General features: G+C 32.8%; 5 protein-coding genes across 6 annotated transcripts in view; all 5 read left to right on the forward strand.

The window, feature by feature from the left end:
• The window catches only part of LOC115997504 (DNA polymerase epsilon subunit B), a 22445-nt gene extending 21497 nt beyond the window's left edge, over positions 1-948 (forward strand). For both annotated transcript variants that reach the window (XM_031237070.1, XM_031237069.1), the window contains exon 14: positions 633-948. In XM_031237070.1, the coding sequence (XP_031092930.1) occupies positions 633-773 (141 nt within the window). In that variant the 3' untranslated portion in view covers positions 774-948. The remainder of the gene's footprint in view (positions 1-632) is intronic.
• Positions 949-27375: 26427 nt separating this feature from the next.
• LOC115997398 (transcription factor MYB54-like) lies at positions 27376-31374 on the forward strand. Its single transcript, XM_031236942.1, has 3 exons — positions 27376-28060; positions 29000-29437; positions 30904-31374. The coding sequence occupies exons 1-3, from the start codon at positions 27946-27948 to the stop codon at positions 31113-31115; spliced, it is 765 nt and encodes a 254-aa protein (XP_031092802.1). The 5' UTR covers positions 27376-27945; the 3' UTR covers positions 31116-31374.
• Positions 31375-32992: 1618 nt separating this feature from the next.
• LOC115997635 lies at positions 32993-36976 on the forward strand. The gene is made up of 6 exons (XM_031237228.1): positions 32993-33081; positions 33470-33772; positions 34561-35039; positions 35130-35285; positions 36308-36561; positions 36753-36976. The coding sequence occupies exons 2-6, from the start codon at positions 33484-33486 to the stop codon at positions 36760-36762; spliced, it is 1188 nt and encodes a 395-aa protein (XP_031093088.1). The 5' UTR covers positions 32993-33081; positions 33470-33483; the 3' UTR covers positions 36763-36976.
• A 3557-nt stretch (positions 36977-40533) lies between these two features.
• LOC115997633 (probable arabinose 5-phosphate isomerase) lies at positions 40534-43979 on the forward strand. The gene is made up of 3 exons (XM_031237225.1): positions 40534-41377; positions 41715-41938; positions 43525-43979. The coding sequence occupies exons 1-3, from the start codon at positions 40646-40648 to the stop codon at positions 43679-43681; spliced, it is 1113 nt and encodes a 370-aa protein (XP_031093085.1). The 5' UTR covers positions 40534-40645; the 3' UTR covers positions 43682-43979.
• A 1443-nt stretch (positions 43980-45422) lies between these two features.
• LOC115995671 (CASP-like protein 4D1) lies at positions 45423-47686 on the forward strand. The gene is made up of 3 exons (XM_031234772.1): positions 45423-45607; positions 46497-46632; positions 47220-47686. The coding sequence occupies exons 1-3, from the start codon at positions 45462-45464 to the stop codon at positions 47490-47492; spliced, it is 555 nt and encodes a 184-aa protein (XP_031090632.1). The 5' UTR covers positions 45423-45461; the 3' UTR covers positions 47493-47686.
• Positions 47687-63134: the final 15448 nt, after the last annotated feature.

A 63134-nucleotide genomic window follows, 5' to 3' on the forward strand; every position in this document is an offset into this window, starting at 1 on the left:
CCTAGTAAAATCTCCTTGCCCCACCCCGTGAGGGATGGATAGTTCTGCCGGGGTTTTCACTTGTAGAATTGGAGCGCTCTTGGATCTTGTGGAATTTAGGAATTGAATAGGATGAGGCTACTTGCCTACTTTTGCCCAAATTTGGAATCCTTCCACATCTCTACTCTATAGGATTAGGAATATTTTTGCTTGTCTTAGGCCTGTAGAAGACCTCTTTAGAGTTTTATAAGCTATCTTAGTCATGAACACCCTGAACAAGATAGGAAATTCACTGAAATTCCCATTAAACAAATGAATGTGCATTGCTACTCCAGCAAGTGCTTCTGCGCAATCATATCTCTGCCAATTCTGCTGCCTTAACCAATTTACTCTTGATGTTTGCTTTCCAACATCACTAGAACCATCTAACTCAATCAAAGAATCGATTCTCAAGCCATAAAAAACATATAAAAGCTTCTAGTAAAGACAATTGTTGAGGCTTAGAAGTTGTCAATGAGACTATACATTTATTACTTCATATTTCTTCTCAACAAAATACTCTTTATTTTGTTTAGGTTTCAGTTGTAAGATGATTGTGTAGTGGTATAAAACATTGATTATTATTTGTTATTTGTATTTGGTCTGTAAAACAGATAGTTTTGGCCGACAAAAGCGAACAGAAGGCATTCAAGTACACTGGCATTACATGCTTCAATCCGGGTTCGTTCTCAAGTGACGGCACTTTTGTGGCATATCGGCCTTGCAATCGTGAAGTAGAATTGTCAGCTCTGTAAGCATCAGTCCAGTTTAGGAATTAGGCTTTCCTTTGTGTAAATTATTTTGATTTTGATGGTAGAAAAGATATTCTGGAGAAGCATAAGCTTAGATGCTTCTTATTGAATACTGATTTTTAGAGTAATCATAATTACAATTATGAAATTTCAAAAGAAATTTATTGCTTTTTCATAAGTATATCTATTACTGGAGTATTCATTGATTATAAATGTTTAGAATGTAAATAATCTATTACTAGAGTATTCATTGATTATAAATGTTTAGAATGTAAATAATCTGTATCATAAATTTTAGTTTGAATTGTACTGTTACTCCAACTAGTAAATTACCGTGTACGGATTAATTTTTTATATTATAAATTTAAATATGCAATGTACGGATTAATTTTTTATATTATAAATTTAAATAATAAAATTAAAGGTAAAGTTATAAATAATTATTATAATATTTGAGTATGTACATTTATTTTATTATAAGATCAATGTAAAAGTATCAATAGTACATTTACTCGATAGGTTAAGTTTGTTTTGACGGCTCTAATATATATATATATATATATATATATATTCCTTTAATTAATAATGGAGAACCCTGATAGAAGTCCAACCCTGATAGAAGGACTTCTATCCAATTTTTAATAGTTGGAATTAACTTATCTAAATTGGTACACGAGTAATAGAATAAGAATTCATATTGATGAAGATATTGAAAATTGTCAAACAATAGGGGTTCGAGGTTCGAGAGCCCATGAATGAAGATGATCTGGACAGTCTAAGAAAAACCCAAGACTCAGGGTCAAGGAGTTGACCTTAGTCTAAAATAGGTGACCTGGACCAAGGTGGTCCGGTCCAAGGAAGGCGATTCGAACCGAAGAGTCACACCGAGTCCAAGGAAGGCAACCGGGACTGGATCGAGCAAGGAGATCAAAACCAAGGTAATTTGGGTAGAGACTTGGGGCCGGCTTACGGGGCACCCAACCATTCCCGTCCCGTATCTTGTCTCTAGGGCCGGAATGGTGGGTCGAGACCGAGTCGTACGGACGGTACACGGGCTTTGACTTGTTCCTATGGCCTACCATGATTTTAGCTAAGTTTGTTAGACTTTTCCTTGTATAAAAGGCTCATGTCTTAACCTAGATAAGGATGTTTCATTCTACTACAGACATCATGTTCTATTCCATTAGGTCTCATTATTACAAATACACTTTGCAATGCTCTTGTATTAATCCATCCACTATTATTAGGATATTTGTTCGTTTTACCATTCGTCCTTTATATTTTATGCGAACTAAGTTGATCCACGCATACCCCGGATCAATTAGTTCCATCATATATATTGTTTGGCATGTACTCTACTTCACTATAGTATTTTTGATGGAGTTAGTGTTAACTGAACAATTAAAATAATTTTCTTTTAAGTATATGATGTAATAATTGTAAACCCAAAGACAAAAAAAAAAAAAGAAGTCATACTACAGTCTACACTACCTAAATGTTGTTTGACAAAAAGAAAATTGAAAGAAAAAATGATCCTGAAACACAAGAAAATCACCATCTTATATGTACCTAAAGTCTCCCTACTTTAACCGACAGTAGGAGAAAAAAATGTTAGAAATCTTTTGGAGCGTGTATCATAACGAATAATCAGTCAAAAAACTTCCAAAGTTTGAATTGGTTTAATTAAATTAAATCTCTAAAGCAGTTAACTATCATAGAATTATAAAAGGGTTATCTATACTTTACACACTATTTTTCACTGTGGTGGTGTTATTTTTTCCGGTTTGGTTATCAAATGTCATGACAATTGTCCCCTTTTGGCGTTGCATATTCAATCAAATATCATTCTTGATGTTGAAATGGATTTCAGTGCGGTTGATGGTCACATGTGTGATTAAATTTGAGCCATTATATTGATTTTGTCTAAATCAATGTTCATGATTAGCATGATTAAAAAAACGCGCGGTGGCAATTTGATCTTTTTGCATTTAGGTCAAATTTAAGCTGCGTGAATTTTCTTCTTAAGGTGCATAGTTTTTGTATTTAAGGTGAGGTGAGTCAGTTGTTGAAACTTAAGGTGCGTGAATTGCCTTCTTAAGGTGCATGGTTTTTCTTCTTAAGGTGCATGAGTTTCCTTCTTAAGGTATGTGAGTTTCCTTCTTAAGGTGCGCGATTTGTATGTTAAGGTGCATGCTTTGTGTACTTAAGGTGCACCATTTTAAACCTCTAAGTGCGTGGTTGGTGTGCTTAAGGTGCGTGATTTGTGTACTTAAGGTGCACCAATTAAAAACTTTAGGTGCGTGGTTTGTGTACTTAAGGTGCGTAATTTTAATGCTTAAGGTGCGTGGTTTGTTTTCCTTAAGGTGCTTTGTTTTTCATTCTTAAGAAAAAATAAAATAAATGAATTTATATAAACAATTTCATGAATTACTTTAGGTTATCTTGCATCCCAAGTGCTCATGGAGGAGCGTGCGTAACTCAAGCCAACTATCCGACCAACTTGACTAAGTTACCCATCTTTATTTATTTATTTATTTTATGCGTTTAACACAAATGTAAAAGTGCACTTTATAATTTAGTAATTTGAAACAATGGGTAAGCACGGCTAATGCATGCGGATTTTCGACTCTTGTAAATAGTGCACAATATTAAAGAATTTTAGATCAGTTTTTGTTGACTAAGAGTCAAACTTTATAGGCGTGTCATGGCAGAATTTGGATTGATCTTACAGTAGTAGGGATACCAAATGTTGTTTATAAAACAGTGCATCACTTTATGCCAATGCAATTGCACTTTTATGTAAATGCACTCTCATGCTGTGATATGTACACTTTTAGTTGTAAAAAATTATGAATTGAAATTACGCAAATTATTTGGTCGACTCGGGTCCACCTTGCAAGGTGGATCCGAATTTTGAATGTTCACAATTTACCTTTTAAAATTTTACAATTTGTATATTACGAATACACAATATTAACATACACAACTTATGTGTTTTGACTAGGGCTGTTAACGAACCGAACATAAACGAATGGAGATTGTTCGTATTCGTTTGTTAAGGATTTTGGGGTGTTCGTGTTTGTGTTCATTTGTTAAGGTTTTTGAAAATCCTGTTCGTGTTCGTTTGTTAAGCATTCGTTAGTGTTCGTTAACGTTCGCGAACACGTTCACGAACGTGTTCACAAACGTTAACAAATATGTTCATTTACGTTCATGAACACTTAATAATCAAACACCTGCACATGTTTGTGAATACAATTTGTTCGTGAACAAGAAATAATCTACGTTCACGAACAATTATATATATAATATATATTATATATATATATATATATATATATATATATATAATTGTTCGTGAACGTAGATTATTTCTTGTTCACGAACAAATTGTATTCACAAACATGTGCAGGTGTTACAATTTGTTCGTGAACAAGAAATAATCTACGTTCACGAACAATTATATTATATATATATATATATATATATATATATATATTTGTAAACATGTTCGCGAACATTATTAAATGAGCTTGTTCACGAACACTAAAACACAAACGAGCTTGTTCGCGAACACTTAACAAACGAGCTTACCACTGCTCACTCTGTTCGTTTATTAACCGAGCTCTAAATTTTGTTTGTTAATGTTTGTTTACCTTAATAAACGAACATAAACGAACGCTTACCGAGCTCGAACACGAGTAGTTTGTCGAAAGCTCTGTTCGCTAACAGCACTAGTTTTGACCACTGTTGTAAAAATCGGTCTAGGCGCCCCTAGATCGTGACGATTTCCCTCCTAGGCGTCTGCCTAGCGCCTAATTCGGCCGACTAACCCGGTTGAGTTAATTTGTTCATTTCGATCGAGTTAACCGAGTTAATCCGGTCGTCTTCAAATTTTTTTCATTATATATATATGACATATATACACCATTTGTTTTTTAGTTAGCCGCATAGGCGCCCGCCTAGGCAGTAGGTGTTCCTCTACCGTCAGACTAGCGCCTAGCGTTTACTGCAACCATGATTTTGACTTTAAAACACAATTTATATTCTAGAAGTTTACAATTCTAATACTAAAAATACTCAGTTTTGTTCCTCGTCGTTTCGATCCGTGTCCACAATTCTACGTGGACCGCGCCACCGCGGTACGTCCATGATATAAATTGCCATGAGTTAGCATTAGGGTAAGCGAGTTTAGTTATTTAAACTCAATTTGATGAGAGTTGTTTGAGAAAGCATTGATTGAGATATAATATTAAAACTGAGACTCCATTCACAAGTAGCTTGATCTTCGTGATGCACTACTCCAATCATGACGGCCGGTGGTACGATGGTCGTCAACTGTCAACCTGGCCTTCTAGGATGACTACTATCACCTTCAAATATATGAATTCTATTAGATTTTAAGTTGTTGATAATATTCTCTTTTTACTTAAATAGTTAAAATAATCAGTAAATGGTTGAATAATAATAGGGAAAATTGTACTCAAAAAAATAATGGGGAATATTACTAAAGAGGAGCACTGCATTAATAAACTAAATGCTATCATATTAACCATAAAATTTCAAAAATTCTTCTCGTCTATTGATTAGAATCACCGTTTATGATACACCATATATTCAGCTTGATGCTACCTGGAAAAATAATGTTTTTCAAAAGGTGAAAACTAAGCTAACTGGATTTGGGAAAATTATACAATGGACTACGTATACATTGCACGTGGATCATCGTCCAAAACGATATTCAAATTATGTATATATAGTTAACATATTATTTCAATTAACAAATCATATATATGTAAATAAATAAACAGAAGGCGGTACATAATATATTAATGATGAGTTTAAATTAAAAAAAATACCATTTTAGTAAAAAACGGATCTTAATTGTCTATTAAGGTATATATATATATATATATATATATATATATATATATATATATATGGGAGGGTTCGAATGAAAATATATTTCCACGGAAAAAGTGAGGGTATATTGATAGAATCCATCTATTTGGATGGAGTAATGATTGAGGGTTGCTAAAAAGAATAAGAGAAAAGGAGCAGGGTCATTTTATAAGTATTTTAACTTGAAAGTTTGTAATAATCATAAAATTGACTCCATATTTTTTTTTTTTACTAAAACCTTCAACCATTAATGAATCCTGATGGATGGCTGATATCAATAGATATCAATACTCACTTTTTACAGGAGGAGATTAACTCGATCATTTTACATGAGACATGTGTTTTTACTTGAACCTACCCCTGATAGGGGTATGTTTAAGTGAGATCAATGCTTACCACAAAAAAGAAAAAAAAAAGATGATTACTCTCATCTATTCATCTGTGTTGATCAATGACTAAAAATTAAGAGAAAAAATGTGGGGTCAATTTCAAAGTTTGTAAGGTCATCTCCAACCCACATTACACCAAAACACCAAATTTCTCCACCAAATGTCATATCGGAATATTCCCAACATATTTTCACACAAAATTTTATTCATCTCCAACCCATTTACACCAAAACACCAAATTTTTACACTAAAATAATTTGATTTCTCAATTATTAATTCGAATTCAATTAGTTTAATATAATTTAGTTCAAACTTAATTAGTTTAATATAAAATATAACTTGTAATGTAAATAATAATTTTTATTAACATTATTTTTTTGGTAACATTAATTATTTAAAAATCAAATTTACGAATATTTTTGAAAATATAGTTTATTCCACAGAGAGAAATCTTGAGCATGGAGGAGTTTAATTGAGCGTGAGAGCCAAATGAATCAAAAGATTCATGTTTGGTTCGGGAAGGGATTATGGAAGTTTTGAAATGAATGGAAAAATAATCTACTTTTATTAAGTGATTTATTAGATAATCGAAAATAGAGAATCAAACAGTGAATTTGATAAATATTTTGATAATTTGAAAGGAAGTGGGGATGGATTAGGAATTTATTTATTTTATTTTATTTTTTAAAGATGTGTTTTATTTTCTAATATTAATATTATGTCCTATGTATTTAAATTTTTATTATGTTTTAGTTATGTTTGATGTATTTGAAATTTTAATTAATATATATTCAATATTAGTCTTGTTTTGATCGTCTCAATGAGATCTTTAAAATGATATAATTTATATTTAATAATATAAACTTTAAATATAAGTATTTAACAAAATAATAAAATTCTATATAAACAAATAAATGATAAATTTGAAATTAAAAAAAGAAGCAAGGGCAAAATGGTACATTTGTTTGCCATCTCTAATTTTCCGTGGATAAACCGTGTCGCGCCATATATGGTGCGGCATTGTTTATCAACGCCAAAATATTTGGCGTTTTGCTGATTTGCTACGCTACGCTGGAGCTCAAAAAATGGTGAGATGGTGGGATGGTGTTCAATTTTACAGTTTTGCAGCCTCCTTGGAGATGCTCTAATATTTATGAAATTGGCGGACCTATAATATGTATCCTTAATTTTAACCATTGATCAACCTAGATGAATGAATGAGATTGATGTACATTTTCTCTATATATGTGTGTGGAGTTAAAATTAAATAGTATAAAATAATATACTATCAACTTTATATTATTACAAGTATGCGCGTTATTAAAATTAAATACTTATCATTATGCCATTACTCCATTAAGTAAGATGATCTTTCCTTGAATCAGCCCTCTTCCATAAAAAAAAAGAAAAAAAAAAAGAAAAAAATAAAGAATTGAGTAAAATATATGATAAGAATTAGGGAAATACGATACGAACTTGCAGTGTCCATTTTGTAAGCTTTGTCACTATGACGCAATGTTAGATAGTTGTGCAGCCAGGCCAGCATCTAACGATACACATTTAGTAATATAATATAAATATAAAATGCTGGCTCTAAATATATCACTCAAAACCTTGTTTTAAACTTCTTCTGCAACCACCCCTATGAAATTGACATTTGTATTTTTTTGTTTTGGCACAATTTCATTAGTTGTAAGTTTGTAAGATATTAAAAGTCCTCTTGCTTTGAAATTGTTCAAACTGTGTGACCCAATGTGTGGGATGCGGCAAATTATTGTCTAGACGATAGTTCATACAGTGTTATGTGGACTATAATAAAAAATACATTTTTAATATATTAAAAGTACATTATTTATGTACTGAATATATATTATATAAAATAATATACTTTTAGTACTCAAATAATGTACTTTTCTTGAATACAATGTACATTTTTAATATACTAAAAATATATTATTTGTGTACTGAATATACATTATCTGATAGTATGGTGCACAGAATAATAATTGGTAGAAGCTACCTTCATACATCATCAATTACTATTATTTTTATTTATTTATTATTATTTTCTGAATAGAGAGCAAACCTACATATCTTTTCAATGTGGGACAAAGACTACTTGAAAAAGCCTTCACAATTCCATCTCCCAATTCAAATTAGTACACTTTGAGAATCAATTTTTCATTTAATTACTCATCATTGTCTATTTGAACGTATAATATATTAAATTAAACCTCTCACTTAGGAAAACTCAAATTACTTTGACCCGACTCAAAATGGAAGTAGACACCACTGAAAATTATACGCAAAATTGTCACTTTATCCAATTATACCACAAAATTATACCCAAATCTACGAACTCACAATGTGTTATCTAGTGTTCAAGCTCATAATGTATCATCCAAAATTTCTCTCTACACTCAATTGAATCATCTATATTCACAAGTGCCCAATCCAGTCCAGCTTCAACATCTTTTGAAAGAAGACCACCAATTCTCGGAGTTGGTATAGCTACAATTGTTCTTGGGAGAAGAACAAAGTTGGAAGCTAAGTCGTATTACAAGAAGACTTGGTGGTTGATCTTTGCTTGGAAGGACTATGAAGATAAGAGTCAAGTAATGAAACATACTCTACACGTTCCTTTTAAAAATGCTTTTAAAGCCACCTCAAAACTTACGATTTATATGGTTGATTAGAAAGTCATACTTTGTAGGTTTTTCTCACTCTTATGTGAAAATTAAATATGCATAACACTGTCTTCTTCTGCAGGTTAAAACCTTTAAGCAAATTAAAGAAAAATAAGCATTCTGAAATTATTACAATTTTTCTAATCTCGAATCACCATGGTGTGTGTGTGTATATATATATATCTATATATATATATATCTATATATATATATAGGGTTGCACTCTCGTGCGAACTCTCGCCCAGGTAGGAAATGAGAACGCTCCACAGCCATCCACATGTCCAGATCAACGAATCAGATGCAATTTTAAAAAAATGACGCGGTGACATTTTCGTAAATAACTGGAACTTTGATGCACCTAGTTTCACTTACAAGTGCACCTAGTTTCACTTAAAATGCACCTAGTTTCACTTAAAAGTGCACCTATTTTCGCACCTATTTTCACTTACAAGTGCGAGAACCTTGTTAATATTCATGCACCTATTTTCGCAAATATTTTCAATTACAAAGCAAGTAATTTACCTTGTTAATACTCATGCACATGGGTGCAACCTAGGTGCACATAGTTTTAACATAGGTTGCACCTAGTTATAACATTAGGTGCACTTAGTATTGATGTTCACTGTACAATTCACTTGCACCTGTAATACATTTTACTTGCACATGTGCACCTATTTTCACTTGCAGGTGCAAGTATTTTACCTTGTTAACATTTATGCACCTGGTGCACCTATGTGCACCTAGTTATAACATGACGTGCACCTAGTTATAACGTTAGGTGCAACTACATTCCGGACACGTGTCGCGCTATGATTCGTCCGCATTTCTCTCCTGAGCGGCCAGTACGCATTTGAACGTTATCCTATATATATATATATGGCCAAGTTCCAATGTAGCAATGTATTAACGTGCGGTCACACCATTATTTATGACAAACAAATGCACCAAACACCCAAACAAATGCACCATACTTCACCACATCTAATGGTGCGTTTTAGAACAATGTGTGATGCGTTTATGCATATCTAATGATGCATTTTGTGGTGATGCGTACCTAATTGTGCGGTTTTTAATTTGCTGCATTTTTTTGTTGTGCATTTTCTAACACTATTGATACTTTTTTGCATAGCTAATGGTGCGATTACACCAATCGCACATTAAGACATGGCTGTATTTGAGTTGATATATATATATATATATATATATATATATATATATATATATATATATATATATATAAAATTAATGACTGGACAATACAGTATGCCGACTTTGTAAGATAGTAATATGCGATACAAAAGTGAGAATCACATCAAACCCTAAGACGGAGCTATACAATTGGAGGGCAAATTTATCTTTTCAGTTAGTGGCATTTTCTTAGTGATTCTTTTGAATAATCTTTGAGTAACGTTGAAGAATCCGACGACTTTTTCCACCTTAAAATATTATATTGTCTGCTAATCACGGCCCCTTACTAGGATAAAATGCGTCCCATCAGTCAATTTTGAACGCCACAAAACTGTATTTATCAACTTTTCATCATGTAATTGTGGCATATTGTTGGGCTTAATCAACACTTGAGCCGAAAGAAATGCTTCTCAGTGCATTTGTTCTTGTTTGTATTCATACTATTTCCCACATTATTTCCCAAAACTCAATAGTACCTACTTGCCCAATTTATATTTGTAAATGTTAAGTATTATGTCTCTATTGACAAAGTAATCCAAAAATCTTGCAAATTCACATGACCGGTGGTAGTTATAATAATTCAAGAATATTGAAGGAGCACGCACGAAATGCAATAGTTATATCATCGACCAAGGTGCATGCACTTAATACATTCATTTTTTTTAAAGTTTATTTTTTCAACTTAAATTTATTTATTTATTTATTGTATAATTAATAAAATTAATGTATAAAAATATATCATTAAAAATCTCTAATTAAGATTTTTTAAATGACAATCATATTGATATATATATATATATATATATATATATATATATATATATATATATATAATTTTTTTAAAAAAATAAATCTATAAGTACATAAAGTCATTACTACAGTGTTTTTATGAACATACAAAAAGAATATTATGAAACTACTACAAAGTGAATGAAAATAGATATTATGTACCCACATTTTTGTGTTTATGTACATTAAGGTTTAGGTTTATGATCATATAGCTAGAACAAATATTATGAACATAGTACATGATGAATGTTATTAAACATAATACACATGTAATGTAATTTTATGTACATTAAGCTTTGTTTCTATCAACATATAGGAGAAATATTATAAACTTACTATAGACTTTTAAAAACATTTTTAAGTAATTAAAATTATAAAAATGTCTGCAATAGAAGTCTTATACTGCCAAAGTTTTGTCGTAGCTTGTTTGGTAGTTTTGCAAAGTATATGAAATTGTTGGTGTGTGTTTTGGTTTAATCAACAATATAATAAAGAGAGTAGGAAAGAGAGAAAGTGAGATAATATTTTTGTAGTAGTTTGAGAACTCTTTATTGTACTCTTCTCCTTAACACAATGAGGATTTCATGTTGTTCTCAGGCAAACAAAAAGTCTAGAGAAGGGGTAGGGGTAGGGGGTTGAATAAACTTTCTAACATTTTTGAAGACTTTTTAAAATAGCTCTTAGTGAGCTTGAATTTTGAAATCAAAGTGACGGTAATAATCTTACTGGGTATATTTGATAAGTAAGAATAGTTTGAGTACAAGTGTTTCAGTACGATAGACAAGCGAGTAACAATGCCACAATTTAGATCTGTGCACTTAGTGAGAGTGAGTGATTAGTACAGTATAGTAGTGTTGAATATCATAAACAAAAGGTCCCACAGACTCACCCATCCCTTTCATCCGGTGCGACTCCTCACCTTGGTGTGGACCCTTGGTCCATTTGGTTTTCGGTTGTGCCCACAACCTTGGCTGGATAGCAGACTTTTCACCCCACCGTCCCATGGCGGGCATAGAAACGGTCGGCCGACGAGTTGCACCATGATATAGACGCTGAGTCCTCTGTTCCCCTATTTCCTCCTTTCGCGCGGATACTTGAGGCAGTTGAGCTTGAGATTGCACCTCCACCTCTGGAGGAGGCGGTGGCAGTGGTGGGGCCTGGCCTTGCATCCCTGCTACTAGCTGGGCCATCGTTGTCGCCGCCTGTTGAATGACCTGCGCCGTCGCTTGGAAGTCCGTGGCTTGGATGGGAGCAACATTCACTGGGAGGGGAGCGCGGCCCCATCGTGGTTGTTGTTGAGTTGGCTACGGAGATCACCCTCTCGGTGATGATTGTTGTTGATTTGGCTGCAAAGATCACCCTCGCGGCGATCTCCCACGCGGTTACTGTTGAGCTGCTCACGAAGATCACCCGAGGGGTGACCATTGTTCACTTGACAAGAACCATGAGAGCTGCTGGATCCGGATCGCGCCATTAACAGTGATGAGATGTGCTGGGTGTTTGTGATTTGTGAAGTTTGCCTGAGATCTGATCTCGGCTCTCAATGAAAGCACCAATGACGGTAATAATGTTACCGGGTATATTTGATAAGTAAGTAAGAATAGTTTGAGTACAAGTGTTTCGGTACGATAGACAGGCGAGTAACAATGCCACAATGTAGATCTGTGTACTTAGTGAGAGTGACTGATTTTAGTACAGTATAGTAGTGTTGAATATCATAAACAAAAGGTCCCCCAGACCCACCCATCCCTTCCATCCGGTGCGACTGCTCACTTGGTGTGGACCCTTGGTCCTTTTGGTTTTCGGTTGTGCCCACAACCTTGGCTGTATAGCAGCCCTTTCACCCCACCGTCCCATGGCGGGCATAGAAACGGTTGGTCGACGAGTTGCACCATGACACAGACGCTGGGTCCTCTGTTCCCCTACAGAGTTTCTAAATAAAGCTTGAAAACAAGTTTCCTCGCAGCGAAAGTCATTAACTTGCCTAAAAATGAATAGCTCAGTTTTAAACGAATATGTTAAGCTCAAATAGATAATACAAGTGATTACACCACAAAGACAGTGAGAACTAACGACTTTCTTCACCAAGCTGTGCATCCTTCACTATAACACCTCCTTCTTTAAGGGTCTACTGCAAAGTCACTTTGAAAAGAATGAAGCACTAAGTTGAGTGGTTAGTCAAGAAGACTAATAATATCATTTGCTCATAATCAAAATGATTATTGAATCGTTTTTCTCTTGAATACTTGTTTGTGACTTGTGTATATGATCAACTTCTTGAATTTTAAGTCTTTCTTGTGTTTTCGCCTGTATTTACTCTGGATTCAGGAGATGCTCTATTTATATAACTGAAGGCTTGAGAATTGAACTTTGAAAATGTTTCTATTAACGCCTTTTGAAATAGTATGTGTCCAAAAACCTATCATTTCCTCTTGTTGCAGTTGTATTAGTTTGGTCCTTGGGTAATGCTCCTTTTTTACATTATTGCCCATTACTTTTTAGTAGACCAAAAAGCATGATTTCCTCTTGTTAGAAATTGTCTTGAGGAGCATTCTTGATATGTGTACCCAACAGCTCTTATCAAAGCTTCCCTCGTATACAATTCAAACTTTCTTAAAAAGGAAATTTTGTATATACTAGTGTAAACACACTTCCATTTTCAATGTGTGACAAAGGCTTCCCAACTCTAATTTTTTCCAATTCAAATGGGTATATTTGAGAATTAATTTTTTATTCACCCATTATCCGTTTTAAATGTATTATATATAAAATTAAACCCCTAACATAGGAGAATCCAAATCGACTTTGACTCAACTCAAGTCATAAGTGGACCCACTCAAATTATGCCTGAAAATGGTCATTTCATATGCCAAAAATTACTAATTTTTTCGACAATCTCCCATGTTAGAAGTCTCCACAATGAATTTAGCTACTAAATAAACCATTTAGTAGGATTTAATCTCTACTTTTTCATGTATTTTTTCTTATCATTTATTTGCCTTTACTTTTAGTTGATTTTATTTAATTAGTCTCATCTTTCTTAACATTGTAAAAGCAGATTTAGAAATCTATTATTAGCTAGTGCTTGATTGGATTAATTAAAACATCATTCCTGTGGGTTCGACACTCTAGGAATCTCCCAAAGAATTTAATTTTAAGAGTTACACTTGTGTGAGATCATCTCAAGGATCTTAATCTGTGAGACGAGTCGAATTTAGGACAGTTACTTGTTACTTATGAGTTATGTTATGATAGAAATCATAATACTTATTTCAAAAAAATTAATACCAATTTTTTTTTTGAGTAATTTGAAATAAATAAATTACGGAATATTACTTATAATGGATATTGTATTATTTATATGTGAAATTGTGATACTATTTAGGGTAAAATGATTGTTACTAATGAATGATAAATATTGTAATACAGAGTACTTATAACTGAAATTTTGATACGTACAAAGTGTACTTCTAATGTAAATATTGTAATACTTATATGTGAAATGTTGTGAAATAAATTGTAATACTTGTTGTAGAAAATTTAATACCAATTTGAATTAAAAATAAATTGTTACTTATGATAAATATTGTAATACTTATATATGGAATTGTGATACTATTTAAGGTAAAATTGATTGTTACTAATAATAAATATTACAATACTTATAACTGAAATTGTGATACTTACACACTTAGTTGTCTACAATTCGACCTATCCCACAGACAAGAATTCGTGTGACAGTCTCTCGCAAGTTTTTACCTAATATTAAGTGACAACAATTCATCATGGCACTTGTGAAGCTTGTCAGTTGTCAACTATCCTCCCAAATATTCTGTCAGTTAAATATTGCGTGTCTAAAAAATTTTGCTGTATAACTTTCCAATAGGATAACAAAATTACAAATGGTAACTTGACAAATTTCTATTAATATTACTTTATAAATTTCGCCTCCTCCTCTTTTTTTTTTTTAATACTACTAACTCTATTACAATGCAGTATCTGTTCCAAGAATAGCACGTATTACGTCCACTGAGGCTCGAACCCACCACCTCCCGTATAAAAAGAAGGGTTTAATGCCACTGTACCACAAGGTCCTTGGCCGCCTCCTCCCCTTAATTTCCAAGTCTTAATGTTATGCCAATGTTATACAATTTAGTCCTTACAATATGCACAAAATATAAAAACTATATAAACCCATAGAAAATTAACCAAATTAACAAACTTAAAAGTAGAATATAATAAAAATTAAATAATATAAAGAACAAGCACAAATTATGAATTTATCCTGAAGATAACGATAAACTTGATTTAAAACCTCTTTAACTTTTTGTAAAAGTTGTCAATTCGATATATCAAGCCAAAAGAAAATTTTCAATAACCCTAATTATTTCAAAAAGACATAAGTTTATCCTTACATTCATGTATGTATGATATATAATATATTATCGAGATAGAACAAAACGTCATTTTCTTATTATAGTAAGGCATAGAATTCTAAAAGGCATGCACTGCAATTTGCAAAGGTGGTATATTCCATCAAAGTTAGTATAAAAATCCAGTTAAAGTAACGTATTAATGTGAAAACAACGACTTTATTTTGACATCCTTATCTTCTACCTAATACCCACACTAGTTCAAAAAGTAAGGTGCACTCAAACAGGCATACATCAATTTTTCTATGTAGTTTGTCAGATCAGCTACGCTGTACCATTTGAAACATGTTTTACTCATGTTTATATACCAAGGAAGCAAGATATTGTGTGTGTGTGTATATATAGCTGGATCACGAAATTATTCTATACAAATGATGAAACCTATGGTGTGCATCGTTTATTATTCATCGTATCTGACAATAATATTCATTACATTATTGAATAATATTCATCACCATTATATATGTACGGTCCAATGCTTTGAATTGAAATTTTGATTACGCTTGGGGCTTCTCCAATAGAGCAACTTTCATCCTTTTAAATAAAATTTATGCCAACATGGAAAAGAGAGAGACAAGTGAGAGAAGATGAAAATTGCTCCAGTAAATATGGGTTTTTTTGCAAAAAGTGGGGCCCACCACAAATTAATGCCATCTGCCTGTCCCTCGCATGAGAGTCACGGGTGCGCCCAGCGGGCGCATGCACTGAGTGCATTTCTGACCCTATTTGCGACCTTTTATTATTTTTTTTTTTTAAATCAGTTCTTTTTTTTTTTTTAGATTTTTTTTTTAATTTTCACTTCTCTCATCACACTTACAAAAACTTCTCAAAAATCATACAAAAAGAACTCTACTACTGAAGATGCCTTTTTGGAGGGTTATCCGTTATCGAAACGAGGTTGTACGGAGCTCAGTGGTCGGGTTTAACAATTGGGCAATAGAATGCAGATTCACATTGTCGGGCATATTAAATATGTTATGGGTCTTGGTACGCCATGTTTGTACCATGACACTAAAAAAAATGGTTGCAAAAACCAAGAGTAATGTTCATTTTTGTGATATAATACCAAGTAATTGCCATCATCAAATGGTATAGTTTAAGATGGCAAGTCAAGACTAGTCATTGACAAATAAGTATGTAAAAGTACAAGAAAAGTATATATCCATGTTTCATAGCTTATATATTGATTGAGTGAATGGAAAAGAAATAAAGAAAAAAGCGAGCTCCCTCAAAACCTCGATGATCAATTAATAATTGGGCAATAGTGCAGAGTTATGCCTCATTATCAAAAATATTATATTACTCCGTATGTATCCATGTTTATATCACGACACTACAAAAATTGGTTGCTAGCTAGAACCAAGAGTAATGTAACACTCATTATTCTTTTAACAAGGTTTTCTCCTCGCCCTGTGATCCTAGCCGGCAAATGACCACAAGAGGTAAACCAGCCTAGGTTACCCATAGCTAACCGACTCAAACTCAAGGGTTTGAGGATCGAACCTCCAACCTCTCGGTTGTAGGTAGAGCACTCTTACTACCTGACCTGTCTTTACGTAACACTCATTATTGTTAATATAAGTGGTCGTGATATATATATATATATATATATATATATATATATATATATATATATAAAAAGTATGTAACTGCCATCATAACGTGGAGGGTGTGGTTGAGTAGAAATGACTCATTCATCTTTAACCAAACGTCAAGGGTTCGATCATTGGCTTTAAGTATGGAGTAGCCTTAAATTTTCAGACCAACTGTCTCACTCCACAATTCAGCGAGCCGATTAGTCACTCTGTCCTCAACCGATCAAAAGGGGCAAAGCTAGGAATGAGTGGAAGGGGAGATACAAAAGGAAGCAAGCTAAGCTAGCTAGGGGAAGACTAATTGGTAATTAGGTCAGGTAGGTGTACACCTAAACTGAGCATAAGAAACCAAAGTTATGTCTGGAAATGGTTAAGCTGTTGGCTTTCAGCAGGGTTTGCAGTTGAGAAGTTGAGATAACTTCTTCACTGAGGAATCTCTTTAATTTGTATCATATCCCATTTTTGCATTATATTATTGTTGTTCGCCTCAAACTAATAAACAGTCAAATCAAATCAAGATCAACCAACCGCTCATCTAACGAACTCAAACATCTAAATCACCATTTTATTTATTTTAATTAATATATGCTAACGAGACAAATTCATTTTGCAATTATTATATATATGTCCTACATATATAGGATTTCCTACTTATATCAAACAAAAGTACTATATCCAAATGTAGTAGTCATACTATTTATTTTCTTTATATTTATTTTTTCAAAAAATTCAGTTTAACACTATCCAAAAATAAGGATCCTATCTAATATATAGTTTAAATTGGACCATCTTTTTAAAAATTATTATGTAAGCTAAAAACATAAAATAAAAATGAAATAAAAACCTTTTGTCAAAATATAATGCACAAAAATTCATCCGAGAAAAAAAAATCAAAATTTAACCTAAAAGTGACATTCTTTGTATATATTTAGATACAAAAGTATTCACCACGTGAAATTCATTTAAAATTTTATTTTCAATTCAATATTACACGAATATCTGGATTCTAAAAACATAATTATTAAGAAAAAAAATAATGGACTATATATAAAATATTTAAAAAAAAAAATTGAGCCCCCAAAAATTGAAGACTTGTGCTGTTGCCCAGTCCGCACATGGCCAATAAGGTCAACCCTATAGTTGGAAATACTTGGATTTCCGATCACCTAAAAATGATTAATTATAATCTAAGAGCTTTTGATCAGAAATGAACATTATGATGACCTTTAGCATTTGCAAAAGTCCTAGCTCACAGGTTAAAGGAGTGATTGAAATTTCTGATCACTTTTCTGTGTTCTCTATGTTTGGTCATATAGGAGTTGGAACACCCATTATAATTACAAGGAATGGACGCGGGGTCAAAACTTCATTGCCCTTTGGAAGAGAAAAAACAGGTGATCATCATCATCATCATCATCACACTTAAAGTAGTTAAGACTGTTCAACGGTTAAGAGCAAGTCCGGAAACGAAATGGCACGCCAGCTGACTAATTAATTACTAATTAATAATATTCTTTCATAATTATTGAAATGAAATATTGGTGAAAAAAAAAAAAAAAACCTGCGATTTGAAGCACTCTAGATTATGGGTAACTATGATACGTCTCCATGCAGTTGAGCTGTACATAGCCAATGTCATTATCATTATATATATAAAAATATTTATACTTACACGGAGAGAGAGAGGTGTGGCTGTTTGTTGAAGAAAGCGGCTGAAAACTAATGAAGGTTACCAAAGATGGAAAGATATATGCATCCTAGGAATAATGGTGGGTTGGTAAACGATTTTAAATATAATTATTTCTTACTTCTAAATGTACCTATATATTAAGACATGATTATATTTATTAACCGCTGGTAAATGACTTCATATATTACGGAGTATAAGTTAATGAATAAAGAAAAAAAAACAGTTAATCGAGTAATATCACATAAAATATAAACACTATTGGGTAAGACCACCAATATCCCTACAAGTGGATGGGTTTGTTTCAATCTCACATGTAGAGGTGTGAAGGTGGGCGAAGTCCATGGACCAGCCTTAAATTGTACGTCCTGCAGTGGGGCGGGTTAGAGTCTAGAATTTTTTATTGTGGAAATGCTAACCTCGCGGGCTACACGACACACACAACATTAAAATTTTAAAAAATATAAATTTTTTAATTTTTAAGCACGAAAAAATTTAATATTATTTAGGTTAAATTATTTGAATATAATATAATAATATAATATTTTTTTTGAAGTTAGGCTCGTGGGGCTCGCGAGCCCGCATGTGGCGGATTGGGGTTGCATAATCCTAGCCCTCGAGCTGGCCCACAAACATCCGCAAAAAAAGAAAAAAAAAAAACCTGCGGTGGAATGGACCGACCTGCATTGACACCCCTACTCATAGCATGTGGTCATGTCCTTTTGTTTTTTAGTCTTATGCATCTTGCAATCTTTGCAAATTTAGTAAGAATTAAAAACTTAAAAAAGATGAACATGAAATTGTAGAGGTGTAGAGAAAATAGTGCAGTAGAATATATCTATTTTAAAAGTAATAAGGAAATATTGCAGGTTGTAGAAATATTCAAAAGATTTTGGAGGATAAAAATTAAAATTAAAATTAAAATTAAAACCATTTTTTTTTATTAATATTCAACCTTAATATTGGAGATGATAGGTAGGCCAACGGTCAATACAAGAGTCACCTCTACTTATTATATTCACAAAAACAAGAGTACTCGGATGTTGGCTGGTTCTTTGGGGAATATATAATTATATTTTCTCCTTTTTTTTTCCTTATTAATATAATTAATGGACTTATATATTAATAGATGATTTTAATTATATAGTAATAATAAAATTTCTAATTATAACAAGCAATTTAAGACAATTTTTTAATAACGGAATTAAAACATTTATAGATTACAAACGTTTGATAGGGCATATTAGGATGGTTTTAATGTTGTAATTTAAGCAGCTTCCTTTTAGCCAGTGTGTCAACATTTAGGTACGACAAGTACGTCAAGAACACAGGATGTTCGTTATCTACAATTCTACATATTACATTTTTAATTTGCTTTTCTTAATTCCTAATAAATTTTGAAAAAAGAATATTGTATGCATTAAAATTTTTGTATCTAAATTTCAGTATTTGATGTAATAAATATACAATTTTGACAATACAAGTAATTTTATTATCTAAATTATTATCATAGTATATGCTCAATAACATAATATGTCAACATCCTTAATTAGATTGAGACTCAAACCTATAACTTCCCATTTGGAAGGGTCATATGATGCCATCAAACAACAAGATCCTTGACTATATTTCTCATCTCTTAAAAAATAAAAATATATTTATATTACTCCAAAACGTACAAAATATATTTCTCATCCCTTAAAAAATAAAAATATATTTATATTACTCCAAAACATATACTTTTTCGATGTGACTCAAAAGCTATTTTGAAACCTTTCCAAGCTTTTTCCCCCGTAATATCATGGGTACGATCGAGAGTTAATTTTCTATTTACCTATAGATTAACCATTTTGAACATTTGAATATGCAAAATTAATTTCCATCTTAGAGAATCCAAATTCACTTTGATTCGATCCAAATCATTAATAAACGTTTCACAAAATAATGCCTCAGCGACTCATATTTCATTTTAGGAAAAAGTGTCAAATACACCACTGAACTTATCGCTTTTGTGTAATTGGGTCATTGAACTTAAAAAGTGTGCAACTCAACCATCAAACAAGTAAAATATGTGCAATTAGAACATTTTTTAATTTTTTTAAAAATTCAATTTGAGTTAAAAACATTTCAATATTGACTCTCAACTAGTATGGTAGAGGAAAATACTACTCTTAATACATATATGTTAGTAATATAATCGGATTTTACTGGAAAATTTTTGTAAAAATGTTCAAATTGCACAAATTTTACTTATTTGATGGTTCAATTGCACACTTTTTAAATTCAGTTACACAAAAGCTAGAAGTTCAATGACTTTGCTAGCTAGCTCAGTTTCAAGTTAGCCTGGGTTAATCGGGATTTTTATTTTGGACGAGCTTTCATTTCTATTTTAGTACTACTGACTCGTCAACAGTTGACTCCACTGAGACTCGAACCCACTATCATCATCCATGTGAGAGTATTAACCGGGACACCGGGTGCCACTTGACCATAAAGTCTTTGGCGACTTAAACATCATTTAATCAATCTAAATCTTCATTATATTTCTGAACTCTAACTTAAAGATATAATGTAAGTATGTAACCATTAATTTAAAATATAATGCAAGTATGCAACATTTATTTTATACCTAAAATATTACTCCATAAAATACAAGAAGAAAATCAAAGACATGTAGTTTTCATTTTTTTTTTTAAACAAGACATGTAGTTTTCAAATTAAACTATATTTATAATAACATCACACATTTATTAATTTATTATATCTTATAAGAGAATTGACAAAGTTATCTCCACAGTATACAAAGGATGCCGCATATTAATTAATATACCACTTTGGCATCGCCATTAAATTAGGTCTTTAATTTATGAATGATTCAAAGTGCGTGCGTGTGTATATAGGGGCACACTCATGTGAAAATCACTCCCCTAGAGAGAAATAAGAACCAATCATCAGAGCCATCTATCTAAAATGATTTAGTGGATCGGAAGCAATTAAAAAAAATGTGATGACATTTTGTAAATAACTCAAACTTTAAAATACTATTAGCAACCTGTACTAATACACTATAGGGTGTAACTTTTAACACTAGAATATATCTATTGATAAATTCTGAAAACTAAACCATAAATACTAAACTCCTAAATAACTAAAAAAAAAAAAAAAAAGAAGAAAAACAAACTATAAATTTTAAAAGGTACGGATGAACCCCTGAGTGCAATGAACTTTCACATTGGATGTACTTTATATACTGTTGTTGAGTGTACTTTGTACTTTATATTGTAGCTATGTGCATTCTAAAGGTAAATCATAATTACTAAACTCTAAAGTTAATTAACTTCTAAACCAAATTAAACCCAATAAAAAAAAATAAAAAGCTAAACTAAACCAAAAAAAAAAAAAATCTTAAACGAAACCAAAAAAAATTAAACCATAACTCTCAAAGATGAAACGTTTCACTGCACTTATACATATCACGAGATGCACCCTATGGTGTTGCTATTTGCAATTAAAGTTTAAGTTATTTACAAGCATGCATGCCACCACGTTTTTTACCTCTCTCCTTGCTTTAAATTAAAGTTGTTAGATCTTTTCCGATTGAAGACTCTGATTGGATCCTGGTTTCCTCTTAAACAGTAGATTCCTATTTGATCCAAACCATTTATATATATATATATATATATATATATATATATATATATATGGAAAATATAAGTTAAGTTTATCTTTCGCATCATATATCAAATAAGCATATAATAGGATGAGACTCTTACTAATTTAGGATTTTTTTTATTTTTAATTTTTTTGTAATCAGATTAAAAAGGCCACCTCAGTCGAGCTAACTCGACTAGCCTGATAGCGCAATCGCGCTAGCTAGATTAACTCGATTTCTTTATTGGTGTAATTCCTTTTTTACCCTAATTTTATACCCTTGTTTGGCAATTAGCGGATAGCAGATAGCGGTTAGTGGATTATGTTAACTATTTTGATAAAATTGTTTTAACGATTTATATATAGATGTTTGGTAAAATTAATTAGTTATTTATGATTAGCAGTTATCATGTTAAAAGACATATATGAACATGTGTATATTTTATAAAATTAATTCGTTAATTATTAATTATAAAGTAATATTAAATTAATTACAAAATGAATAATGTAATATGTAAACAAATAAATAAAAATAATTATTAATTACTAATTATTAATTATATAATATTCTATCTAATTATATTTTAAATAATAATTTATTGTTATTAACAAATTTTTTAATATAATATAATTATAAAATTTAAAAAAAGTAATATATGTATATCCCACATCCCCCAGTTGTAAGGCCTTCCTCAATAGTTGTAATTTTGGTGTGATTTTTGAGGAGTTTTTTGTAAGTGTGATTAGGAAAGAGAAAATGAGGTGAAGGAAAAAAAGAAAAGAAAAAAAGAACAAAATCTAAAACAGAAAAAATGTATATAAAGTATACAAAATCACAGGCGCAACTTCTTCCTCTCTGAGTAGGGCCCACCATTTTCTGACAAAGACTCATATTTGCAGTGAAAAAACATGGCTAAAAACTCATCATCCCATTTGTGTAAAAACTAATGAGTTAGTTTTTTGGCCTAAAAATTTGTATCGAAATGAACCAATGGAGAAAGCCTGAGGCTACCCTATAAAAGGAGAGCCTCATGCTGAGTTTTGAAGCAGTGCGTACTTCCAAGTTTGGGAGTACTAAGAACACTCATTTCACTCTCCCTTTTGGGAGGGGCATTGACGCATTGTGGAAATAATATTATGGTTTGGCAAACTGTTAAAGGGAAACGCTGTACTTTGCAGTGTTTGTGAAGTTGGTGTTTTGGCCTATATATATTTTTTAATGTTATATATACACATTATATTGATATAAATAAATTGTTTAGTCCCGAAATAAGTGACCAAGTGAGTAGAACATGATTCTCAAACTTAAAAGTCATAAATTTGATTTTTGTCAGCTTTCTCATGATCGAGTCATCACACATCTTCCTAGTGTGGTATATGTCTTGTGTATTATTTGTGTGATATTACACAAAAATGTAGTTTACTCAATGCACACCATCAAGTATAACCGTGCAATTCTTCTATGGAAAAAGAAATTGTTTAGTTTTGTAAAACGAAACTAGTCAAATTTTCTTCTTTTTTTTTAAAAAACTTAATGGAAAGTCATTATTGTTGGAATTTAATTTGTTTGGCATTTGAAGTAACTCCATGTAGAGTGGATTCATTAGCCAAATCAATTATTTCTTTCTCTATTTTTTTTTTTAGTATTTTTATTATTATTTTTAAAATTTATTTTTATGTAATAGTATTTTTAATATATTTCCTATACACACGTACTAATGTAAAACTTAATATCATAAAAATTTGAATTATAAATAACTTTAGTAAAATTTCGTTAATCAAACCATACACATAAAATGAGATGAAAGAGTATAAATAAAAAAAATGAGATGAAAGAGTATAAACTTTTTTTATTTGATTATTGTGCGAAATAATTTTTTAATGATAATATTTATTTGATTTAATCTGTTACCCAATTCACAGATCGATGATTAATAAATATAAAAAGTGACCATTGTCAGACTAAAATAAAGTGTGAATATCAAGAAGTAATTTTAACGGTAGAAAACATCAATTTTTGTTTTGGCTATGAAGAGAAATAAGATGGGGTCTCAAGAAACATCAATGTTATTAACAACCGAAACCGAGGATGGTATATATGGTTTGACTAACAGAAACATAAGTTTAGTTTAGGAGGGTTTTCCGAGTTTCCACGTGCTGTTACAAAGATTGTTAAGCCAATTTTGTTAGTTAGGTCTAGAAAGGTGATGGGGACCTAATTAAATCTCAATACATTCCATACCAACCTTTTCTTACTTGGATTATAAGAATATATTTATGGATTACGTATGCACTTATACATTTATAAAAATAATTATTATACTATATATACTTTTATTTTATTTTCTATTCTTTTTGTAATATGTTTATAATTCACAATTTGACATCATTGTTGAAAATTTAGTTTATGCATGATAAGGCTAAACTAATAATTGATTGGGATAATCAGTTTGGTTGGCGTGAGTGTCCGTACACTTTTGTCAATTCAGAGAGGTCAGAAGTTTAAACCCCCTCTCGTATATGGAAAAATCAAATCTGGCCAGCACTTTGCCCCTTAATTGGGTCAGTCTGGTGCGAATGAAAATTAGTCTGAATATGATACGGATTTAAAGGTGTCTCCTACAATTAGGGTCTATTCAGAACACTTCGTGATCTGACAAAAGAAAATAATTAATTGGGATCTACATTGGTTTATTGGTATTCTTAGTGTAATTACTATTGAATAATATCAATTAAATTTTAATATCAATTTTACTTTTACTAGTGTCTCAATTATTCATAAATAGTTGTTTTAATCTTCTATTATAATAAGTTATAAAATATACATTTTATTTTGTAAGATTGTGACAATTTTGGACCTTTGACAATAAATTGAAATGTAAGATAATATTAAGCATCGAATATTTTTTATGAACATTTTAATATTGTGGGTATTTGATTTGGATGAGATTATTAAATTTGAATGAAATAACCTTCACGTTTTAATTTGTTAGGGAACTAAAATCACCACAACATTGTAAACTTGTGGGCATATGCTGGACAGATATTTGGAGGCCGAGTCTACGATGTATTATATTCTACCATCGAAATGTGGCATTAAATCTATGCTAGAATAAGAAAACAAAGTTGCATCTTCGCTACTAGTTATAATATTTAGAATTGTGGTAAACGATTAATCCTAGTAACATATTTTACAATTTTTTTTTATAATGAGAAATCAAAATAACAAATCGTGATATTTGAGAGACTAAAAATGTGTTTCCTTAATTTTATTTACTACGTATTATTTTATGAAATGGCATAAAACCATCATAAAGTAAGTTTTTAAGGGTTTGGATATATATGGCTCTGTTTGGCAGAGCTTATTTATGAGCTTATATCTTATTTTAAACTACTAATAAGGTATAAGCTCTATTTGTGTAATGTTCTCAAAATAAGCTAGTAATACTAATAAGCTATAAGCTCTATTTGTGTAATGTTCTCAAAATAAGTTAGTAGCTTAAAATAAGAGCTTATTTTGAGAAGCTACATTAGGTAGCTTTTTTTAAAACTTTTTTCCATCTTTACCCTCTAGATTAAACCCTTTACGTTCGCTCCGAGAGGCACATGAGCTGGCCCAGGGGGAATCGTCGCTTGTGGGAGAACCCGGGTTCTCCCGAAATTCTTTCCCACAAAGAGAGCTCACTTGCCACTTGAGCTACCCCATTGGGTTATTTGACATTTGTGTTTGAACATTAATTTTTGTATGAAGTACTCTTATGAATATAAACATTTTATTTTACTTTATATATTTTCAAATGTATGTTCTTACTTTATATTTTATTTAAATATATTGATTTTATTATTTTATATTTTAATATATAAATGAACATATTTAAATTTAAAATTATTTAAATTGTATGAAGATGTCCTTTTTAATCTTTTTACATTTATAAGCTTATCAAAAAGCTAATTTTACCAAACACTTTTAAGCATAACAGCTCTTCAGATTTCAGCTTCGAGCTTATAGATTTTCAGTTTTCAGCTACCTTTTCAGTTAGGTTTGCCAAACATAGTCATAAGCTTATTATGGGTCCCTTTCATTTGGGTTAATTCGATACAATGACCTGATACGTTTCATTAGAGATTTTTTTTTTTTTTTTTTGGTACACTTAAATAAAAATGGCAATTTAAATTAATTTTTGCTACCACCATTTTTCCCGTAAGTATTTTGTCAATTCAATTGTAAGTTCTATTTAAAACGGATGAAGTATTTCAACGTTGAAATAATCTCTTCGATCTTATCTAAGCATTACCGATCAAGATTACAAAATAAATAAATAAATAAATGATGATTAAACATTTGAACTAAAAAAAACTTTATTTTACCTAGTTATTTAAGATGCAACCATAGAATCTTTGAAACCTTAACAAGTTATTTGGTTGCAAGGAGGGAATTAGGGGAAGGAATTGCAATTTCATGAGAGATGAATACTGTGTGAATAATGTAGAATTCAAATTTCAGTGTTTTGGGTTGCATAAATAGAATTAGTGGGAATTTCAAATATTGGTATATATGAAAATTGAAATGAAATAAGTAGTATAAATATCAAAATGTTCAAACTTATTATAACAAACAAATGAAACATCAATTTTATGTTAGAAAAGAGAAGAGTAATTTGGTCTCAAGGGATTTTTTTTCTTTCTAAAACCCGCACAATTGAAAAATACCAGGGTGAGGCATGAAATTCTAATTATATGAGTTAATTCCACCAGAGGGTAATTTGTTTGTCTTCGGGAATAGAATTTTAATTCCCTCCAACCAAACCGGCGGTAAAACTATTAGGCCCGGCATTAAAGGTAATTATATGAGTTAATTCCATCAGAGGTCCCTTGTTTTTAATGACAATTTCAAATTTAGTCTAAATTTAGTCTCAGAATATTATTTTTGCCATTTAATATCCACAGACTAAAAGTGTCCAAAAAAATAATAGTTTGAAATGTTAAATGACAAGAACAATAGTTTGGAATTAAATTTGGAATTGCCACCAAAAACAAAGAAACTGTGGTGGAATTAACTCTAATTATGTTGATGAAATATGAGTGTAATTACCGCTTTCCATAAACATTATAGTTAGAAAGAAGGGTGGAAAAAATAGCTTTGGTAATTAATTAAGGTGGGTTATAAGTAGACGTTTGTAGGTTAGAAAAAGTGAGAAGATGTTGAAAGCAGAACAAAACTCAGCCCTCCAAGCAACCTAAGCATCCATTATATATTTTCTCTCTCTTATGTAATTATTTTCCTACAATTGTATGTACTATATATGTATACATAGTATATATTTTAGATAAATAGGTTGTGTGTACAAGGATTCTTAGTTTGTTAGCCTAGACCTAGCCATCAATCACCGGTACAAAGTCTGCCCAAACCTTCCCACTTCCTAACGGAAAACACTTTCTCATCTTCTTCTCTTCTCCTCTTCTCTTCTCTTCTCCCCAACAATTCCTTATATTTTCTCTCCTGCTCTCCATATCCCACCAAACACAATAATTCATTTCCTCAATTCTCTAACTATATCAACAACAAATAATCCTAATCTCAACTTATATCCCACACCCAACTTCCAATCTTTCATTTTTTTTTCTCTATCTATTTGTACATGTCTCCAGCTAGCTCAGATCAGGCTAGCTAAGTTCTTGTCTATTTTCGGCGAGCCGAGTTTCAAGATTTCTCAAGATTGCTGGGAAGTTGAGAGGAATCAGGGTTTTTATTATCGGTTACTGTTGGGCCTTTTTTTTTTTTTTTTTGGTTTTTGATCAGTTTTGTTAGTTGGTGTTGTTGGTAAGAGAGGATATATAGATAGATCAGCTGATCATGTGTAGCAGAGGCCACTGGAGGCCTCATGAGGACGAGAAGCTCAGGGAATTGGTGGAGAAATATGGGCCCCATAATTGGAATGCCATAGCTGAAAAGCTTCAAGGAAGATCAGGTAGGTTTTGTATATGTAGTTGCACCAGATTCATCTTCTGCAAACTTCTTTCTTTCTTTTCTATGTGAGATCTAAAGAGCTAGTAATAAAGAATTAAATCGATCAGGGTTAAGTTTTGGTCTGAATCGGAATTAGAATATTTATTAATAAGTAAATTTCTTTTTTTTTTCGAGTTTTAAGATTGGATTTAAATCCAATCTATTGTAACAATGGTAATATATGTTTATATATAACTATGAATTGGTGCCCTGTCCCATTTCATAACAACATCTAATGGTGCACTGAGCTATACATATGGATTGTTTTTTCAAGAATTAGTTGAAAGTTGTGACTTGTGAGATTACACCTATATGGATAAATAATATATATTAAATGATAAGCATGTATTAGCCATATACGAAATACTGATATAGTAAAGTTGGCCAGGATCAGGAAGGAGAATATGGACTCATAATTTCACTTTCAAGAGTAAGCTAGGGCATTAATTGTATTACAAATTTAGGTTTTGAAAGATTCCAATAAAAGTAAATTTTCTACTCTTTTCTTTCTTCTTTATTCTCCTCCACTTTTTCTGTTGTTATTGTTATTGTTTTTTCTTTTAATTGGATATAGTCTTGGACAGAGACTTCAAGGATTAACTAAATCCAGCATCATCCTAGTATATCAAAATAAGGCATTGATTATGTATAATATAAAGAATAAAATTGTGTTTTCGTTATTATTAATTATAACTTTTGGTGATGTTGTAATTATAACAATTTCGTTGTTAGTTATAACCTTTGGTGTAATTGCAATTCTAACAACTACAGCTATACCAAAAAGTTATATGTAGTAGTAAATGCTATCCAACTTTATTTTCTTATATTTACTTAGCACTTACTGCATCCTTATGCTTCAATAATATAATACTAGACTCAGTCCTCCAAGCTGTTTTTTCAGGGAAGAGTTGTAGACTAAGATGGTTCAACCAATTGGATCCAAGAATCAACCGGAGCCCCTTCACGGAGGAGGAGGAAGAGCGGCTCCTGGCGTCTCACCGGATTCACGGGAACAGGTGGGCTATAATCGCTAGGCTTTTTCCGGGCCGCACCGATAACGCCGTGAAGAACCACTGGCACGTTATCATGGCTCGGAAATGCAGGGAGCGGTCGAAGATGTACGCCAAGAAGGCCGTCCTCAAGTCCTTAAACGACCATGCGGCTTCTTCGTCACGGCAGCCCCAACACGGCGGCGCCACCGCCGAGTTTAGCAGAGCCTTCAATGGAGGAAGCCTTTCATTTTTTGATAAACTGCACTACCCTTTGCCGTATGCTCCCTCTCTCTATCCATTGGAGTTTCAAGGAGACAACTTCGTTCAACCTGTGACCATGGATCTAGGTAATTTCATTCATTTATTTTAGTTACACTCCCATGTTTTCTGTCCAGTTTTTATTTTTATTTTTATTCTTTTACATGTTATTTGTATGTAGTCACCATATTATGTGTATATAGTTATCCGGTTATGTCTCTATAATTAACATGTTTGTGCATTCAATTTATTTAAATGCACGCAAATGATTAACGACAGATGCATAATATATCAATTGCAGTCACATAATATATGACATATTTACACTAGGATTTTTGCATTCATGCATGCACAAATAATGCTTTTTTTTTGTTTTTCTTTTAATTGGGTCAGCCTAGTGCGAATGAAGATTAGTTTGAGTATAATATGAGCTTAAAGATGTCTCATACAATTAGGGTATGCTCAGGACATCTCATGGTTTGACAAAAAAATATTTTTTTTATTTAATTTATTAAATTTGCTATTTTTATATGATTATTTTACTTAATTAGTTAGCTAGTCTTTTTTATACTCACCTAATAAAAATCTTAATTTCTTATAAATAATTTAATCACCTATAAAAAAAAACTTTATACACTTTTACAGATCATATAATACAAGATCACATAATAACTTAATTATTACCATAACTAATATATATGTAAGCAACATAATAATTCATATGAATCACTTAGTTTATGTAGTAATTTACAGTTTATATGTGAAAGAATAATGTTACACCCCTACAAAAACTAAAAGAATAATATTATATTTCTTACAAAAATTACTATCTACATAATATTTATTACCCCGACAGGTAGAGTGAAATGCATTTTTTAAAAAACAAATATATATTTTTAGACATCTCATCTTTCTTTAAAAAATATATATATATTATACACACATACATTGTTACACTGTTTTTCAATATTTATTTATCTTGAAGCAACGTTAACTACTGCTAGGTAGTAATTGCCATTGCAACAGAATGTGTAGCTATCGTAAACATGCAATTGATACAAAATAAATTTAGTTTAAAGTGCATCACTTTAAAACTTAAGGTGCATTGTTTTATAGTTTAAGGTGCGTAATTTTATAACTTAAGGCGCGTATATTTAAAGCTTAAAGTGCATCACTTTTCTAGTTTGAGGTGTATCAGTTTAAACTTATAGTGCGTTGCTTTATAGTTTAGGGTGCGTAGTTTTGTATCTTAAGGTGCATAAATTTGAGATCGTTGATCATTTGCATGCATGTTAACAAGGATCATATTTTTTTAAATATTATTTCTTGATATGAGCCATTAATTTAGATTAGATTATGGGCTCAAATCTCAGGCTCACTGTAAACACTAGACACTGCAATCAACACCTATATAGGTGGTGTGTTCACGAGTCTAAATAAAAAAAAAAAAAAAGTTGTTTTTATTGAAAAATATGATTTGTCGTACCAAAATCTCTAAACTACATATTTATTATTTATATTTTATATGCTCATCAATAGCTCCGTTGGATTGCAGATAATAGGAAGAAGCCAGTGGAGTTTTACGATTTTCTCCAAGTAAATACTGACTCTAACAAAAGCGAAGTGATAGATCAATATGCAAGAAGAGACGACGAGGAGGTGGAACAACAACAAGCCGCCGCCGGTAACCGGAGCAAGCCCGCCGGCGCTGGTGGCGATGTGCAATTCATAGATTTCTTCTCCGCAGGCGCCGGACGGTCTGCCTAAATTTCCGGCGGTGAGCTTGATCGGAGACATAACACACGTACACTTCGTGAATCGCGTCGAATTCATGGAGGTTTAGTGAATTACAACATATACTTAGTACACTTAGTGCTTCTAATTACTAGGAGGGGTCTATGCATATTTGAGCATGCATATATGAGGTGTTACATATATGTTGTATTATATATGAATATAATTATGTATTCAACAACTTAGAATAGAACAAAAAAGAAAGAGAAAAAAAAATTTCTAGAACACAAAATTTCTTCATTTTCGTGTCAAAGAATTTGATTCCACGATTTTTTTTTTATCTTGCTATAATTTAGTGACATGCATTTCTTTGTTTTCTTTCTTATGTTGCGGCCTATAAATTGAAACCATTCATATACTAATTTGGGTATACACGAAATTGGTTAAATTGATTAATTGATAGTTATAATAATTCACGTACTTCATTTAAAACGAGTTAAGTTCAAATTAAATCTTGTTATTAACAATTTTTTGTAGTGGGTAATTTTGTATTCATGTAAAAGAGAATTTAATTTTGTCAATATGTCAATGACTTGCAAGACACAAAAATATCTTTTTTTGTTAGAGCCTAATTGCATCCTAAAATTTTAGGCTAAAGTGTCATCCTGCACCATGAACCATAAGCGATTCTCAATGTCGCATCTTGTCCTTTCATAAGTGATTATTCGATGCACAAACTATTAAATTTTTTTCGCCTATACCTTTTTGTAGGTAACCTACAAGTTACCGGTAATAATATGCTGATGTGGAAATGTTTGACAGGTTTAGTGGCAACACGTCATCTTCTCTCTTGAGTCCCCCACCTGGTTAACTTTAGATATCAGCCTGACATTGTTGTCCGATGAGAGAGCTTCAACCATGTCGTCGACACTCTAGGAGTGGTCGAAAAACTCCATGATACTATAACACAAAGCTAAGAAAAATCCAATCGAATTTATGACAAAGTAAACATTCGAGAGGAGCTGACCCAAATAATGGGAGAATAAAAAAATAAGAAGTTTTTGTATCTCTTAATCCAAGCCAACAGAGGTTTCAGCGGTGGAAAAAATGCAAAGAAAAAGCACTCCATTTTTGCCGACGGCGGGAGAACAGTGGAGGAAAACTATCTGGACAAGAGTTCTCCGCCAACACCCTCGTGCTTCTTCAGTTCTGCTTCCCTGCTTGGTTGATTCTCCGACACCAACGCCCTCGCTCTGGCCGATGCCCTCACCCCTCAATTTGCTGGTTTTATTAATTAGTTTGTATTGAGTATTGACTTTGAAATGGTTTAGTTACTTTATTTAGATTTTGGTAGTTAACTTTAAGAAGCATGTGGAGTAGTGGTCTAGTGGCACTCGGTGTCCCGGTTTACACTCCCACATGGATGATGGAAATGGATTTGAGCCTCAGTGGAGATAACTGTTGACTCTTTGTGCTTAGTAAGTTGAGAAAGTAGTTATGAAATCAGTATTTGTTAACTGCTGGATTGTTTGTGACTTTGGCAGTGTTGGACCTTGGATTTTGGAGACAGGTGTAACAGATTAAACTATTACTTTTCAAATTAATATCCCAGTAGCTACCTTATCATCATTTGTTTCATGCTTAGATTATTGGTCGGATTTGTGTGCCAGTGGGAAAAACTATTGGCGTTGGATTCGGTTTGTTGAAACCATTAATTGATAAGTTTTAGATTGAAATTGTACGTGGCAGAGGAAGGAGGAACGAATTATATTGAAGGGGTTCTGGCAAAGGGCGGGCCACAACACTGCATGTGTTTTTGTCAGCATGCATGGGAACAAATTAAAGCACCACAACTGAGAAGTGAGAATTAAATTACAGGCGCCAGTTTCAAAGCGGAAAATAATGCATAAATTTCTCCTCCCCTTCATCTCTCACCTCACTCTTCATTCTCTCAATTTCTCACACACCTTTTAGCTGCTTCAATTAATTCCCAAATCGGGTATGTATATATGCTCTAGCATTTTCACTATGCTAAATGGTTGTTAGCTGATTAGGTTGGCTGTTTGGGTTAGAATGTATGATTTGTTGATAACATTAGCTGATTGTAAAAAGTTATTTGATAGATTAACTGTTAGATGATAGTTATTTGGTATAATTTCTTTTATCAAAAAGCTAATTGAAAAGGCTGCTTTGAGTAGTCTTTTGAATTTTAGCATTTTAGAGTTAAAAAACCTTATTAACCAAACAACTAATAGTGGTTAAATAAATCAAAATTTGCTGATAGGCTGATTATTTACCAAACAGGGCCTAAGTAATTCCCATCAGCTTTTCTTTTTCTTTATGCACAATGGCAATTTAAGGTTAGAAAACTTTAATTTGTTTTGTAGGAAGAAAATTAAAGATGTGGTCGCTTTGGGTAGCAATAATCTTGGTGGCGTTGACAATGGCTGCTCCCACTTCACAGCGTAGTCTAAGAATGGGCATCAAAGTGGAAACCTTTATATCGCCTAGGTTTGAGCTGGAACCTGGATTGGTTGCTAATAAATTCTTTATTGGTATAGGCTTTCCAAAAGGTCATATTGCTTGGAAAGGGTTTGATGCAGAAATAGTTGATGAGGAAGGGAAGTCTGTCCCACTTCATGAAACTTATCTCCATCACTGGGTTGTTGCAAAATACATGATACGCAAAGGTAAGCCCCCAGCCCAAGAGCTCTAATGATAGTTCAAATATTTAAATAAGTTTAGACGGGTGACTAATGATATCACTAGCCCAAAAAGGCTGAGATAGAATAATAAAATAATAGTAGAAGGAGAACTAGGAGAAATGGTCGAATAGGCTATCAAACTTTAAAACTCAATTAGGCTTATAAACTTTTTAAAGTTGCAATTATACCCATCAACATTTTATTTTGGTGCAATAAATTAAAAAATAAATTAGCCACGTGACTTGTGATAGCAGGCTAAGGTCAATAGGTTTCCGACAACACTCCAACCTACTCCGGCCCCATTTCCGACCACAAATCGACTGGAGACCAACGCCAGTCGCCATAGAAGAACAGAGAGTGTTCTGGTTTCCTCTCCGAACTAGTCGCCTCTTCGAAAAATCTGGTCGACCATGACGGTCATTTTTTTTTTTTTTACGATGGTGAAATCTGGTAATCGGTGGTAAATTTTTTTTGGTGGTCAACAACAACTAGATGATCAATAGCTTAAATTTACTTAGTAACTTATTGGTTACCTGTAAATTGGAGCTATTTGATTGATTTTAATGAATTTGAAGGTTTTGTTGCAACTTTAAAACATTTAGAAGCCTAATTGACTCTTCAGCTAAAGTTTGAAGTCCTATTTCCCATTTTACTGAACTAATATAAAATTGGACACTAGTCTTATCAATGAAAAATCTTGTATTTTTAGTAAAAATTTCAATAAACTGAATTTTATCTCATGTAAATGGATCTCTAACGGTAATTTCTAACAGATGAGGTAGTAGAACCAGCAGGTAGAATGTTTCTTGTAGGGAACTCAGGGATTTGTGCTGAACTACCACAATATTTTGGGGTGGGATCTGAGACGAGGAAAACAAACTCAAGTATTCCGGATCCATATGGAATAGAAGTTGGAAATTCGCCCCCGGGGTTAGAGGAAGGATGGATGCTTAATGTACATGCAATTGATACACGAGGCACCGGAGAAAATCAGCAGGGTTGCGCTGAGTGCAGGTGTGATTTGTATAATGTGACTAAAGATGACTATCCTGGAGGCATGAAATGCTGCTATGATGGGGCGAGATGCAGGGTGGAACGAGGATTTCAGGGTGAAAAGAGAGGGCTCTATCTTAAGTACACTGTGACTTATGTTGATTGGAACCCCTCAATTGTGCCTGTCAAGATTTATCTATTTGATGTCACTGATACTTTGGAATTGTCTCATATTTTCCCGGGAAGACACACTTGCGAGGTTCACCTTCTTTTTATGTTGCTAAATATTATATTAAAGCTCTTTTTCTATTCACTTTAATTTGCCCTGCCCTATCTTTTATTCGATCAGATTGAATACCAAGTTGAAGCATGTTCTGCTGATACGCCTACTCATGAATGTGTCCATTCCAAAAGCTTAACAGTAAGTTTGCCAAAGGGTGGGGATCTCATCCATGCTTATGCTCACCAACACATTGGAGGGATTGGCTCTACTCTTTTTGGAGAGGTATTCTTTTATGTCAACCAGGCCAATAATATGAATTGGGATCCGAACTTGTGACGTGACTCTTGTATCACTTTTCGAATCAATCATTTACTACTATACTTACAATTTTCTTGGTAGCAAAGGCCCAACTTTATTTCCTTATAGAACATATAGAGCGCCATGGATATGTTATGGATCCGGGTTCATGTTCACAATTTTAGAACTCTATATTTACAATTTTCGATCTCAATATACAAAATTACATTACTCAATATTCATAATTTTTGAACTCTATATTCACAATTTTGTTATATAGATTCAAAAATTGTGTTATACTGTTGAATATAGAGTTATGAAATTGTGAATATAAAGTTATGAAATTGTGAATATAAAGTTATGAAATTGTGAACATAGAGTTCTAAAATTGTGAACATGAACTCGAGTCCATGGCATAACAACCGACCGCCATGGGTGTTGTACTTGGCCCTTCATTGGCCCACACCCAATGGCCATGTCCCATACTTGAATGATTTTATTTTTTTTTTGAAATACAAAGTCAAACACAAATCTGACTTGTGTATGATGTATTTTATACATCATATGCATCTGATCTAAAAAAAAAATGGCCATTGCGTTTTGGTTACATCATATCCAAGTCGGACTTGCGTTTGACTCTATATTTCGAAAAAATAAAATAAAGTCATTCGAGTTTGGGACATGCGTTTCTAACGCCATCTGCATGTCTCAAACTCGTTTTTCTTATTTTGTCAACTTTTTAAAACATTCATATTTTTGTCAACTACCACAAAATTCGTCACATTTCAGTCAATTGCCCCACCCAACAATCCCCTTGCGTCACCAATTGCTAGACTAGCCTTCACTGACCTCTGCCCAACACATTTGTAATGTTTTGAGTGTTTGCAACCTGGCAGTATATAGTAAAATGAACATAGGGAGGAAATACAATACTCAATAATTTGCTAGGTGAAAAACCATGTGTCATTTTCTCCCTAACGATTTATCTATCTATTGCAATGCTATAGGATGGGCGGGTTCTGTGCAATTCACTTCCAATATATGGAAACGGAACAGAACCAGGAAACGAAGATGGTTACCTTGTTGGAATGTCAACCTGTTACCCTCAACCTGGCTCGGTCAAGATTGCTCCAATGGAGAAGCTAACTATTGTATCAAATTATAGCAATGTCCAGATGCATACAGGGGTCATGGGCCACTATTTCATTTTTGTTGCTGAGTCATTGCCAGAATCAAACCCCACCTTTCATTCCTCGACGTGGTAAGATCTTCCTCTTTCAACAATGCTACACATCCACTAATTTCCTAAAGCAAGATCATGTAGGGTATTGTCTTAAATCATATTACCTGATGGCTTTTCGACAAATTTAGTTTTCTGTCATCGATTATCTAAGTTATTTGTGCACAAGTTCTCTTTCGGTTTGTCCTGAATTTGAATGGTTGGTTTTGCAGGCAGATCTGATGTAGGTAGATTTTCAAGCTTGAATTGGAAGCCATGATGATGTGTTACTCAGCTTCTGGTAAACTCAATGCCTCTCAAGAATAAGAGATCATATGCTGTAAGTTTTCTTGCATTGTATTATATGTGTAGGCATGTAAACCCATTTGGTAAAACCTTAGAATGCATTGTAATGCCTATGTGACATGTACCAGTAAAACTTTTTTTTTTTTTTAGTTCTCCATATGTTAGAATGAATCATCTATTAATCATTTAGCCCACTTAAACAAAGAAAAACATATAATCACAATCTAATGGTGTAGAAATAGAAAATTTAATTGTTCGGAACACAAATATATATTGTTTGTCATCAATCAAAAATCAATCAGCGAAGGTTGTCATCATGTATTGAGTTCAATCTTAGGCTTATTCAAACCCTTTGAAGACGATGAACAATCCACGTTTATTCTCTGTAAAGACTGCTACTGGGAGTGCTTTCATCAACCAAAATGACTTCTTGACTTGACAAAGATGTAGCTTCCAGTGGTGTTATGCCCTAGATGAAACTAACTATTAAGAAAAGTAAGGTGGAAAAATTATTATTGTAAGAGGAAGAGACATGTTTAATGAGAAATAACTTGTTTAACATTGTCATATGGAGCGTTGATATTCCCTAGACAAATAACAATGCATCAAGCAGAGCCTTATAGAGTTTTTCCTCGTCTTGGGGGATAGGTCGGAGGTAGAGACGAAAACAGACTCCATTAGTCAACGATAAGGAGAAATAGCAAAAATATCAAAGAAGAACAGAAAATAATTAATGGAAGAATTGTTTACGATTAAGAGAGTATTTAACTATTTATAGTGCAATTTCAATATTATTATTTGCAAAAATAAGAATGCATGTTTCATGTACAATTGTATTAAGGTTAGAAAAGTATATATTTATAGTGTAATTTCAATCAATATTATTATTTGGAGATTTTGTAAAATAATGAGTAGAATTGTATTACGGATAAGAAAGTATTCTAAATCATTGCAATTTCAATATTATAATTTGAAGAAATAAGGATGCATGTTTCATCTACAATTGTATTACGGTTAGAAAAGTATTTATAGTGTAATTTCAATAAATATTATTACTTGAAGATTTTGTAAAATAATAAGTAGAATTTTATTACGGACATGAGAGTATTTTTTTTACCAATTCTTTTATATTATTCCTTATTATTATTAAGTGTTTGGACAGGAAGTTGCAAAAATATGATTTTGCTTTTATTATTAGTAGTATAGATATAGATTTCATGCAATATTATGTCGACGTCTCATTTCATTTTAAGGAAAAATTACACTTTTCGTTCTTAAGTTATAGGGATATTGTAGAATTCGTCCCTGAGTTATAGAGGAATATTATGCACTCCTTAATAGTATATATGAGTGTTATTGGCGAGAAGTTAAAAAGGAAAATTTTGTTTTTATTAATAGTATAGATTAGACCTTGGAAATCAAACTTGGATATTTAACTCTTTAATCTTTTTTCCTATCAAGATGGGCTTGGATATTTCAAGCATATGGTCTTGATGCTGGCAAATTATTGTGTGGACCACGATTCAAAACGATGTTATTTTGGGTCTAGGCAATATAAATAGAGGCGATTCCAAAAAAGATAGGATCAATCTCAACATCATCTATTTTCACCAAAAAATCATTCGAAGATTTCCGAATTTCCCCAAATTTTGGTCCTTGTTAGAGCGGGATCGGAAAAATATTGTCATTCCTAACTCCTAAGTCTAATGCAGCTATGCAATTATTTTAGTTAGGTTATACACCCATAATGTATTCCAAGTAAGTAAAAACTTGTGTGAGACTGTTTCACGAGTTTTAATCCGTGAGATGAGTAGGATCCACATAATTTGGGTCATAGTTAGTGTTATGCGTTGATCTTTGGTTAGTTTTTATGACTCAAATTTTGTTGATCCATCCAGTCTCATGAATTCGTGTGACGCTTCCAAATAAAGTGCAAGTTAGCTTTATAATAGGAATTTAGTTATGGTATACTTTGGATGGAGGGAGGTTGTCTCTTTATACAAAATTATATTTGTCAAGTCTCATGACCCTTTGCATATTTCAGCATTAAATTAAAATATATATTTTATTTTAATTAAAAGTATAAATTGATAATAAAGCTTAGACATTTATCATTAAAAATTCTTTTTAAAAATTTACACAAATTTCTTTTTTTTTTTTGAAATCACACAAATTTCTTAATTCCATATTCCTCCTCAAAATACCATCATCACTCATGAGGGGTCAAATTAGTATGAATAGTAAGTAGAGGGGCCGACTCGATTAAGGCAATTTCCGTCTTGCTCACACGCTCGGACGAAAGCAGCTATTTTTGTCGGTGATGGGTACTGATTGAGTGATTGATGGCAAAAAACGTGGGACACGTGGCACTGAAAAGTGCGTTTATTTACAAGTTATTTCTTCTTCTTTTTTTTTGGAATAAAGAAATTTCTGTTTTAATTATATACGTAGTAATTTTTTTTTATTGTGAGTGAACATTATGATACAGAGTATAAATTTAAGATTTATTGATAAAGAAAAATTTAAACTTTTATGTGTTGTGATATTTAAAATTTGGTGAAAAGCTTAAACCTTTGTATTTTTAGATAATTGTACTCAATTGTGTATATTAATAATATTAAAATCTTTAAAATACTACAAATTTATAATCATTTATATTTTTTTAACAATTATAATTTTCAATCTAAGAAATATTCCATTGAACTCGAATTTCTCAAGTTTGCACACAAGTTATTTTTAAATTGCAATATAATATAAGTTTAAAAGATATAATATATCCAAATTGTATACAATTAAAAATGTAAAATTACACTATTAAAAAATATTTTACATATAACATAGATAAACATATGTTCATATATTATACCTATCAATATTGAAATCAAGAAAATTAATTAAATTTTAGATTATATACTACTACCTTCATCCCATTTTATGTGTCTGGTTTGATTAACGAGATTTGACTGAAGTTATTTTTAATCCAAATTTTTATAATATTAAGTTTAGTATTAATTATACAAAATTTATATATTTAGAAACTACACTAAAAGTACTGCTAAACACAAAAAATTAAATTTAAAAATAAGTAAAAAATACTAAAGAAAATAAAAAAAAAAAGAAAAAAGAAAGAGTTGGTTTGACCAATGAATTGTAAATAGGACAAGTAAAATGTGATAGAAAGAGTATAACTTATTATAATTGTTAGATAACACAATCACAATTGTTAAAAATTTAGATATAATTATCACAAATTAGAAAAAAGTTAATTTTTTTGGTTAATAAACCTAAATTTAATCGTTGTAATATCACCCTCATCACTTTAACCTAAGTGTGTGGTTGAACGGAAGTGATTCATCCATTTTTAACCAAAGGTCAATAGTTTGATCATTGAATTTAAATATGGAGCAAATTTAAATATTCTGTCGGTTTTTTTTGGTAAATTTACAAGGTCTTTCTCTCCGTCCGTTTAACGGTCCAGTGTACATCCACGTTCGCTCCGAGAAGAGCAGGAGAATCGTCATTTGTGGGAATTCACTTACCACTTGAGCTATCCCGCTGAGTTTAAATCTTCTGTCGGTGAAAAACCCTCTACTACGCCCAAAAAAATCACCATCATCACTTTTAAAAAATCACAATCATCACTTTAATGCCTGATTTGAGTTTTATCGCCACTCATGACTCACCGTTAATGGGGGTCTGGGGAGCAAATATCAATTCGTTTTTAAAAGAAAAGAAAAAAAAATATTTGTTTTTGTGCGTTTAGGTAATGTTTACCACCCAAGTATCTAGCAATATCCACGGAAGAATTTCCAGAAAATGAATGATACTGTACCGTACAAGAGGAGTTGATGATCTATCTATAAAGAGTGAAACAAACAAACACAAAATCAAGAGAAAGAAGCCGAGAAAAATGGGTTCTCTCCCACCACCGCCATTGCCGGAAAAGCAAGAAGGGTCCGCGGATATTGACCCGACCCATTTGCTGAGCCTCTTCAAGGCACAGCAGAAGTACCTCAACCATTTCTTCCAGAACCTCGATCTCTCCCAGACCCTAACCTTCGCCCACACCCTCCTCAATGCTCAGGGCACCATTTTCTTCACCGGCGTCGGCAAGTCCGGCTTCGTCGCCCAGAAGATCTCCCAGACGCTCGTCTCTCTCGGCATCAAGTCCGCCTTCCTCTCCCCTCTCGACGCGCTCCACGGCGACATCGGCATTCTCGCCCCCCGGGATCTGCTCGTCATGTTCAGCAAGAGCGGCAACACCGACGAGCTCATGCGCCTCGTCCCCTGCGCCAAGGCTAAGGGCGTGTTTCTCATCTGCGTCACCTCTGTTAGCCCCAATTCCTTGATGGCCGTTTGCGATCTCAACGTGCATTTGCCTCTCGAGAGAGAATTGTGCCCCTTCGATTTGGCCCCCGTCACCTCCACCGCTATCCAGATGGTGTTCGGAGACACCGTGGCGATTGCGTTGATGGCCGCCAAGAATCTCAGCCGCGACGAGTACGCTTCTAACCACCCCTCCGGCAGGATTGGGAAGAGCTTGATCTTCAAGGTCAGGAAATCAATTTTTCCTCAAATCTTCATCGCAATCCTTATATTCTTTGATTTGATGATAGAATCCTGTTCATCTTTCATGCTTGTGCTTAGAAATTCTGATTATTTAATATAGGGTTAAGTTTTGCAATAAACCCTAGAAATGAAATCTTTTTAATCCAGTTCATTAAATTATATGGAAAAAAGTTAACAGGGAAGTCTAATCACATGAAGAGTTAATTTATTATTCTGTTGAATACTTGAATTGTGAACACAGCTGAAGAATGGGGCTAGAGAATTCTGTGTATTCTATAGGAACGAAAAAACTAGACTTGACAGAAGATACTCTTTTGCAGGTGAAAGATGTAATGAAGAAGAAAGAAGAACTTCCAATTTGTAATGAAGGAGATCTCATTATGGACCAGTTAGTAGAGTTAACGAGCAAAGGATGTGGATGCCTCCTCGTTATCGATCACGATTATCATCTGCTAGGCACATTTACTGATGGTGACTTGCGTCGCACATTGAAATCTAGTGGTGAAAGGATCTTCACCCTCACAGTAGGAGAGATGTGTAACAGGTAATCTCTTAAATATATTATTGAAGTGAATGCTGTCCAAATTACTCTGTATTGGTTATAAAGAAAAGGCATTAACTAATAAATGAAAAAAACATTAAGGTCTTCAGATTCTAGACCCAATTTTCTAATGCCTAGATGCAAGCTGCATCATTTAGTATGGGTTGGGCACATCATATACCATCAGTCCATCACAACTGTTATTGGTACAATTCTCTCCTTGGCCTTCACTGTTAAGCCTCTAACCTTAACATTTGCAAAATGTAAATCAGGAAGCAATATCTTATTTGAGTACACATATTCTTTAGATTCTAGACCCAATTTTCTAAATCAAAATAGATGGATTTTCCTTGGAAATAGGAGTGCTGTATCTAGTTGCTTCCAATTTCTGAAAGAATCAAAGACCAAGAAAAGTTTGCAATAAGAGGCTAATGCATGTTTCTGGGCATGGAAGGGAAGAAGAGTGATTGATGTTTTCTAAATCAAATGATCTGATTTTTTATTTATTTATTTATTTTATTTTTTGTCATTACAAAGTTATGGTACAAAAGGTGAATGATATCTTGATGTTAGTGCTGTAGTGGTGGGTTCTTTTCCCCAAAGATTTTAAAGGTTAATTATGCTTGCCTCCTTTCCAAGTCATCTACTTTATTGATTTGTGATGAAATTAAAACCTCAGCGCATTGACACATTTCTGTAACTTGAATGGCTTATAATTTAATTCTTATACTCTATATGTGATTCATCTCATAAAATAATCTGTCCTTGGGATAAACCACAATAAAGAATAAAAATGTATAATTAGAATATTTAATCACATTAGTAGAGTGAAGTAAAAGTTAGCTAGAAGTTATACCCCCATGAGAATTATTCGAAATTTCTGACAAAAGCTATAGCTCCATTGAAAAAAATGCTGAATTTCTGTATAAATATTGTCTCTGCCCTTGCTCATGTGCTGCTTGTATTATGAAAGTATTCTTAGGGTCCCATTAATTTCCTTGATAAGTGCAGAGACGCACTGGGGAAGCCCACTGCCAACAAAATTCTTTCACTTTATTTCATAATGATAACTTTTTGTGTTACAACATTATCTTATTTTATTCAAATTGATTGCAGACAATCCTAAAGACAATTTGGGTTTGTTAGATGTGGAATAAAATGAATGTACAGTTCTTCCTAGATCTGTAGCAAGAAATTATATTTTCATCTGCAGTTATAAAAGGAGAACATTGGTTTAAATGCTGTTTAATTTTGATATGGTGTAACCTTAGGAGTTATTATGTTTATTAATGTAAGTACTAAAAGCATTGTGTTAGCGGAGTTTTCATGTTAGAGAGTGTTAAGGAGGGGACCTCTTCCCCGGTTATTGGATTTGATGCTTTTTACACTTGGATTTCATAATCCCCCAAAAATGGATATTATGGTGTCTGGTTGTTCTAATGAGTCCAAGTGAGACATAGAATGTTTGGTTTTCACCTTATATTGCCTATTTTTTAAGATTAAAAAAGAAAAAGAAAAGGGGGGGTTTAGTTTTTGAAAGGATGGCATTGTGGTGAAGACTTACCCAACCCATGATTCAACTTTTGCAGAAACCCAAGAACAATTTGCCCTGATGCAATGGCAGTTGAAGCAATGCAGAAGATGGAGTCCCCGCCATCCCCTGTTCAGTTCTTGCCAGTCATCAACGATGACAACGTCTTGATTGGTATTGTGACTTTACATGGGCTCGTTTCGGCTGGCTTGTGAGTTTCTGTCATTAGTTCAATGATTATCACGATTCACATTGTATATTGTTCATTTACTGTGTTTAAATGGTGTGCGCGAGGAGAGGAGAATTCTATTCTTGTAATTGTTATTCGATTACTATTGTTGTATTGAAGAATGAGAAGTTTTTAGTTGTGATCTGTTAGTTGCCAGTCTCTTATAGATGGGACTGTGTAGCTTAGATTTCTAGGATTGTAATCACTAATCAGTGAGAGGCCTCCAATGTTAAGCTATTTGCTTTCAGTTTCTGCTTAATTTCATCTTTCTTCCCATTTAGTTTCATCTTACTCTATCTTATTTTGGTATTCTCCCAAAATATTCATTCATACCCAATCTCAATACATGATTGTAATGGTAATTACTGAGATATTTCTAATATATACGATTGTATCAAGTATTATTGGTTTGGTTAATACGGAGTAATACTTTACAAAATTATATATATTATACACAATTTGCCAATTATATATACACCAGAATTTTATCCGTACTATCAATATCAATGTGGATACTTACTATACAAGTCCTCATAGTAAGTATTAGCTAGCAAATTATACAGTTGAATTGAGAAAAACAAAGGATAATTAACCCCATGAATTTTATTACCATGCTTATATGGTAATTTCAAAAAAAAAAATGAAAATTTAATTAAAATGAAAATTTAAAAATAGAGTGGTTCATTAGAGCTTCCTCTGACATGGCGAGACGAAGTTTTGTCGCATTTCATCTTCCAGATTTGAAAGATGGCACTCTCCCACCTTACAAATTTGGAACACAAGCTTGGGGTGTTTGACAAATGACTGATAGTTGATTAAGTTAACTACGAAGTATAACTGATTGGGTTAGCTAGTCCGACTGGCTATAATATTAGTTGATTGTAAAAAAAGTGTTTGATAAATTAACTATTTACTTTTAATTGATTGTATGTAAAATGACTTATAATAACATAAATGTATTGTGCTAATTCATTAACTCTTAAATTACATTTATAATTGTATTTATTTATTACTCCGTAATTATTATTATTATTGTTGTTGTTGTTATTATTATTATTATTATTATTATATTATTATTATTATTATTATTACAAATTAAAGACCTTGTGGTCTAGTTGCACCACGCCTCAGCAGAGGCGCTGCTGTCTTTTTGTGCTTTAGTAGGTCGAAAAAAGAACTCTGCTAGTCTTAGTTTTTTAGATTTTGGTTTATTGTCACAATAAGCTAATGCAATAAACCATTTTACTAAACACTTAAAGTAGTTCATAACCAGTCAAACCAATCAAAAATGACTTATAAGCTATTTTACCAAACAAGACCCTCTTTATTTCATTTTTTTATTTCAAATTTAAAAGATGAAATTTTCTTCCATAGATAGTGGCCGGGCCGGTTTTTCACCAATAGAAACACTATTAAATTACTTTGGCCGCATGTATTACAAAGTTTCATTTCCATAAGATAACAATCTGAATTGAATCGGTCAGCTTGCAAAACGCGGAATCCTCAGTAAATATATATATGAATTGACCATTTCGTATGTCGATGTAAATAAAACAACCTTTATTACACTATATACTATAATCTCTTCGACAAACCCAACAACAATAATACCTCGGTCTTGTCTAAAGATGTTTCATACAATGATTCACACGCAATTGGTATTTGGTATATATACACACACGAAGGACTTCACTTTCCCATAGCTTACATGCCAAGGAAAAAAAAAATCTAAGTAAGAAAGAGAGAGAATTCTTAATTTCAATCAAATGGCTTCCAAAATTATACTATACTCTATCCTCGTTTTCAGGATTTTCACTCTCATGTTGTTAGCAGCTTTCATCGCACTCACAGTCACCAACAACTTCAAGGCAGCCGGCACTAAAGTCAAATTCAGCGACGTCAAAAGTTACAGGTATATTGTGTTTACTTTAATTTTTTTTTTCTTTTTAATTTTTTTTTATAAGTACATCAAAAGTTACAGATACAATGAGAGTTACTACCTAATTTAGTCTTCAATTATATTAGTTTTTCTCAATTTAATCTTACACGAATTTTTGTGTTTAATTAAGTCATTGATTTTGATGGTTTTACCTAATTGAGTCCTTATTTATTAGAATAAAGTGAAAAAAATCACTATAGTCGATGACTAAATTGAGTAAAATCACTATATATAGTCGAAGAATAACTTGGGTAAAACAACTATAGTTGATGACAAATTTATGTATTAAATATTAATATATAGATGTGAAATTGCCAAGCTATCTTAACAGATAACTCAATTAGATAAAATCATTAAAGTTGATGACCTAATTAATAAAGCACAAAGCCGCTTAGGTCTAAATCAAGAAAAACCCACTATTTTTTTGATAAATTCACCGGGTCTTTCTCCGTCCGTTTAACGGTCCGGGTCCAACCGTGTTCGTTCTGAGAGGCACGAGAGCTGGCTCAGGGGGAATCGTCACTTGTGGAAATCAAACTCAGGTTTTCCCGAAATTCTTCCCCACAATAGTTGATGACTAAAATGAGTAAAATCACTATAATCGAAGACTAACTTGGGTAACACTACTATTCAATTAAGAGCAAAATTAAGTATTAATAGAAGTGAAATTACCAAACTATTTTAACAGATGACTCAATTAAGTAAAACTATTAAAGTCAGTGACCTAATTAATTACAAAAAGTCTTTTAGAATTAAATCGAAAAAAATCACTATAATCAAAAACTAAATTGAGTATTAACTTGATATAGCGACATCAAAATGACAAGTTATAGTGATCTCGATCTATTCGTAAAATGTGCAGGTATATACTTGCTGTGGGAGCGGCGGGTGCTCTATACACGTTAATTCAATTGCCCTTTGCCATGTATCATGCCGTGAAGGAGAAGAGGATGATCCGGGGCAAATTTCTGCCTAATTTTGATTTCTATGGGGACAAGGTTATGGATTTTATATTTATTATTATTTAAACTAATTTATAAAATCCAATGTTACAGAAGATGCTAGGCACTAATCGGGTGTCGTAGGGTGCCTAGCGTCGTCTAGGCACTTTAGTAATCCGAGTATATTGTCTCAACTTTTTTCATTCAGGACTAAGAGTTGTTAGACTGTTATAATCCCTCAAACTAGTCAACTGCATATGTTAGATTGTTAGTTGAGTACATGAGTAGAGAAATATAGAAAAAGAGTCGATGAGTAGGCAAAAAAAAATCACTCGGCCGAGTTAGGCACCGACTCCGTCGAGTTAGGTGCTCAACTCGGCCGAGTTAGGCGCTCAACTCGGCTGAGTCGGGGCTTAGAGTGTCTAGTTGGCCGGTTAGTCGGCCAGTGACTAAAAGCCGCCTATGGCTAAAATCGCCTGGCTTAGGAGCGCCTAAACGGCGGCCTAAGCTGATTTTTACAACACTGATAAAATCTAAAAATAAAAACAATATGTTTTTATTACGGAGTATTTATTTACATTTTATACACAACACTTGCGATTACATGATTTTGTAATCTGATTTATTATGTGTGATGTTTACAGGTAATAAGTTTTCTCTTGGCAAGTGGAGTTGGTGTTGGGTTTAGTGCGAGTGTTGAGTTAAAAGATACTATTGGTTCGTTGGTGGACAATTTTGAATTTGTATTGGCTAAAGATAATCTTATAAGTTTTGATGGAATCGAAGAATTTAGAAGAGAATTGAATAAGTTTTTTGATAGAGAGATGATAGCAACTGGCATTCTCGTAGGAGGCTTTGCTACTATGGCTATTCTCTCCATTCTTTCATCACTTAACAAGTCTGGGAGAAGCTTCTGAAATGTTCAAATTGTACCAAATAATTCTAAATAATTAAATCCCATTTGTATGCCATTATTCTAGATGATGATATCATTTCCTAATAAAGGTTTTGGAAATTTTCCTATTGTAGATGTTCAGTATGTTTGGATGAATGTCAATGCATCCTTATTATTATTACTAGTTATCACACGCGCGTTGCGCGATTAAATCAATGCTCAATGTGTATTTTTAAATTAGTATTCCTTAATTGGTTAAAGTAGTCATATAATAATGTGAGAGAAAAAAATGTTAAATTAATAAAAATCAAAGAAATAGTCTCGATGCTTATATATTTTAATAAAACATAACGAAATTGTAAATAGCTAAATTACAACTGAAGTAAGTAGAAACAAATAAACCACTTACATAGGAGCAAATGGCGTGTCATCATTGTTACTTGTTTTGACACCAGTCCGACCATTTAAAATCTATGTGTAATTGTATTTGTGATCAAATACTTTATAGTTCGTCCGGACAGGTTTGACAATGACATTTGAGATGATGTACCATTTGTTGGTTTGTAAAGTGATATCATACATTCCAATGTCATTATCAAACACTATTGATTGAACCCGAGTTCCTTGCATTTAGATATAGCATTTACAATGATGTTGGTGGTGAATGAGAGCATATTCATAATAATAATAATACTAATGATAAAAATAAAATAAAATAAAATAAAATAATAATAATAATGAGAACATTTTTGCTATTTACTTACAGTTTCATCCTTAAGGACGATGAGCATATACTTTGAGAAATATGTTCATAAAGGATGTTATGAAATAATATAATGGGAACCACAACATTACATGCAATGATACAAGTATAGATGAATAGATTATACAATAGATATATTTACATAACGATATGAGAACCACAATATTACATACAATGATACAAGTATAGATGAACATATTATACAATAGATATATTTACATAACGATATTGAAGTTATATTAATTAATGAGTATACCATCATTGATTTTTTTTTTAAATTGTAATCATCATAAGTACAAATACAAATAATAGAATTAGCATGCTAATATTTTGACAATCATACCTATACAATGTAGATGGTGTGTTGCAGAATATGTTAGGTTTAGTTTTGGGTGAATACCACTGAGAAGTGAATGGGTTTATATACTGTTATTTTGGGTAGAATAATGATTTAGTTAGGAATCTATACAAAATTGTATTATAGAATCCTATTAAGACTTCAATATTCTAATTTTAATTTAGGAATCTATACAGAATTGTATTATAGAATATTCCAAATTTGTTTGAAAACTGCAATAAAGAAACAAATTGCCTAAAGAATTTAATGTTAAACTTCCGTTATATTTAACGGAAAGAATTTGGTAAAATTATAAATGATTAGGATATATTAGGAATTTAATTGGAGGTTGCACGATAAGAAGAACAGAAAGTACAATATGTTATAGCAAACTATTATACCGACATTTTTTAGTTCCAATTAGGGGTCTAACATTATTGGCTCTTATTATAAGTGTAGATTATTTTCTTTTTGAAGATCAATGCATCCTTATTATGATCTTAAAAAGTTTGATTCTTGTCAACACCTTATCAATCAAGTCCGTCGCACATGATCTGATTTTTTTAAATATGTTTACATTTTATATACGGTTTGTATGCTATTATATAGGAATATGACTTATTCTGTGCACACTTTTAGATATTGACTATGAGTTTCCCTCATTATTTAAAAAACACAACTTTTGTGTGAGATATCAAAAAATATCCAGTAAAACAATAAATCATGGTATGAGACTGCGTTACGTAAAATGTGTAATATTTTTATGGATTTATTAAAGTATTATACTTTAACAGCACGTCTGGTTCGTTGGAAAACAAATTTCACTGTTTGGTTGGTGGAAAAGAAATTACTGGGAATATGAATTCCATTGTTTGGTTGTGTTTGTAATGGTAAGGAATTATGAATATAAAGACTAATATGCCCTTAGTAATAATAGTTTGGCTATATATACATGTGTAATTAATAAATTTGGTTGAGGGTAAAATAGTCCAAAGCTTAATATTTTCTTCCCACATTCCTTGGAAAACAAAATACCTAACTCTATTTCAGAATTTGTTTTTCTTCTTCTTTAATTTGGGAAGTCAAATTCCATGGAAATCATTTTCCATCCAACCAAACAACATAATCTTTCATTTTCCTCAATTTTTTGGAAAAGCTTTTCCATGGAATTGATTTTCCATCCAACCAAACATGCCATAATTAAAAATTATTATATATTTTACTAAGACATCTCTCATAAGATCTATTCTAGCAAAAATAAAAAAAAGTACTACATTACTTAATGCTGGTAAGGGGCAAATTATGTTGTGGACCCGGTCCACCTTACAAGGTGGACCATGGTCTATGTTCACAAATTTTATACTTTATGTTCACAATTTTAAAACTCTATGTTCACAATTTTAGAACTCTATATTTATAATTTTAGATCTCAATATACAAAATTACATTACTCAATATTCACAATTTGTGACCCTATATTCACAATTTTTTAATATAGATTCAAAAATTATGTTATACCGTTGAACATATAGTTTTGATACTGTTGAACATAGAGCTATGAAATTGTGAACATAGAGTTATGAAATTGTGAACATCGAATTATGAAGTTGTGAAAGTAGAGCTATAAAATTGTGAACATGAAATTATGAAATTTTGAACATAAAGTTATGAAATTGTGAACATAGAGTTATGAAATTGTGAACATGGACCTAGTGGCATAACAACTGCTGATAAGGTTAGGTTGTGATTCAACAAAAAAGTTAGCACTTTACGGGAAAATTATTGCGTGGACCATGTTCCACATAGCTCTGTGAACCATAAATATAAGGTACATTTTTATTATACTAAAAGTACATTATTTTTGTTCTGAAGGTACATTATTTCATAGTATATATAAAATAATGTACTTTCAGTACTTAAATAATGTACTCTAAAATAATGTACTTTTAGTATATTAAAAAGAGTTAATACCACAAATGGTCCTCTGACTATTGGGGTAGTACTTCTTTTAGTCCTCGACTTTCAATTCGACCACAAATGGTCCTCTGACTTTCATTTTTGACCACAAATAGTCCTTTGTTAAAATTTCTGTTAAATAGGTGTTAAATCTAGGGGTAATATCGTCAAATTGATTAATATTATTATGATTAATTCTTTTTTAGAATTATATGACAACATAATTAATTTCAAACATTAATAAACATTAAGTTAATAAATATAAAAATAAAATGGACGTGAGAACTTATATAAATGAACAAATTAAATAAAAATCCATGATTAATGTTCGCAATTCGTACTTGATTAATTATATTAATTCAACGGTAGCAGCTTTCAGTTATGTCCCAAACAAAATGTTTGATCGATTAATGAAAAGTGAAAATTATTAATCGACCATGTATGAACAACCATGAAAATGATGAAAGCAAGATTTAAAAAAAAAAAATCTTCCATTTTAGTCTGTTGGTTAAATTAAAATAGATAGCTCTAATATTAAATCTTAATTTTGTACGCATAATTACGAGAATAAAGTGTATTGTCTTTTTATTTATGAGTATTTATATTTGTTAATTGTTTCAATTATGCTTGTTGGTGAAAAATTATAAACATTTTTATTTTATGAACATTATATATATCAATTTGACAATAATACCCCTAGATTTAACACCTATTTAACAGAAATTTTAACAAAAGGACTATTTGTGGTCAAAAATGAAAGTCAGAGGACCATTTGTGGTCGAATTGAAAGTCTACTAAAAGGAGTACTACCCCAATAGTCAGAGGACCATTTGTGGTATTAACTCTACTAAAAATGTCATTTTTATTTATAGTCCACACAGCTGTGTGGATCGTGGTTCATGCAATAATAATTGCACTTTACGGTTGCAGACTCTTAATGTGTTTAATGGGCCTGTCTTCATATTATATTGGGCTTGGACTAATGGACACTTCAAATATTGATGGATTACACAATCTGTCGACTAGCGCATTCTCTTGGGCCGAGAAATTAAAGAAGAAGCTTTTCCAGAATGCAGACAACAATTTATAAAGGCTGATATCGAATCTTACTTAAACAGTTATTTAATTTATGTCGTTCTATATTCATAATGATTGAACCAACACCTTATGCAAGAAAATTGAATTCTACCGAGACTTAGCATAGTAGTTTGTTGTTTGACTTAATGTCACGACTGAATGTGATAATGTGAGGATTTGAATTCCACGAGAAATATGAATGAAAACAAAGTCCAGGGTGATGGAAGGTGTGAACTCCGGTAAGTTGATTATGCGGGTCGTGATTTACGTCTTTAGTAGCTATAGGAGTGGGATCTTGTGAGCTTATGATTAATTTGACAAAGTTGAAATCACCTAACTATAAGAAAAAATTGAATTCTTATCACATAGGTTGTACAAAAATAAAGAAACACGGAAATGTAAAAATGGGAAATATAGGATACAAAATTGCATACATACATAGATACATACATACATACATACATATATATGTATGGATGGGGATGCTCACAAGTGAAAAATGAGATTAGATTTGAGCCGTTGATCAAATCTAGATCAACGGTTCAAATTAATGAAAATTAAAAAAAAAATGTGCCTCCTGTTGCAAGGTTTGAAACAAGTTCCTAGAAAGCTTTTTCTTCATGTACTGTGTCTTTGATTCGAACAAAACTGATGAATTAAAGAAGCAAACTGTAGAAAAATGGCACACCTTAAAGAAGGAAAACAAAGCAGTTTAATAATGAAAAAAACACACATCTTAAGAAGGAAAACCAGGCATCTACAGGCATCTAAAGATTTAGATCGACACACTTACGTTTCAACAACGAATACTGACTCTGTTACAATGTAGTATTATCTACTTTCTACTTTCTCACTGAGGCTCGAACTCACTCCCATCATCCATGTGGGAGTGTAAACCGAGACACCGGATGCCACTAGCAAGACCACAAGGTTTTTTTTTTTCTTTAAGGAAAATGACTATGAAATCCTTTTCAAATTTCGTGTAACATAGCAGTTATCAGTCAAACAAGTTTTTTAAAAAACCTACAAATTAAAGTTAATTAAGTATTAAACTTAATATTAACTCTTAAATATAGGAATATTATCGATGAGACTTGAACCCGTAATCTCGATTTGAAGTACTATGAATGTATGTGTTAACATATTGGTAAAAACTTTTATCCACTTGGGTCTGGTTAGAGGCGGCATCATGGCTCCCACTCTTAAAGTTGTTCTCTGCAACACTACGAGTTCGATATGACGAAGTGAAAACTAAGGTTTGGCAAAAGAGAGGAGTAACCCAATAAAGTTAGTTAGACTGTTCACTTGATAACTACAAAGTTACAAATTTAACTTTTAACAAGAAGAAGTCACCCGGTGTTCCCAAAAACACTCCCACATAGATGATGTGAGTGGGTTCGAGCCTCAGTGGAAGCAACTGTTGACTCTTTGTGCTTCAGTAGGTCACGGTTAAAAATCAGTGTTTTTCCAACCACCCAAAAAATTGGTTGCAAAAAGTGATTTTTTTTCATTTCCGACCTCATTTCACTTTCCGGTGGTCTGAAAATCGCTGATTTCCAGCAGTGAGTCTATATATTGGTCTTTTTTTTTAGTCTGTCAGCAATGACAACCACAACTTGTTTAAGTCTTTTGCAGGTTAAGGTCACAAGACTGCACCGATTTACCCAGCAATACACATCCTCAGATAATGGCTGTCGATTTTTCTGGTGATTTGAAAAAGACAAAAATATATGTGCAGTGTGCTTAACAACACACACTCGCATACACAAACTGTACGTGCTCTATGTAAAGGAGAATTCATCAATTCAATGCACCACTACGTACTTCCTAAAGATTTTAAACCCTCCATGTGATGAGTTGCTCCCAGCAGGGATGGAGTAGGTGGTCTCATCAGTTTCGCTGAGAAGAACTGAAATTGATGGAAAAACCACTTTGGAAAACAACAGTCGCAGGAGGATCAAAAGACATGCAAGACAAGCTAGAAAGAGACAGAGATATATGTTGGGGTAAACTAACTTTGTCACTTGCAAGCAAAAGCTACTTAATTATATATATTACAACCTAGCAGCTTTCTTCATCTCTTCCATTCCATTATATAATTTACTGTCCTTGTCATTCTGCTCACTGTTCATCCATGATGTCCCTTCTGAGATCGACCTCTCACATGATCTCGACAAACTTTCCTGTGGGAGATAAAGTTCCACATCATTCTTATAATCTAAATCTTATTAGTCACTTAGCTTTATGTTATTAATATAATCATCCACATATATATGTTAACTCCTTTACCATCTAATTAAGGTTAGACAAATCTTCACTTAGGCATTTATAATCACTAATATATATCGTGCACCTGAGTGTATATATAGATAGAAGTTGCATCTCTATCGTTGGGTGAGTGAAAACATAATTTTCCCACTTGAATTTCATGAGTTCAATTATGTTTATATATACTTTTGGATAGTGAGAGCAGGAAAAAAAGTTTATAATCCTATTTCTGATATATGTATATCTGGACCATCTGGTACTCGCTGAAATGCACAATTCATTTTGCGTGTAGCAATTAGTCATCAATGAATATTAAATTATTAAACACTTGTCAAACAAATATTTTTAAAAGGATCGAAATATATATATATTGTATTTGTCAAAACAATTTAAAACATTTATATGTTATTGAAATTTATAAATATCTACCAAAAAAAATATTTCAATAACATATTCGAGTAATTTTTTATTTAATCATTTAATTTGTAAAAGCCAAAACTCTAGTCGTTCAACTCCTAAACATTACATTTTAATTTAAGATCGGTTTTGAAACCAGAAAAATGACTTCCAGAAGGCATTTTCTTGATTTTCTAGCGTTTGGGTATTCAAAGAAAATAGAGTCAAAAGAAAATATTCATTCTGGTCAATAAAAAAAAATTCAATTTGACAAAAAATGTCTTCCTAAATTTTTAGTGGAAAGACATTTTCTAAATTCTTTATTTTTCTGTTTTTCTCTCTTCCCTCTTCAAGCTAATTTCTAGATTATTATTACTTCCACACCATATTATTATTATTATTATTATTATTATTATTATTATTATAACAAATAATATGTTCATTTTCAGAAAAAATGGACCAGACAAAAAAAATGCAATTTTTTATCTTTCAGACATAAATACAAGATTTTAGTTTTCTAACATTAGTCAAACTCCAGAACATATTTTTCAAAAAATGAGTCTGGAAATCATTTTCCAAGTTTCCAAACAAACCTAAAATTATTACATTTTTCTCATAATAAGTAACAATCAATTTATCCATGATTCCATGATTAGTATTACACTTTTACTCATTAGCATTATACTTTCCCTCATAATTAAGTAAAATTGATCAATTTATCATGATTAGTACGGAGTATTATATTTTTTCTCAAAAGTATTATATTTTCATTCATAAATAACAATCAATCAATTTATCCATGATTAGTATTACACTACCCTCATAAGTAACCATTAATCAATTTATCCCTAATTAATATTAATATTCTCACATAGCTAACTCTTCAACATCTAAATACTGAATTTTGATTTAAAAGTATTACATTTTTTCTCAAAAGTGTCACACTTTTGACTATAAATATTGCACTCTCTCATAAGTAGCAATCAATTTATCTTGATTAATATTACATTTTTCATCATAAATATTACACTTTTCATCTAAACTTGACCGTCTCACAAATAAGAATATGTAAGAAGGTCCCATGGGAGAGTCACCCAATTTACTAATGATGTTTGAAATTTTAATTAATTGTTACATTTTTTTTTCTATTAAAAAAATTAAATCAACTAATTTGAATATTTTATATAAATACATTTACTAAACTAAATATACTACATTAGATTAGTATGATGATTAATTTATTTTTTGGTAAGATAACGAGTTGTCCTGAGTAGCCCATAACGGTAGGAACTGTGCACATTTAAGCCCCCTACCATACTGATTACTATGGCGATTAATTTAGTAATTATATTATACCTTAATTATATATAAATATTATCAACTTGTTTTTGGCCAAAAAGTAAGTAAATATATATATAAAGAGGTTAGAGATATATATAAGTACAAATACTGAATTGTTAGGACAGGGAGCATGGGCTGCCCTCTTTCTTGGCATCTTTTTTTCCCCTTCTTTTCATCCCCTTTCTCTTTATCTTTTTGGTTGAGATGTATTAGCCTTTTGTGGGAAGGGGACCTCTTTGGACTCCATGTGCCATACCATCAACCTCACCTCACCCATATATATATTAATTAGCTAGTGGATATCATATCACTCACAACCCAAAAAATTAAATTTTTTTAAAAAGAAAAAAAACCCAAAATTGTTGAAATTAAAGCATACACAGCTTCCTCAACCAAGAACTGCTTGTATCTTTTCTGGAACCATCATTTGGTGTACTGCATTTTGACAGGTTTGGTATATTTGTCAGCATTATATTGTTGAGAGAGAGAGATAAGGCCAGTGCCTTTTTTAATTTGCGTGGCCCTGTGCTTGTAAATAAGTGAAGCCCTATTAAATATAAATAAACTGCGAATTGAAGAAAAGTGATTTGCGTGAATATTACGGGGTAGAAACTTTTTTTTTTGAATAATACAGTAGAATTTAGATCAGTCATGAAAACCTAATTTTGAGCAAATATAATCGCAAATACATATACTAACTATTGGGCCAGGACTGGACTAGGGACCCCTAAAATTTTGGAGCCCCTGTGTTGTTGCACATCTTGCACGCCCTAAAATCCGGCCCTGGGTAAGGCATTAAAATTAAAACCCCTTAGCTAGGTTGTGCTTAATAGTCATCTTCATGGGTGATCTGATGGGGAAGTTTCTTGAGTGAAAAACAAACAAAAAGCGCCACTCAAAAGGAGTCATTTAGTGGTAACATGTCACATAGTGGAAAGGAATAAAGATGGATGTACAATAAAAGGGCAATGAATGTGTGAGTGTGTGTGTGTATTTACAACCAAAAAGCAGCTTCTTTGAAATGACATATGTCTTGTGAGGAAGAATCCTAAAGAAGGGATGTGGGGGCAGGATCGGAGTACCATGCAGCAGTCCTTCAATTCATTCAACTTTTCTTTTACTATGTATTATTATGCATATGTATGTATGAATAATTCAAATATATCAATCATGTTAGGTAGTAGCCTAATATTCTTGGCTCCCATCATTTTTAAATAAGGGACTTCCTTGTCTCATATATATCGGAAAATAAACAAACTTAGCATGCCTATATGTATGAGTATTGGCAAATTCAACATACAAGTAGTTACTTGCAATGAAATGAAATGTACATTAATGAGGGTATGAATAGTTTGGAGGGTAAGTCCAGCATTTTGCCACCAAAACGAAGCAGCTAGTATATGAAAATAAAGTTGAACATTTAATTTGTTATTTGTTACTAGTTCTAGCGCACTTTTGGCACAATGGTAAGTGTTTAATCCTTATAATTGACATTAAATCCAACATTCTATCATCGAAATGTGGGACTGACTTTTACGCAAGCATAAAAAATATAATTATTCATTTCTTATTAACAATAACTTTTGGCATAGTGTTAAAAAACAAGCAATTAAGCTTGATATTTACTATGTACAAAAATTTAGGTAAGGAAAAATAATCTCAATCTATGATTTGGTAAATTATTAATCTTAATGTGGAATTAAACTAGAATTTACTAATTCCTAACCTAGAAAAACATTGATAGTTGTTAGGCGGAGCCCGTGACAGGCCAAGTCCAACAATTATGTTGATGGCTAAGGGGATTGTTGGGCAAAAGTTGGTGAAAGGCCAAGTCTAGTACTCTGCATTTTGAAAATGTGATGGTGGTATATAAGGAAATAAAGTTGCGCATTCGCTATGAGTTATAGGCTTTTGGCGTAATATAGCAAGTTCTTAATTCTAAAAAGTAGTATCAGAGCAAAAAATTATGCAGTTAAGACTAGCAGGTGCTGGGAGGGGAATTGTTGGACGGAGGCTGGTGATGGACAAGTCCGTAATTGGTGGCTATGGGGTCTGTTGGATAGAGGTTGGTGAAGGGCCAAATCCAGCACCCTGCATCTCGAAAATGTGATGGCGGGATATAACGAAATAAAGTTGCACCTTCGCTGTGAACTATAACTTTTGACGTAGTGGTAAGCGTTTTGATCCTAAAAATTATAGAAATTGAATGTGAATTATTTTGAATTGAACTATCAAGTGAATAATAAGCTACATACCCAACAAATAAAACTAGAAATGGATTGGAAATGATGTGTGAAATTGTGTAAATATGTTGTGATGATGATGAGAGGAGGTGAATTAGAAAGTGAAGCTAAGGTACCCATCCAAGACACCCTAATCATCAATGCCATGATCTGAAGAAGAGGATGGGGTCCAGTAGTTTTGGGGGAATCTTTTGATCTTCTACTACAACGAAATGAAATAGTTGTACAAGGTGATAGATTTATGATAAGTCACGAAACAGGCCATGTGAGTGGGGTGACTAAAACCTTTAAAACCAAAAAGAGAAGTCCAAAAGTCAATGCATCAAATCTTAAACATCTAAAAGCTCCTTTAGGAAACAACCTAAACACGCAATTATACCTTACACACTTTAATCTTATTACCGCCTTCAAAATATAACCTACGCAACATGAAGTAAAATCATATGCTAATTAACCATCACTACTTCCCACGTTAGGAAGCATCAAAATTTTTAATTGAAATGATAATAACATGTGGAACAGTTCCACAAAATTCAACATCAAATCACACTATACTAATTGTTGGAGAATTTGGATGAAATTGCAATGTGAGTAACTATTTTAATTTGCATGGTAACTAGTACACATTATTGAACCAAATTAAAAAAAAATTGAATTAATAATAATAATAATGACATTAAGCGCAAACTTATTCATCGCTGCTTGCAGCCTTCTTCCATCATCCCCAACAAGCTCTTGTCATGTTAAAGATCGATAATGTGTGGCTGGCGCAACTCCAACCAAGTTGGTTAGACTGTTGACTTAATTGTAACCACAAGGTTACACATTTGGCTTCTAACAGTAGCGGCTTAATCATTGACATTCTTGGATTGAGTGAGTTGTGTGAGAGGGTATCCTCACACAAGATATCGTTCTCCAAGGATTGGCGATAAGAGTCAAGCTTATATCTCTCAAGCACAAATTACAATGTCTTTTATTGGAAATCTATCCCAAACAAAGATTGATGATAACAAGTAACAAAAAAGCAAAAACTAGCGAATGAAATAACCAACAATAATAGGAAAGGTGGAGGGTAATATGAACTTGATTAAGTCTAGGTTCTAAGTTTAAACAAATCTTTTTTCGAAACATCTTACTTCAAAATGGTATTTTACAATAGTTCAGTTGTCCCAACACGCTTAAACAAAATGGGGTTTGTTAGGATCACATGCTTACCACTACACTAAGAGTTATAGCCGGTAGTAAAGGCGCAACTTTCCTCATACTGCCACCACATTTTTGAGAGGCAGGGTGTCAGACTTAACCCTTTAGGCCTCTACCCCACAATTCTCCCTCCCAACACCTGCCAGCTTTAACTGTACAAGTTTTACTCTTGCTGGTACTCGAACTCATGTCCTGTCTCGGATGCCACTTGTTAGAATCAAGCACTTACTACTACACAAGCTTTTGGCTAATGTTATGACAGTTGGACCTCACCATTGTTGTAATAGTGATCATTTAGGATAAAAACAATTGGAGATAGATAAAGAGCACACTTGAGCCTATATGCCAAACTCTCAACAAGAACACCTATAATGGGAAAAATTAATCCGGGTGGCTCAAATTAGTTAACAAAAATTAAAGTTTATAGACAATAGGAGCGTAAAAGACAAGAGCAATGCCTGAATATGACTGGGGCTGAGCATTGGACGTGTTTGGGCGGTTCGGATTTGGGAACCGCCCACCCGATCGGATATCGGATAACCTTGTATTACCCCATATCCGTGCATTTTGAATAGCTCAACCCTTTGGATTTCGGGCGGATTGGATCGGATTGAGGATTTATTCGGAGTGCAATAAAAGAAAATAGAAGTGCAAAATTAATACTAAACTACTAATTAAAGTAAAATTTTTACTGTTTACAGTTTACAGTTCAAATTCTTCAAAGTTCAAACAAACAAGTAAACAACTTAAAAACTATAACTTAAACTTAAAAATTGAAACTTAAAACTTAAAGGTTAAAGCAAACAACTTAAAACTAACAAGTAACAACTAGGCCTACTAATAGTTTACAACTTACAACTTATAAGTTACAAGCAAACTGTCCATCAAAAAATTAATTACACTTTTACAAAATAATATTGTGCAATCTATACTTCACAGATTACAGATTACTCAAAAGTTACAAATTGACAAAATCATTCATTCATTTAGCATTACTCAATACTCACTACTCAACAACTCAACAATCAACATTCATCATCTTCCTGCTCATATTGCAAACTTAAAACATAGTTATATACATGAATAGTCACAGTTTAACAATTTGCTTAGAAATAAAAATAGGCTCAGATTGCTTTGTATTCAGATCAAGTTAAGATTGAGGGAAAATTGCTTCTAAGTTTTGGATCAAAACCCAAAACTTGAGCAATATACCAACCCAAAATTTGATTCACACCAAGGTAGAAGCATCATCATAGCAAAAAAATAGTAACAAGTAAATGAGGAAGGAAGAATGATAATACCATATCAGATTTGTATAACACATGCAATCATGATTCATAAATGAATCATGACAAAATGCTATAAGTGCATATTGAACTGATATTATTATACATGCTGCAAAGTGAGAGCTTGAAGGGGCTAAGGATTCAAAGCAGTAACAAGTTAATTGTTGCCAAGCCAATGAGGCCATTGTCATTTGTCATGTACTCATTACTCATGTCACAACAGATTATCAGCAGATAACAGAAAACAAGAATAACAGATGAATATAAAATTCAAAGCAGAATGAATGAGCATTACTGCAATGATTGGAAGGGATGAACTAGTTCTAGCAGGACCAGCACTTCTAACTCCGCAAATAAAAAACATAACGCTGAAAAGTTACAAAAGATAAAAAATTATAAAAGAAATTAAGGAAATAAGGAATAACATAAAAAAAAGAGCAAATTGCCATTTTGGTCCACTGACTATAGGAGTATTTTTAATTGCAGTCCACGACTTTCAAAACTGTTAATTGCATACCATGACTATTTAATTTTTATCAATTTTGGTCACTCCGGCCAAATCGCCGGCCAAATATCGCCGGAAGTTAAAATAATGGGGGCATTTTAGTCATTTCACATTTTTTCTTTCTTCTCCGGCGAACTAACTTTTCCTCCTTCTCCGGCAGACTAAGCATCCATGAATTTTTGTACAGAGCTTAAGACGAACCCTCGTTACATCCGCTTAAAGACGACTCAAAAGAGGGAGAACCCATAGGAGATAGCTCACAAATCTCGGCGCCCTATAAGGCCTGCGGGCAATTAATCTCCAATTTCTATTACGGCTGCGTTAAATGCCAGAGCTTTTACCATATCCTCTGCTTAGCCATGCCGGTTTCCGTGAAAGTCCCCTCGCACCGCCACGCGCTGACGCTGGAATTCTCGCCGCCGTCACCAACAGAGGCGCGCGGTTTCTCCATGATGAATCCCCCAGCGGTGATGACGGTTGCAGGGTGGCGCGTGGGAGCAAACGCCACGAATTCATGGAGTTGCTGTGGAGAGGAATCAACAGAAACCACCAGGAAACACCAGGGGAACTGGAGGACGTGGCCACGCCTAGCTACCAGTTCAGCGACGATTTCGCCAATTCGGTGTTGGACGATGAGGAAGGGGCCCTGCCGGAACATGGAGGAAAAATCACTGCCGGCGGCTATGTAAATCTGCCGGAGAAGAAGGTGCTTAGCCGGAGAAGAAGAACAAAATGTGAAAGGACTAAAATAGCCCTATTATTTTGACCTCCGGCGAAATTTGACCGACAATTTGGCTGGAGTGACTAAAATTGATAAAAATTGAATAGTCATGGTATGCAATTAACAGTTTTAAAAGTCGTGGACTGCAATTAACAGGACCCCTATAGTCAGTGGACCAAAATGGCAATTTGCTCTAAAAAAAAAGGCTTACCTTTTTCAAGCCTTTCACAATCATCAATATTTTCCTCAATTTGTATTGGTTGATTTGGTAATATGAATGTCATTTTTTACCAGGGTCCAAAATTCAAAGTGTATCCCGATCTATGTTATAATTTGCAGATGGAAGCATGCCAACCCATAAAGGAGAGGTGGTGGAGGCATGTCGACCAAAAAAAGAGGGTGATGGATGTATGCTGGCCCGAAAAGGAGGGATGGTTGAAGACATGCATGCTAGCCCACAAGAAAGAGATGCATGCTAGCCCACAAGAAGGGGATATGACTATTTCTAGGGGAGTTACATTATGACTGGCCACTGCTCAAACCGTCGGCTAGGTTCCATTGGACTCCAGTGCGTGGACTGAGTTTGCCAATGGAAGCATGCCAACCCATAAAAGAGAGGCGGTGGATGCATGCTAGCCCACAAGAAGGGGATATGACCATTTCTAGGGGGGTTACATTATGACTGGCCACCGCTCAAGCCGTCGGCTAGGTTCTATTGCACTCTAGTGCCTGGACTGAGTTTGCCAATGGAAGCATGCCAACCCATAAAAGAGAGGCGGTGGAGGCATGCCAATAAAAAAAGGAGGGTTAAAAACCCCGGTGGTGGAAGACATGTTAGCCCACAAGAAGGGGTCACCGAAAGGTTCCACTTCCAGGATTGAGTTGGCCCTGTCACACCAGCTGCAGGACAAGTGAAGGTGGATTCACTATGCACGACACACATGTTAAACAATGTGCAAATTGTGTTAAAGAACTGCAACCAAGAAGGGTTGAACCCATAACCCCTTATATAAATAAACAAACCTCCAACTAGACCAGTCAAGCTACTCACATTATGTTTACAATGGCGAGCCAGGCTATATATATTCAATAGAAAGGCGCGAGTTGTAGAGGTGTAGAAGCGACAGGTTAGCCTAAAGTACAATCCAAACCTGACCTGTTTGGGTCGACCCTACATGATACATTTGCTGCAATGGGCAGACTAGGGTTAGTCCATTTTATACTATGGACAAGGCCGAACTTTAAATTTGGGCCCATAACACTTGTGTGAGACCGTTTCACGGGTCTCAATCTGTGAGACGGGTCAGGTCTTTGATTAATGGGTCAAACTTTTTTATTAATGGGTCAAATCTTTGACCTCATCATTAATTAAATATTCGATCCGTCTCACAGATTGAGACCTGTGAGACGGTCTCACACAAGTTTTTACTTTTTAAAAATATATATAATATACATACATACGTGTATATATACACACACACACACACACACACACACACACACACACACACACACACACACACACACACACACACACACACAAATAGTGTAATGACTTGTGAGATTAT

The sequence above is a fragment of the Ipomoea triloba genome, chromosome 11 (genome assembly GCF_003576645.1).
Source record: "Ipomoea triloba cultivar NCNSP0323 chromosome 11, ASM357664v1".
Taxonomy (NCBI): domain Eukaryota; kingdom Viridiplantae; phylum Streptophyta; class Magnoliopsida; order Solanales; family Convolvulaceae; genus Ipomoea; species Ipomoea triloba.

Excerpts from the sequence above, each read along its gene's own strand:
- LOC115995671 (XM_031234772.1), top strand. The coding sequence starts at position 45,462 with ATGGCTTCCAAAATTATACTATACTCTATCCTCGTTTTCAGGATTTTC. Across the intron at positions 45,608-46,496 it reads AGCGACGTCAAAAGTTACAG|GTATATACTTGCTGTGGGAG; the intron begins GTATATTGTGTT and ends TAAAATGTGCAG. Across the intron at positions 46,633-47,219 it reads TTGATTTCTATGGGGACAAG|GTAATAAGTTTTCTCTTGGC; the intron begins GTTATGGATTTT and ends TGATGTTTACAG.
- LOC115997635 (XM_031237228.1), top strand. The coding sequence starts at position 33,484 with ATGTGGTCGCTTTGGGTAGCAATAATCTTGGTGGCGTTGACAATGGCT. Across the intron at positions 33,773-34,560 it reads AAAATACATGATACGCAAAG|ATGAGGTAGTAGAACCAGCA; the intron begins GTAAGCCCCCAG and ends AATTTCTAACAG. Across the intron at positions 35,040-35,129 it reads CGGGAAGACACACTTGCGAG|ATTGAATACCAAGTTGAAGC; the intron begins GTTCACCTTCTT and ends TTATTCGATCAG.
- LOC115997633 (XM_031237225.1), top strand. The coding sequence starts at position 40,646 with ATGATACTGTACCGTACAAGAGGAGTTGATGATCTATCTATAAAGAGT. Across the intron at positions 41,378-41,714 it reads GGAAGAGCTTGATCTTCAAG|GTGAAAGATGTAATGAAGAA; the intron begins GTCAGGAAATCA and ends ACTCTTTTGCAG. Across the intron at positions 41,939-43,524 it reads GTAGGAGAGATGTGTAACAG|AAACCCAAGAACAATTTGCC; the intron begins GTAATCTCTTAA and ends CAACTTTTGCAG.
- LOC115997398 (XM_031236942.1), top strand. The coding sequence starts at position 27,946 with ATGTGTAGCAGAGGCCACTGGAGGCCTCATGAGGACGAGAAGCTCAGG. Across the intron at positions 28,061-28,999 it reads AAAGCTTCAAGGAAGATCAG|GGAAGAGTTGTAGACTAAGA; the intron begins GTAGGTTTTGTA and ends CTGTTTTTTCAG. Across the intron at positions 29,438-30,903 it reads ACCTGTGACCATGGATCTAG|ATAATAGGAAGAAGCCAGTG; the intron begins GTAATTTCATTC and ends GTTGGATTGCAG.